This window comes from Apium graveolens, chromosome 9 (assembly GCF_009905375.1).
Source record: "Apium graveolens cultivar Ventura chromosome 9, ASM990537v1, whole genome shotgun sequence".
NCBI lineage: Eukaryota > Viridiplantae > Streptophyta > Magnoliopsida > Apiales > Apiaceae > Apium > Apium graveolens.
In genome coordinates this window covers 262428630-262500396 of record NC_133655.1, presented here as the reverse complement: position 1 = coordinate 262500396, position 71767 = coordinate 262428630, and the positions used below count along the sequence as shown (strand labels likewise).

General features: G+C 34.0%; 8 protein-coding genes and 1 non-coding gene across 11 annotated transcripts; 7 read left to right on the top strand and 2 right to left on the bottom strand.

The window, feature by feature from the left end:
- Positions 1 to 13831: 13831 nt before the first annotated feature.
- On the top strand, positions 13832 to 13937 carry LOC141687930 (small nucleolar RNA R71). The gene has a single exon (XR_012561407.1). It is a non-coding gene; the product is annotated as a small nucleolar RNA R71 (small nucleolar RNA).
- Positions 13938 to 34930: 20993 nt separating this feature from the next.
- LOC141686239 (calcium-binding allergen Ole e 8-like) lies at positions 34931 to 35353 on the top strand. Its single transcript, XM_074491286.1, has one exon. It carries the CDS (start codon positions 34931 to 34933, stop codon positions 35351 to 35353), a length of 423 nt encoding a protein of 140 aa, XP_074347387.1.
- A 1236-nt stretch (positions 35354 to 36589) lies between these two features.
- On the bottom strand, positions 36590 to 37210 carry LOC141684601 (monothiol glutaredoxin-S2-like). The gene has a single exon (XM_074489654.1). The coding sequence runs from the start codon at positions 37070 to 37072 to the stop codon at positions 36764 to 36766; it is 309 nt and encodes a 102-aa protein (XP_074345755.1). The 5' UTR covers positions 37073 to 37210; the 3' UTR covers positions 36590 to 36763.
- Positions 37211 to 39539: 2329 nt separating this feature from the next.
- LOC141686238 (monothiol glutaredoxin-S2-like) lies at positions 39540 to 39848 on the bottom strand. Its single transcript, XM_074491285.1, has one exon. The coding sequence runs from the start codon at positions 39846 to 39848 to the stop codon at positions 39540 to 39542; it is 309 nt and encodes a 102-aa protein (XP_074347386.1).
- A 730-nt stretch (positions 39849 to 40578) lies between these two features.
- Positions 40579 to 43445, top strand: LOC141686237 (glutaredoxin-C11-like). The gene is made up of 2 exons (XM_074491283.1): positions 40579 to 40732; positions 42985 to 43445. The coding sequence occupies exons 1-2, from the start codon at positions 40579 to 40581 to the stop codon at positions 43332 to 43334; spliced, it is 504 nt and encodes a 167-aa protein (XP_074347384.1). The 3' UTR covers positions 43335 to 43445.
- Positions 43446 to 43823: 378 nt separating this feature from the next.
- Positions 43824 to 45901, top strand: LOC141687477 (monothiol glutaredoxin-S9-like). The gene is made up of 2 exons (XM_074492769.1): positions 43824 to 44064; positions 45238 to 45901. Exon 2 carries the CDS (start codon positions 45375 to 45377, stop codon positions 45684 to 45686), a length of 312 nt encoding a protein of 103 aa, XP_074348870.1. The 5' UTR covers positions 43824 to 44064; positions 45238 to 45374; the 3' UTR covers positions 45687 to 45901.
- Positions 45902 to 53559: 7658 nt separating this feature from the next.
- Positions 53560 to 56801, top strand: LOC141683221 (uncharacterized). Of its 2 annotated transcripts, none has more exons than XM_074487926.1 (6): positions 53560 to 53962; positions 54410 to 54948; positions 55030 to 55237; positions 55554 to 55618; positions 55719 to 55929; positions 56183 to 56801. In XM_074487926.1, the coding sequence occupies exons 1-6, from the start codon at positions 53744 to 53746 to the stop codon at positions 56543 to 56545; spliced, it is 1605 nt and encodes a 534-aa protein (XP_074344027.1). In that variant the 5' UTR covers positions 53560 to 53743; the 3' UTR covers positions 56546 to 56801. The 2 variants fall into 2 exon arrangements, with proteins under 2 accessions (XP_074344027.1, XP_074344028.1); XM_074487927.1 differs by having other exon boundaries at positions 53563 to 53962; positions 55045 to 55237.
- Positions 56802 to 57577: 776 nt separating this feature from the next.
- On the top strand, positions 57578 to 60356 carry LOC141683219 (uncharacterized). Its single transcript, XM_074487923.1, has 6 exons — positions 57578 to 57969; positions 58180 to 58733; positions 58836 to 59028; positions 59372 to 59436; positions 59537 to 59747; positions 59848 to 60356. The coding sequence occupies exons 1-6, from the start codon at positions 57742 to 57744 to the stop codon at positions 60208 to 60210; spliced, it is 1614 nt and encodes a 537-aa protein (XP_074344024.1). The 5' UTR covers positions 57578 to 57741; the 3' UTR covers positions 60211 to 60356.
- A 380-nt stretch (positions 60357 to 60736) lies between these two features.
- Positions 60737 to 63726, top strand: LOC141683220 (uncharacterized). 2 transcript variants are annotated; one of them, XM_074487925.1, is made up of 7 exons: positions 60738 to 61231; positions 61421 to 61712; positions 61806 to 61971; positions 62071 to 62263; positions 62547 to 62611; positions 62718 to 62928; positions 63165 to 63726. In XM_074487925.1, exons 1-7 carry the CDS (start codon positions 61007 to 61009, stop codon positions 63525 to 63527), a joined length of 1515 nt encoding a protein of 504 aa, XP_074344026.1. In that variant the 5' UTR covers positions 60738 to 61006; the 3' UTR covers positions 63528 to 63726. The 2 variants fall into 2 exon arrangements, with proteins under 2 accessions (XP_074344025.1, XP_074344026.1); XM_074487924.1 differs by having other exon boundaries at positions 60737 to 61231; positions 61421 to 61971.
- Positions 63727 to 71767: the final 8041 nt, after the last annotated feature.

Sequence of the window (71767 nt, the reverse complement as noted above, 5' to 3'; positions counted from 1 at the left end):
TAGTATATCTTTTAAGCATCTGCACACCCGCACGTTTCTTGCTTGTAAGTTGATTTGTGGGATTTGATTGATCTTTGTGTGAATTACTGCATTTGATGAGATGTTGCTCATCGGTTAGTTTAATTATTCTGAGGGGATCGTTGCATTCATGTAGTTGCATTCATGCATTTTTATTTCTTGTTCTTTGAGTTTGTTTATGCTTGAGGACAAGCATCAGTTCAAGTTTGGGGCTGTGTTAAGTGGCATTTATGTCCACTTAGAACATTTTATAAAGGCTTGAATATATATTTTATACTCGAGTTATTTGTGTATTTGATGTGTTTTTGTAGTGGTTTAGAATATCAGGCAAAAAGAAGGGATCAATGAGATTTAGCATTGCTATGGTGCTAAATTAGTGTTAGGAATGTGTCTAGGATGAAAGCTCCTGGAAAGCCATCTCAAAACAGTCAAGAAAATAAAAATCAGAACTTTTCCAGATTGTCAGCGCGCCCGCGCTATAGTAGCGCGCGCCCGCGCCGGGGCGCCAGTAAGACAGCGCGCCCGCGCTGTAGCAGTGCGCGCCCGCGCTGTAGCAGTGCGCGCCCGCGCTGTAGCAGCGCGCGCCCGCGCCAGGGCGAGAATTCAGAATCCTGTTTCAAGTACAAGAATGATTTTTTGGAGTTCTCTTCTGATTGTGCTGCTATATAAGGACAACTTAAAGACGTTTTTCATAACGGAGCTTAAGGAGAAGATATTGAGAAGACCTAGGAGCACAAATACAACCAAGGCGAAGAGGATCTAGTTTATTCTTGTGATTCTTTGTTTTAAGTTGTAATCTTGGATGCTAGTTTTCTTGTTTGTTGAACCTATACTCTTGTTTAACTTACTTTGTTTAATATTTAGTTTTATAAAGACTTAGTTTATTATACCATGCTTTCATCGGAACCCACGGTGATGATGAGTTCGGTTATAGGCTAATCGTTATCGTGGGGTTCTAACGGATTTACTTATGCATTTTAATAGTTAAATTGTTTCGATACCTTAGTGTGTGGTGATTATATGATATCCTAGTATTCGTTTTGCTTATTCATCTTACGAGCGTCGCGAACTTATAACATAGCGTGTTAATCTCTATTGAAGCGAAAATGAATATAGGGGTTTAGAACTTGCCATGCTAGCATAGGTTCATGTATTTGATATGCATAATTCGTAGGTAATTTTAACCATCTTACTTGCCCTATGTAATCACGATAGATAACTTGTGCATTAAACTGTTATGTTGTCAAATTCTATAGACATATATGGTCTCAATATAATTGGTGTCTATTCAGCTTCTATCTCTTTTGTGGATGTCTGGTAGTATGGTATTCGCACAACGAAAGTTGGCGTTTATTAGTTTCGTGTTATCTGATTAGTGGCATCACCATTGCATGCTAAAATTTAGAACAAAAGGCTGTTGAATGAAGTAGTAATGAAGTTAGAATCCCATGTTTGTCTTATATAGTAAATCAACCTTTTAATCTCTTAGTTAATTGCATGTTAGTTAATATTGTAGTTTAAACAATCTCAACTTGTTATCATCTTAGCATTGAATAATAACCATACCATTGTTGCATAAGTACATTAATTAAAATTAACCTAAACCAGTCTTTGTGGGAACGAAATAGAATTAATTCTATATTACTTGCGATCGCGTATACTTACGTGAATATTAGCGCGTGTTTTCATCCTAACAAGTATAGATAGATAAATAGCATATATAGATTACCTTTTTGAACTAAAACGCACTATCAATACAATTCAAATTAATGCTATACTATTAAACATAAATTAAATTAAAAAAGATACAAAATTAAATAAAGTTCGTGCATCGCATGAGTTTTAACCAAGTATTATTGTAACCGAAATATTAAAAATTTGTTGGACATTACTCATATTTTAATATTTATATTTAAACCTTTTATTTTGTAAATAAAATTTTAGTGTACAAAACTTATTTTAAAATTTACTTCTTCTTATATTATTGGTGTTCATGCTAGAAGTCGAGGGTATATCATGTACCGTATGTAAGAGCAACTCCAACAGGTTAGTTATTTCAGATCCTAAACTAAAATTTAAGAAATTTTGTATGAAATAGAGCTCCAACAGCATGCTAGTGATTTCTTAGAAAGTTAGCATCCTTCATTCATGCCTTATTTACAAGTGACCACTAGTGATTGCTTATCTTGCTTTTAATAATAAAAAATTCATTTCTTTCTCCTTCTCCATTTCAAATGCATAACTAGAGTTTAAATATAATAATAAAATATTACTAGGATATATTTATAAGGAATGTTGTTGGAGTTGAACTACAATAAAATATCATAAAACACTAGCATTCATTTTTATAATAATATTTTTGAGAAACATGCTAGGACTCTATTTGAGTTGCTCTAAGAATCGTACATGAGTCTTGAGCTTTCCGTGTTGTAACTTGTATGTGAATGCCTTTGTTTTATCTATTTTTTTATTTTATGTATTTTTTTAAATACTATAGTAGTTAGTGTTTGGATCGGAAGTCTATAGTAATTAGTGTTTTTGTCAGAGTCCTGCATAACCATGTGTTTTTTTTATTAAAAAAAGTTTTAGATTTTTTTAGGAAAGTGATAACCGACCAATCAAGTGAAACTATATTTTACTTATAATAGTATAATATTGATATATGGATATTATTTTAATTTTTATGTATGTATTTTATAAATTTTATTAAAATTTTGATGTAAATAAATATATATTGAATAATAATTATATGGATATTATTTTAATTTGAATGTGTATAATTTTAAGATTATATCAAATTGTAAAATTATATATGATTGAAACTTGAACTATTAACTTCATTTTAACATTATAAATAACATAAATACTTGTTATGGTGTGATTTGAACATTAAAAATATAAATTTTAGTTGTTCTGGGAATTCAAACTTGGAAGGTAGTACATTAATTTAATATTAAATAATATTTTTTGTGGTAATATTCGAATGCTGGAATTTATTTGAATATCTATAAATAATAGTTTAGCTATTATTTCCTACTAGCTTAAATCCCGTGTGATGCACGGTTTCCCGGTAATATTCAAAACATTTTTTATCCCGTCATATTATAATTTTGAAATATTTATAATAATATATAATAATTATAAATTTATAATTAAAATTTCTAGGATAACCCGTGGACTATATCTGTTATTTTAATAATTTAGTAGTTTAGCGGGTATATAACGCTATTAATTTATTTTTTAATAATAAGATAAATTATGGTCGTAGTTTAGTAGGATAAGTAGACTATGTTTAGTAATTTAACAATTTAGTAGTTTAACGAATATCTAACACTATTTATTTATTATTTTAATAATCGAAATTAGGGAATAACCGTTGAACCAAATTATACCCCATTCTGATTATTATAGTATAGTATAAATTTATCTACTTACCACTTATAAGTCATTTATTCATTTTAAGTAATAAGTTATTTATTTTAAGATTTTCCAAACGGTCACAAGAATACAAAGTAACCTAAAGTAACATCATAGTTGCAAGAATTATAGGTATAACGTATTTTCAATGATTGCTTTAAAACCCCCCTTCACTTTATATTACCTCATGTTTGAAGTTAAAGTCCCTAAAATCTATCTCCGGGTTGATGGCCGAACTTCATTTTCATTTTTGAAGTAATATACTGTACAACTCTATATTTGAAGGCGTGCTATACATATAAAGAAAAATATCATGAGTGTAATATATGGGATATCGCATGTCAATTTTTTATCAATAAATGATTTTTATGTGATTATCATGTGATAATATTATGTTATTTTTGTATAAAGTATTTTATAAGAAGCCCGGTTTGGATAATTATCCAATATGGGTAACAAATCGGATCATTTTTACAGTTACTTAGCGGCTAAGTAACTAATTTATCGATCCAAAATGAACCAATATTTCATAAATATATATAACCCTTTTATTATTTTATTTTATTCGTATAATCATAATCGATCAGTAAAATATCGAATTTACAGAGGAAAAACCTTAAAAACGTTACTTTCTTAAGAATCAAACGCACGCACGAACGAGGAAAGAACTCTTAACTATTGTCTACGGTTTTGAGAAGTTTCGATCTTATTTTCTTGGGACGAAGGTGACAGTTTTCACTGATCACACTGCTATTCGCTATCTTGTCTCGAAAAATGACTCAAAGACTAGATTGATTCGATGGGTTCTTTTGCTTCAGGAGTTTGAGTTGGAGATCAAGGATAAAAAAGGTACTGAGAATCAAGTCGCGGATCATCTCTCTCGGTTAGAAGATTCGAGTACGACTTCACATGATAAGACATTGATTAATGAGTCTTTTCCCGATGAGCAGTTGTTTGGGGTGCAAAAGGAAGAACTGTGGTTCGCAGACATTGTAAACTACCTTGTGAGCAACATTATACCTCCAGATTTGTCTTCTTCTCAAAGGAAGAAGTTTCTTCATGAAGTGAAGTGGTACATGTGGGATGAGCCATTTTTGTTTCGGCAAGGAGCTGACCAAATCATCAGGAGATGTATTCCGTACAGTGAAATGGGGGGATGATATCTATTTTACATATACCGCAAGTGCACGATGTCAGTTGTTAGCAGAAACTAGCAAGTACGGGTCGAATCCACAAGGAGACAAGTCTCAAGAATTTTAATCTAATTATTGTAAATTGTTCCTACATTGACAACGATTGTTGGGAATTTTCTATAACTAAATAATGCAAATAACTATGTTTTGAGAATCAATTAACTAAAAGTCTCGGGCAATCGGGTTTACCATACTTACACCAAACTAGTTCCTAAGCTAACGCGACTAAAGTGGTCACACAACTAGAGTTTGTCAATCTCTCTCAAGTATTAACACTCATGTAATAGGATTACATAATAATAACTTTTAGTAATTCAATTGGTCAAGTGATTAGAACATATGTCGATCTCTCTCGAGTATCAACGCACTCAGAAATTCAATGAAACTCTCGCATTCACATTCATTCGGCTAATCGTATGTGTGCCTCTAATTAGTACACCATCTCTCGATCTAGTACCATTATTGCATATAATTAGTCTATGGTATTGTCCAATTACACAAACTAAGCATTAAAACATAACAATTATAATCAATTAAACCAGTCAAAATACTGTGAAAATCAAACCATTATAGTGGTGTAAATATTGTTTTCCCTGCGCCCTATATTACGACTACTCACTCATGCTAGGAATAAAAACAAGGAAAATAATTGAGAAAAACATATAAAATATATACTAAAATAAACAAAGAAGATAAAGAAGTACCTCAAACTTATATTATTGAAGAACAAGTATCCAAGGTAAAGAAAGCTATGAAAAAGATGAACCAAAACCCTAACTCCCAATAAAGGCACGTATGTATCTATGTTCTCCAAGCTAATAATAATAAAAACTAACTAATAATAAAATCTGATGTTCTATCTAATAATCAAATTATTTTCTTATTCTAATCAAATTACAAGAGACAATTCTAAACCGCATAGGATTTTTTTGTAAAAATTTACAGGTTTCTATTTTTCCCTATTTATGGGCTGCTCCCACTGGATTCTCCTTACTGAACCATCTCTGAATTAAAGAAAATTCCGTGGGATTTGCGTGGACTGTAAGATCATCAAAATCAGACTTCTGGATCTCTAGATACGGCCCAAACAGTATTTGCAGCCCGTGTAGACATATAATACGAATTTTCTTCTATTTTCACTCTAAAATAGGACTTTGTGCTCCAAATCCTTCCAAGTCTAGAATTTCCTTGTAACCTACAATAAAATATCAAAACCTATTAAACAAATATTCAAATCAATGCAAAATAGAATTAATATGAGAATAAAATAATATAATATATATATATATATAAATATACTCTATCAAACATCCCCACACTAACCATCTGCACGTCCTCGGGCAAATAAGTGAAATAAAAACTAAGTCCTAACTAGCTAACATCGTTTTCGTAGATGACATGATTGCATTGAGCATATGCAACAATTCGTTAAACCCCTAGGCAGCCCTAGTAAGACGAGTGTTGTCTCGTGAGGGCTTATAGTGAATCTACCCACAAAATTCATTTATTTTCTACCAAGTCTCAAGTATGTAACATCTCACAACACTCTACACATGCAAACCCCAATTACATAATAATGACAGTCTTTTCAATTCTCACATCATTTGTACACAACTTTTCAAGTACGCACACATTGTCTAAATAGACAAAAATATCATGAAATAAACATCAAGATCGCCTTTAGTAAGTAACATGCCATAGGTAGAAAAAGTCACACAATTCTCAAATCACACAAGTGTATAGGCTAAGTGTATTCGCTCAAGTTCAATCAATAATGACATGTGCTACCATAAGCTTGGTTGTCTACCAAATCTCCACTACTTTGAATACATGCATGCACAAATCAAAAGGTCTTTGTTAAAGGTTGTAGCATGGCTAAGGTCAAGGGTAGGAAATCAAGAAAAAGGCTAACAAGCGGCTAACTTGATAAACTAATAGAGCATAATGTTCATTTTTAATTCAACACTCAACATGAATTTTTGATCATGTAAAAGTTGAGCGAACTCTCACAAGTATTAAGCCCAAGCACATATTATAATGTACTTTCTCACTTCATACTGCACAACCCAATGAACACAAACTCTTTTTTATCTTCTCCTTTTTTTAAATTCAAGTATTTCTCCAGTAACCAAGGATAGTGAAAAGTCACCAAGAAAAATAAGAGGTATTAAGTTGATCCCTCTTAATTTCTAGTACAATGCACTTAATACTAGCACATGCACATGGATCGTCTCTTTCATATGATATTACACTTACCACCCGTTGGTCTCAAATGAGTACTTAACTCTTTTTTTTCTTTTTGAATTTTGATACCCACCAAATTATTCACACTTCAATAAAGAAATCCCCACACTATGTATTACCAACCCTCAAATGAATCAAAATGCTCTACTAGTAAATCAAGACAAGAAAGAATAAGTAGGTTCAAGTATTTAGAGTGGTGATATATCAAAAGAACGGATTAAAAGCTCAAAGGGGTTCACTAGGGATAATTCATGGGTACTGTTTAGGATAAAATATGGTTAAGTCCTAGTGCCTTTATCATTTTCATGCATACACATACCACGTAGTCTCAACAAGGTTTAAAACAAGTTCTAGAGCAACATACTTCATGACGAACAACACACAACAATAAAAATTCAATTGATATAAAATGTACCAATCACAAATAAGCTCAAGTTCTCACAAGGTGAAAGCATGCTTCAGTACTTACTAAAATTGATAAAGATGCATCTCAAGTTTTTAAAATTTCGCAAGCACATACAAGGAATTATCATGCCACAAATGATTTTCTAAGGATATGACATATCAACAAATCATGCAAAAGAAGCTCACAAGATGTGTACTTATCCTTGTTAACACACTACGAGACATGGCAATATACAAGATTTTTTAATTTTCTATTTTTTTTAATTTTCTAAATTTTCTAAATTTTTTATTTTATAATATATAATTTTTTTTTGGATTTTCATCATTGAGAAACCATCCCCACACTTAAGTGGTTCATTGTCCCCAATGAACAAACTAACTAACAAAATACAAAAAGAACAAAATAAAATTTTACACTAAAAAGAAAGAAAACTCCCCTGAGATCAAGGTGTATGAAGCGAACGCAGCAGATCTAAACAAAAATTCTCGTGATTGTTGTGATTGAGCTGGAAAGAAGTAAAAAATAGTCTGCAACAGCGGGGCATTAGAAAACCGGATAACCACACCCCCGCGTGACACCCCATGTTAATATATACACACTAACATACATAATATAAATAATATAATATAGATATTACAATTTTTTTTTCTTTTTTTTGTACGACAAAAAAAATACAACGTATGTGTTAGAAATTACATATCTCACACAAATATTAATATAGTTTATATTTAAAATATAGATAGAGTATTAAATATATTACATAAATAAATAAGTTTTAATTTTTTTTTAAAAAAATAATATTATTTTAAATAGCTAAAAAATATTTATAATAATAAATTAAGTTACAAAGTAGTAGTAGTAGTAGTAGTAATAATAATAATAATAATAATAATAATAATAATAATAATAATAATATTTACATAATTAAGAATAATAATATAATAAAAAGAGAATATAAATAATATGTACAAATAATAATCATAATATAATACTAATTTTAGTAACAACATTAATAATAATAATAATAGAATAATATAATATTATTAATAACAATATTTATACAAGTTTTAAAAAAATACACATATAAAAAATATTAATATAAGAATAATAATAACAAAATAATATATATATTTAATAAATATAATAAATATATTATTAATAAAATAATAATAGTAATAAGAATATTTATAAAAAAATAAACAAAATACAGGGGAGGGGGTTGACACTTGCGCGGGGTGGGAGTACAGGTTGACTTCCGGGAATGAGGTGACCGCGGGTAGCAAAATAGACACTGCGGGATTCCTTGTTTTTTTTATCTCCTTGTCATTTTCCCAGAAAAGTGTTGCACCGTAGGCGTAGCTCTCCAAAGTCTACCTGCGGCCATCATTTTTTTCTTTTTCGAATGCAATCCAACTCCTATTACAGAGGGATTGCACACTGTGGGTAGCAAAATATGCACCGTAGTCCCACTTTTTTTAGTCCTGAAACACTTCACACATAAATTATCAAGGCAGCTTGAGGGAGTAAAAATAAATACAAAAATGAACTAACCCCTAAACAAATGTACAAAAATAATTAAATAAAATATAGAAATAGTAGTACTAATAATAATACAATGATAATAATAATAATAATATATTACTAATAATAATAGTAATAATTATAATACAAACAAAAAATTACATTACCAATACGTTGGTTTGCCTCCCAAAAAGCGCTCATTTAAAGTCATTAGCTTGACTTCTAACCTCGATGTAGATGTCCGTGGAGGGGTTGGGGATATAGATAGTCTCTATTCCTCCAATAAATGCACCATCAATATATAATTTCAAGCATTGACCATTAACCTTGAACTTTGTTCTATCTTGTCCCATAATTTTAATAGCACCATGAAACTTAATATCAGTTATAGTGAATGGTCCGGACCATCTGGATTTGAGCTTCCCAGGAAAAAGTCGAAGCCTTGAATTAAATAACAACACCTTGTCACCAACTTGAAAATCACGTCGTTGGATCATCTTGCCATGCATCTTCTTTTTTTTTCCTTGTATAGCCGAGAATTGTCATAAGCATCGAAACGAACCTCGTCTAATTCATTCAACTGAAGAAGCCTTGCCTCTCCAGCAACTTTTAAATCTATATTGAGCTCCTTGATAGCCCAAAAGGCACGATGTTCAAGCTCAACTGGCAAGTGGCATGCCTTGCCATAAATCAACCTATATGGAGTAGTGCCAATAGGGGTCTTATAAGTCGTCCAATAAGCCCACAAAGCATAATCTAACTTTAAATACCAATCTTTTCGAAACTTGGCAACCACCTTCTCTAGGATGCTTTTGATTTGACGATTTGAAACCTCTACTTGACCACTTGTCTGAGGATGATATGCTAGGCCAATCTTGTGAGTAACACCATACTTCTTGAGAAGAGTTTCAAATTATCGATGTCGAAAATGAGAAGCACCATCACTTATCACTGTTCTTGGAACTCCAAAATGTGGGAAGATAATATTTTTAAAGAGCTTTATCACAACCTTAGAATCATTGGTTGTCGATCCAATAGCTTCAACCCACTTCGATACATAGTCAACAGCAACCAAGATCTACTTCATCCCACTAGAAGTTGGGAAAGGTCCCATGAAATCAATACCCCATACATCAAAAATTTCAACTTCTAGAATACCGGTTTGTGGCATCTCATGGCGTTTAAAAATATTACCCATTATTTGGCATGCATCACAAGCCATACAAAAAGCACGAGCATCCTTAAATAAAGAAGGCCAAAAAAAACCAGATTGGAGTACCTTAGCAACGGTCTTAGATGGACCATGGTGTCATCCACATGCTAGAGAATGACAATGTCGAAGAATGTCATTTACTTCAAACTCGGGAATACATTTACGAAAGATACCATCAGCGCACTTTCGATACAAGAAAGGGTCATCCCAAAAATACTGTTTAGCATCATGATAGAACCGTTTTCGCTGTTGATAGGTCAATTCTGGAGGGTGAGATCCACTAACACAGAAATTTGCAAAGTCTGCATACCAAGGAGTTTGAGTAGCAACCGTGAATAAGTGATCATCTGGAAAAGAATCGTCAATAGGAGTGTCTGATACGATATCCGATTTGAAACACAACTGTGAAAAATAATCTTCAACCACGTTCTCAGCACCTTTCTTGTCCTTGATCTCCAAGTTAAATTCTTGAGGTAAAATAATCCATCGAATAAGCCTCGGTTTTGCTTCTTTCTTGGCCAAAAGATATTTAAGCGCAGAATGGTCTGTGTGAACAATGACTTTTGAACCAATGAGATATGTTCGAAACTTGTCAAAAGCATATCTAACAGCTAGAAGCTCCTTCTCTATAGTAGCATAGTTCACCTGAGCTTCTTCCAATGTTTTACTTGCATAGTAGATAGCGTGCAATACTTTGCCCTTCCTCTGACCGAGAACTGCTCCAACAACATAATCACTTGCATCACACATAATTTTGAATGGAAGATTCCAATCTGGGGGTTGTATGATAGGTGCAGTGACCAAAGCATTCTTTATCCTGTAGAAAGATTCTAGACAAGCGTCAGTAAACTCAAAAGTGGCATCCTTAAGCAACAATTGAGTGAGGGGTTTTGTAATTTTTGAAAAATCTTTTATAAAATGTCGGTAAAACCCCGCATGACCTAAAAAACTCCTCACTTCCTTGACATTAACAGGAGGAGGAAGTTTCTCAATCACCTCAATTTTTGCTTTGTCAACTTGGATGCCACGTTCAGAAATAAGATGACCAAGTACCACTCCTTCATTGACCATGAAGTGGCACTTTTCCCAATTCAAAACCAAGTTAACCTCTTCACATATTTTATGCACTTTAGAAAGATTATGCAGACATATATCAAAATCAGAACCATAAACACTGAAATCATCCATAAATACTTCCATAATAAACTCAATGAAATCAGAAAATATGGCTATCATGCAACGCTGAAAAGTAGCAGGAGCATTACACAATCCAAAAGGCACTCTTCGATATGCAAAGGTACCATATGGACAAGTAAATGTAGTCTTTTCCTGCTCATCAGGGTGTATCGGGATCTGAAAGAACCCTGAGTACCCATCCAAATAACAAAAGAATTTATGCTTTGCAAGTCTTTTTAACATTTGATCAATGAATGGAAGAGGGTAGCGATCTTTTTTAGTGGCGGTGTTTAATCTACGATAATCAATACACATCCGCCAATCAGTGACAACTCTAGTGGGAATTAATTCATCTTTATCATTTTTAACCACTGTGGTTCCTCCTTTTTTAGGAACTATTTAAACTGGGCTTACCCATTTTGAGTCAAAAATTGGGTAAATGATGCCCGCATCAAGTAATTTTAAGACTTCCTTTTTAACAACCCCTTGCATGTCAGGGTTCAAACGGTGTTGTCCCTGTATGCAAGGCTTATGATCCTCATCTAGATGAATTCTATGCATGCAAAAGTCTGGGCTAATCCCTTTAAGATCGTCAATGCTATACCCAATTGTTTTTCTATGCATACGCAACACAGTAAGAAGCTTAGAAATTTGATCATCATCAAGATTAGAGCTAACAATTACAGGACATGACTTATTATCATCAAGAAACACATACCTGAGATTAGATGACAAAGGCTTTAACTCTAATTTCTTTACCTGAGGTTTATCACAAGAAGTAATAGGGTTTGTTACCTCACAAATTTGGCTTGGATCAGCCTTCCTATCTAACTCAAGAATCAACGAGTCAACTTCAGCATGTCCTTCCCCTTCCGAAGCTTCAAGCATAAGAACTGCTTCCAACACACCATTCAACAAAATTTGAGGTAGCTCATCATGAACAATTTCATCAATGACATCAATCCTGTAACAAGTATTCTCAAGCAAAGGGGACACTCAAAGTTAGAGTCTCACTTATAACATCAATAACAGCACCTGCAGTACAGAGGAATGGCCTGCCCAAGATTATGGGGATTTGGCTATCCTCTTCCATATCCAACACTACAAAGTCTACAGGAATATAAAATTTTTCAACCCTGACAGGCACATCCTCTAAAATACCCAAAAGATATTTTATATAATGGTCTGCCATTTGTAATGTCATTTGAGTTCATTTTAACTCTCCCATGTTTAATTTTTGAAAAATTGAGAGAGGCACAACCGAGACGCTAGCACCTAGGTCACATAAAGCTTTGTCAATGAAAAATGCACCTAAATGATAAGGGATTGAAAAAATTCCAGGATCTTTAAGTTTAGGTGTAGACTTATTTTGTAAAACGACACTATACTCTTCGGTAAAAGCTATTGTCTCCACCTCACCAAAAGATCGTTTATTTGTCAAAATATCCTTTAAAAACTTTGCATATGATGGAACTTGAGAAATTAAATCAGTGAAAGGAATAGTTACCTCAAGATTTTTGACAAGTGTCATGAACTTGCCAAATTGTTGATCTACCTTAGTTCTATTCATCCTGCTAGGAAACGGCAACTTAGGAACAAATGGTGAAGGAATATTTACAATCTTCTCGTTATCCGCTTCCTTGCTTACTTTAGTTCCGCCCTTATTTGTTTGATCAACATCATCCACTTTGTCATCTTTGTTGGTTTCCTTCTCTTTCTCATCAGTCACATCAGCAGTAGGCATTGAAGGACCATCATAGATAAAACCACTCCTAAGAGTAATGTCATTCACATTCTCTTTTGGATGAGCTGGTTGTGATGGTAAAGAGCCAGGCTGCCTTGTTGCGGAAGAACTAGCCATTTGTGCAATCTGAGTTTCCAACATCTTGTTATGAGTTCTTAACTCTTTGATCTCTCTCATGTTGTCTTCTTGGTTCCTTTGCACTTGTAGCAATATCTTCATCATATCACTTGATTGATCAAGTTGTGCAGCTTGAGGAGCATAGGTTTGAGAGGGCTTCTGAAATCCAGGTGGATTTTGAGGTCCTTGAGAAAGCCTATATTGCTGTTGATTAGGATATTGATATGATTACTGATATTGTTGTTGCTGATTAGGAACAGATGGATTCTGAGCATTGTTGTTCCTGTATGAAAAATTCGGATGATCTCTCCAGCCAGGATTATAAGTGTTGGAGTAAGGATTTTACTGCTGCCTTTGCTGAAAAATATTTGCTTGCTCCATCTGAAAATTTTATGAATTTTGAACATTATACGAGCATTCATTACCGAAGTGGTCTTGAACACCACACACTTCACATATAGGATTAGTCATAGGAGCCATGGATGACAGTGTATTAATACTCATAGGAAGAGCAGATGATTGTGAATTTTTCAGTGAATGAACTTCTTGAGTTAATGAAGCCAGTTGAGATGAAAAGAGAGAATATGCCTCCATTTCAAGTTTACCTCCCTTCTTAGGTGATCTAGGGTTATTGAAGTGATTTGCAGCCAAATTTGAAAGAAAAGCATACGCATCATCAACTCCCTTATATAGAAAAACACCATATGTAGCATTATCAACAGTACCCTTTGTTTCAGGGTCAATACCATTGTAGAAGCGTTTAATCAGAAACCACTTCTCGAGACCATGATGAGGGCATGCACGTTGAAGATCTTTGAATCTCTCCCAAGCATCTTTAAGAGACTCTCCATATTCTTGTTTGAAACCCATCATCTTGTCAATCAAGTCATCAGTTCTGTTAGGAGGGAAATACTCAGTTAAGAAAGCTTGTAAGTCATATGTCATAGGCCTATTTGTATATTCGAGGATTCAACTCAACTCAAATAAGAATGTAATAAGTAAATAGTGGATCGACCGTCAGAGAGATCTCGCAAAGTAATATCTGTCAAAGGATTCAGAAACAAGGTTCATCTACAGACTTGAGGAGTTAATTCACTGGAAGAAGTTCAAGAAGTTGATCATGCCTCAGTGATATAAATCAAGATCGTGGATTTAATCAAGTGACAGAGATCTCGTCAGGGTATCAATTAATTACAAGGATTTAATCTGAAGAAAATCAAAGCGTCAAAGTCAAGACATGAAGAAACGTCACGGAAGTTAGTCACTCATGAACCAGACAGTACATCGAGTGTCAACATTGAAGTGGTGGAATTGATTCATAATTCTCAGTGATTTTCAGAAGATATTCAGAAGAATGGATGCTGCTCAAGGTTAGTATTAATTCTCTATTAATTAATTAAGTCATATAATTTAATTAAGTAAATAAATTATATCTGCAAAGATTAATTTATTGATTAATTAAATTAATTGATTAATCAATTCAGAATTAATTTTAGGAATTTTCAGAAGTTTAATTGGTTTAAAAACAGTCTTAAATCAGCAAGACAATTGAAAATGAACTAGCATGATAATCTGGATTGTCATACCGATTGTCATGCCAAGTCATTTCAATTGTCATACCGAAAGTTACACTAGGAAGGAGATTGTCTTGCTAGTTCAACTGATTGTCATACCGATAGTCATTGTAGTTCAATCAGATTGTCTTGCTAGTACAATTGAAAGTCCTACTGAAAGTCTTGCTGAGCCAAAGAGATTGTCCTACTGATTGTCATTGCAGTTCAAGTAATTTTGTTGGATTGCATACAAAAAGAAAAAGAAGCAGAAGACATTCACTCACTGAAAAATACAAGAACACAGCAGCCGCCTAAGAAATATTTCATTGTTCTCTGCTGAAATTCAAAGATCAATTTCTAGATTGCAAAGTTAAATCCAATCAACTAGAAATCTTTATCTTGTTCTTGTGTAACAATCTAGCAGATCAAAATCCCTAGAACTTAATCTCAAATCGCGTTTAGCATTTGATTCTAATTATTACAAAAATAGAAAAAGTTCATGTCGAATTTATTCTAGATTTGTGATAATTGATTTGAGATTAATACCTTGTAATCGATACAGTTGTTGTAACACCTTTCAAGTTTAATAAAAGTTTTATTTAACTTGAATTTTGTTTCACATTTTTTATTCCGCATTTATTCGATTATTTGGTACTGTTTGTATTCAACCCCCCCTTCTACAAACACATTGGGACCTAACAATTGGTATCAGAGCCTTCTGATTAAAGAACAAATCAAGATCCTAGACTTTTGTGATTTTTCAACTCCTTGAATTTTTATTTATTCAAAAATTCATAATGACTTCACATAAAGTTGGAACCGTTAAAATTCCACAATTTGATAAAGAGAATTATATCATGTGGAAGAAGAAGATGCTATTATTTTTACAAGTTGCAAATCCCAAATATTTAAACTTGTTAAAGAAGGGTATAAAAACTCCTATGGTTATTGAACCGGAGGTAATAATAGATGGTGTGGTGACTACTAAAGCTAGAACCTATCCAAAAGAGCCCGAAGATTTTACTCCTGCTGAGAAGGAAGAAGCCTCCTTGGATGCCAGCCTTCAATTAATATTAATTGATTCCCTTGATCCCTTGATGAACAGACATGTGATGAACTGTAAAAATTCTAAACACATGTGGGAAACTATTGAGGTAATTAATGAAGGCACATAGGAAGTTAGGGAGAACAAGTTGGAAATCCTAACCTCTGAATATGAACATTTCAAATCAAATCCAGGAGAAGGAATTACTGAAGTGTTTGAGAGGTACAATGCGTTGATCAACAACCTGAACATCAATGGAAAGTATTATTCAATCAGGGAGGTCAACAAAAAGTTCCTTTTAACACTGCCAGCTCATCTTGAACATAGAATCACTGCCATTAGAGAAGCTAGAGATCTGAGTGAGATTTCTTTGGATAGGCTCTATGGAGTGTTAAAAACTTATGAGTTGGAGCAAATTCAACAGAAGGAAGTCTACGGGAAGGATAGAATGGTCAGCACATCTAATGCACTTGTAGCTAAAGGTCAACAACAACAACAATCTCAACAGTTAGAAAGAATGGTACAGTTTTCCAAGGGTGAGGAAAATGAGTTAGTAGCAGAATATGATCCTCCTACTACAAATCAATCAAGTGATGATTTTTATTCCTTGGAAGAGCTGGAGCAATTGGAAGATGAATCAATGGCCCAAATTGTCAAGAGATTCTCCCATGTCAGATTCAGGAGGAATCCCAAGCTTAAGTACAAGTCCAACTACAACAAATTACAGAAAGGTGGATCTTCATCCTCTAACACCAGCAGTGGTGGATACCAAACAGGGATGGTTGATCGGAGCACCATTAGATGCTATAACTGCAATGAGTTGGGACACTTTGCCACAGAATGTAGGAAACTAAAGCAAGTAAGAAAGAACTCTGAAAGGGCTTATCTGGCAAAGGGAAGAAGCTGGGATGATACTGACAGTGAAGATGAAGAAGAAGGAAATCTTGCTCTTATGGCTATTGATGGAAAAGCTTCATCATCAAGAATAGAGGTAAAACTTTCTGATGCTGAAATGGTTTATCATCTAAGAGGTAACTTAGATTGTGCACCTCGTGATAATGAACTGTTAAGTTTACAGATCACAGACCTTGAGAAAGAGGTCAATGAATTAAGACTTGTGCACATTAATCAAGACAAATTAAAAGAACAGGTATCTTTTCTAGAGAATAGAGTTGACTGTTATAGAAAACTCGAAACTATTCTCAAAGACAAGATCACCGGTCTTGAGACGAAGGTTAGAGCCTACTTCAATTCTTGTTCGAAGGCTAAAGAGTTCTACAGTAAGCAAGCTGTTAATCAAACATCTGGAATAGGTTATGATTACAATGCTGCTATTGGAGAATTAGGCATAAACTCCCCTCCTCATGTCTGTGCTAAAGGGAGGGAAGTACCACATGTGCTTAAGGGTGTTGATGAACCCCTCTATAAAGCATCAATTGCTGAACCATTTAATGCGACCTCTTCTGTTATTCAAGAAGAAATACGTGCTGAGGATCATGCTAATGAGAAGATTGTTTCCAAGTCAAGTGAGTCGAAAGTTCTAGTCAAAGTTGTGAAAGCAACTGAGACTAACTCAGACACACATGAGTGGGATAACAATAATGCCATGTCTACCATGCATAAATTGCCTGCTGTTAATCACTCTCATAAAGCATGTGGTGTTGCTAATTGTATGTCTTGTGCTTTTAATATGATGTATGCTTATTTTAATGGTAAGCATGTGTCTAATGATAAGACTACTCCTCGTCAGCATGTGAATAACAAGAAGCATGATAGGTCTAAGACTGCTAGTCCTTCTAAGGCTAGAAAGGAGACATTTGTGCCTAAGCTTAAACAGAAATTTGTTAAGGCTGTTTACAAGGTCAAATGTTCAGTCATTGAGGATGTTGAGATCGTTAAAATTAAAAATGTTGTTTTGCCTGACAAAGGACAATTCTACAAGTATGCCGGGCCCAACCAAGTTTGGGTTCCGAAGAAGGTCTAATCCATTTGAAGTGCAGGGCAGTATACAGGTGTAACCGGTAGTGTGGATTCTTGACAGTGGATCATCAAGATATATGACCGGAGATAGAGCCCTGCTATCAAATGTGGATTGAGAAAGCTGGCCCCCATGGTTACCTTTGGAGATAACAGCAAAGGTTTATCTGAGGGATATGGCTGTTTGCAAGCTGGGAATGTTATCATTGTAATTTTGTATATTGTGCTAGGTTATTATCAGGAAGCAGTATCTAACATATAGCACCAGTGACGAGACTTGAGAATATTACGACATATCAGACACCTGCTGCACATTACACTTGGAATTGTACTCTAGTAAGATGTGTACAAGTGTACTCCTGTTTGGTGAGTCAAAAGAGGAAGTCAGTGCACCACAGTTCATGGACTTTGCAGCTGGAGATCTATTGGACTATGCAATCTCTTCTTCACAATCTCACTTTAGGTTGGTATGAACTAGTATACTGCTCAAGCAATCGTCAATGACATGGTATGGCACTCTAACAGAAGTTGTAATTTTATATGAACTAGTAGAGTCGTCATATTTATAACTATCTTATCACTAGGCACAATCATATTGTTTTATATGTGCAGTGGTATATTGATTATGCAACATAACAATTAGTATCTAAAGTACTTGACAAGTATCGGTCAATGATATGTTGTTAACATTATGTTGCAGATATTTGTAAGCTTTTGACATGAATGAGAATTACTTAGACTTTACCCTAAGTGATCAATGTTTTATCAAAAACTCATTCATTTTGAAAAACAAAAATTAAACTTCTTTCTACATTAGTGATTTCTTATTTCATGTAAAATCTTTTGAAATCACTATTGTAAATCATTTTCTCTCTATTACCATATATTCTGTGTTACAGGTTCAGTCTCCAATGACTTTCTTTCATTAACAGTCATGAGGTTGAAAACCCACAACGTCTATCCCAGACTGTAAAGACAAACACAAAAACAGAACCAACCAACACTCTCTTACCACTAAATGTAGTATGAATGAGCGTGAGGGAGATAGTGCCTTAGTGCACCACATAAGGAAGGTTCTGTAGTCAACCCAGTAGCTCTGTCTCCTACATAGATGAGTAGTATTTAAACCGAGACAACTGCTAGCCCCCATACATCTTCTCAAAAAGATGTAATGGCTGAAAAGGCACAAAAACAGTTACTAGATTCATTCTCTCAACAGGGTGAGTCTATTGAATTTTGCCTGTCGGCCAAGGTATCCGATGTAGTGTCACCACTTCAAACATAATCAATTCTTGATGCACAAGGAGAGGTTACACACACAAAGGATGAGTTGACGGAAACAAGAGTTTCGACCATTTTAAGGTCAGATTCGATTGTTCAAGGTTCGTTAGTGGACCAATTGCCTTTACAGGTGTTAGGAGAGGATACTGATCCAAAAGCCATATGTCAGTGGTCAGTGTCTACCTCCCCAGGCTTAAATCCCCTGGATGCATCTGCGGATAGTGGATCTGACATAGGTGCAGATCGGCAACTTGTTGACAATGATTCAGATATTACCTGATGAGTCACAAGGAAGTGTCTTCACAGACATTAGAAGGGAACTTTGATCTTTATGCTAAAATCGTTGGATCATTGTTTACCTTCCCAGAATTCAAATCTGGAACCCTAAAAGGGAAACTAGCAACTTGTAGATTATGACTCAGATTCATCTGACGAGTTTAACAAGGATGGGGATTTGTGAACTCCCATTGCACCACCTGTGACCTCCTTAAGGATGGCTAAGGTGATTTTCCTTGCAGGTACAGCTGGATTATGGAGCTATGAGAGAAGAGTGATACACTTGTGAGAAAGAGTGTAAACACGAGTGGAGAGAAGAGTGAAACACATGTGAGGTACACTAAACAGAATCACACACTCACGGTGAGGAAGAAAGAGAAACTACTTGTTATTTCTTTTCCAACCAAGTGAAATATGAGAACTCCTTCAGACGACGGCATACATTCCTTCTTTAAGGGGGAGATAAAAGCTTAAGTAATAGTTTGGAGGATTCCTCAACTAAGGGGGAGAAATAGCAGGGAGGAAGAAAAAGATCCTAAAAATGTACACTATACCACACCATTGTTGTTTCTAACTACGGATCCTATTGTACGGGAGAGGTGGTAAACACAAGGTGATTTCCTAGTAAGGGAAGAAGCTGTTAGGGGAGTACCATTGGTTTTTATCTACGGATCCTATTGTACGGGAGAGGTGGTAAAACGAAGGTGATCTTCTTTAATCAGTTGATTCTCATAGGGGGAGAAGCAAGAGATATGGGCTTCTCAACAGGAAATGTGGTTGTACAAATGAAGATGGAACTACTTGAAGATATGTTCAGTCTAGAGGAACATCTACTTGGAATCTGGAAAATGTTAAATCTCGTCCAGAACTTTTCTGCTATTTACTTTGCATGTATGTTTATATCTTTTTCTTATTTGTTAGTTGAGTTATCCTCTAGGTATTTGTGTGTTATTGTCTAACAAACAAATAGGGGGAGATTGTAAGTCATATGTCATAGGCCTATTTGTATATTCGAGGATTCAACTCAACTCAAATAAGAATGTAATAAGTAAATAGTGGATCGACCGTCAGAGAGATCTCGCAAAGTAATATCTGTCAAAGGATTCAGAAACAAGGTTCATCTACAGACTTGAGGAGTTAATTCACTGGAAGAAGTTCAAGAAGTTGATCATGCCTCAGTGATATAAATCAAGATCGTGGATTTAATCAAGTGACAGAGATCTCGTCAGGGTATCAATTAATTACAAGGATTTAATCTGAAGAAAATCAAAGCGTCAAAGTCAAGACATGAAGAAATGTCACGAAAGTTAGTCACTCATGAACCAGACAGTACATCGAGTGTCAACGTTGAAGTGGTGGAATTGATTCATAATTCTCAGTGATTTTCAGAAGATATTCAGAAGAATGGATGCTGCTCAAGGTTAATATTAATTCTCTATTAATTAATTAAGTCATATAATTTAATTAAGTAAATAAATTATATCTGCAAAGATTAATTTATTGATTAATTAAATTAATTGATTAATTAATTCAGAATTAATTTTAGGAATTTTCAGAAGTTTAATTGGTTTAAAAACAGTCTTAAATCAGCAAGACAATTGAAAATGAACTAGCATGACAATCTGGATTGTCATACCGATTGTCATGCCAAGTCATTTCAATTGTCATACCGAAAGTTACACTAGGAAGGAGATTGTCTTGCTAGTTCAACTGATTGTCATACTGATAGTCATTGTAGTTCAATCAGATTGTCTTGCTAGTACAATTGAAAGTCCTACTGAAAGTCTTGCTGAGCCAAAGAGATTGTCCTACTGATTGTCATTGCAGTTCAAGTAATTTTGTTGGATTGCATACAAAAAGAAAAAGAAGCAGAAGACATTCACTCACTGAAAAATACAAGAACACAGCAGCCGCCTAAGAAATATTTCATTGTTCTCTGCTGAAATTCAAAGATCAATTTCTAGATTGCAAAGTTAAATCCAATCAACTAGAAATCTTTATCTTGTTCTTGTGTAACAATCTAGCGGATCAAAATCCCTAGAACTTAATCTCAAATCGCGTTTAGCATTTGATTCTAATTATTACAAAAATAGAAAAAGTTCATGTCGAATTTATTCTAGATTTGTGATAATTGATTTGAGATTAATACCTTGTAATCGATACAGTTGTTGTAACACCTTTCAAGTTTAATAAAAGTTTTATTTAACTTGAATTTTGTTTCACATTTTTTATTCCGCATTTATTCGATTATTTGGTACTGTTTGTATTCAATCCCCCCCTTCTACAAACACATTGGGACCTAACAAAGCTTGAGAAATTTCGTTCCACTCAGTCACATTGATATCATTCAACAATTTTTGAGCTTTAGCACGAAGAGAAAACCCAAACAACATGACTTTCAGTTGGTCTGCAGTGACACCCCGATGTTTGATGGTAGAGCAGAGTTGTTGAAACGTTTGCAGATGAAGTGTAGGGTCTTCAGAGGGAAGACCAGCAAACTGATTATGTTTGATCATAGTGAGCAACGCCGGTTTGATCTCAAAATTTGCTGCTTCAATAGTTGGCATAGTAAGGCCAGTAGGCACACCACTCGGAGAGGGCTGTGAATAGTTCTTCAAAGATTTAATAGGAAGTTCTGCCATTATGATCTTTGAATCGCCGAGATTTTGTTGCCTTTCTTTTCTTACTCGATCTATGTATTGCTGACAATTAATCCCAAAATTCGGACTAAGAGGAGTTAATTTTACTTCTTCTGTGGACCTGCACATCAACAACTTAAACAAGAAAAACAGTGGATTATGCCTCAATTGGAAGTAAACTCCCAATGAGACAATGGAAATAATCTAAAAAAATTAAATTAAAATCTATAGAAACTAGGCGTCTCCCCGGCATCGGCGCCAAAAACTTGATATCTTATTTTATATATACCGGCAGAAACTAGCAAGTACGGGTCGAATCCACAAGGAGACAAATCTTAAGAATTTTAATCTAATTATTGTAAATTGTTCCTACAATGACAATGATTGTTGGGAATTTTCTATAACTAAATAATGCAAATAACTATGTTTTGAGAATTAATTAACTAAAAGTCTAGGGAAATCGGGTTTACCATGCTTACACCAAACTAGTTCCTAAGCTAAAGCGACTAAAGTGGTCACACAACTAGAGTTTGTCAATCTCTCTCAAGTATTAACACTCCTGTAACAGGATTGCACAATAATAACTTCTAGTAATTTAATTGGTCAAGTGATTAGAACATATGTCGATCTCTCTCGAGTATCAACGCTCTCAGAAATCCAATGATACTCTCGCATTCACATTCATTCGGCTAATCGTATGTGTGCCTCTAATTAGTACACCATCTCTCGATCTAGTACCATTATTGCATATAATTATTCTCTGGTATTGGCCAATTACACAAACTAAGCATTAAAATATAACAATTAAAAGCAATTAAACCGATCAAAATAGTGTGAAAATCAAACTATTATAGTGGTGTAAACATGGTTTTCCCCGCGCCCTAGATTACGACTATTCACTCATGCTAGGAATAAAAATAAGGAAAACAATTGAGAAAACCATATAAAAAATATACTAAAATAAAAAAAGAAGATAAAGAAGTACCTCAAACTTATATTATTGAAGAACAAGTATCCAAGGTAAAGAAAGCTATAAAAAAAATGAACCAAAACCCTAGCTCCCAATAAAGGCACGTATGTATCTATGTCCTCCAAGCTAATAATAATAAAAACTAACTAACCAATAATAAAATCTGATGTTCTATCTAATAATCAAATTATTTTCTTATTCTAATCAAATTACAAGAGACACTTCTAAACCGAATAGGATTTTTTTGTAAAAATTCGCAGGTCTTTGTTTTTCCCTGTTTCTGGGCTGCTCCCGCTGGATTCTCCTTACTGGACCATCTCTGAATTAAAGAAAAATTCGTGGGCTTCGCGTGGACTGTAAGAACTGTTAGAAAATGGAAAGTTTGAGGCATATTTTATATATGTTCTTGATATGATTTCCGGAAGCTAACACTTGGAGGTTGTTCCTTGACATGAGGACTTAAACTTTCATATTTGGATCTAAGATATTTTCTTAGTGGAATCCATGAATATATTGTGACAAAGTTGCTTGCTTGAAATGGGTTATGGGGATTTTGTACCACATTGATATTGTAAAAGAAAGATATTGAGTTTATATAGCATCTTGTGTTAGTGTTTTTTACAACTACTAGCATAAGTGGAATGCTTGTGTGGCCTAGTGCTAGTGGGAACTCTTATATTTTTCTTTTCTATTACAAGTTTAATTATTTATATTGATTATTTAATTATTAATATAAAATATATTGAGTAAGGATTATTTCAATCATACTCTGAATATATTTTGTAATATAAATATTAATTAATCAGAATATAATATAAATAATAAGGAAAACCCATTTTGTTTACTTTTTCTTTTTTGTTACTTGGTATACCACATCGAGTGAAATAGAAGAAGAGTAACTTGAGATGCCTATATATTGAGAGGTACACTTGAGATAAATAAGACACAAGTCTTTGTGCCTACCTCGCAAACATATATGAGTTGCATAGGTTTTATGGGCAAACCGAGGTGCGATTCGCCGTTGATCATTGTTGGTTCTGTGGCCAGATTGATATGTTGTTGTTTTATCCTGGAAGCGATATTACTGCATTCCATCACAGCTTAAGTGGGGGGCACTAATCTCTTCAAGAACAGTCAAGTCCTCTTGAAGGGTTTGGCGACTCAGCTGTTGTGTTCTTCTTCTTATCAGAATTTGGAAAGCGATAAGAGATAAGTTTTCTTTACTTTCTTTGTCAATTACAGTCTTTATAGTTTGTTATTGCCTTCGTATTTTGTTTCGTTAGTTGGTTATTTGGTTATGTCCCTTGTTCTTGTTATTATATATATAACTGCCCATTGTTGCTGTGTAGTTAGAATTATACCCAACAAGAACATCAAAATCGGACTTCTGGATCTCTAGATACGGCCCTATTTGTTGCCTGTGTAGACATATAATACGAATTTTCTTCTATTTTCACTCTAAAATAGGACTTTTTGCTCCAAATCCTTCCAAGTCTAGAATTTCCTTGTAACCTACAATAAAATATCAAAACATATTAAATAAATATCCAAATCAATGCAAAATAGAATTAATATGAGAATAAAATCATATAATATATATATATATAAATATACTCTATCAGCTAAAATCATATAAATATATAAATATTAAATAAATATCCAAATCAATGCAAAATAGAATTAATATAAGTGTTATTATATTCGAGAAGATTATTCATTGTAACCCTAGCAGCTCTCGTGATATTTGTTCATCACTGAGAGGTAACAGTTCCATACTGTAACAGAGTTTATTGTTTCAATAAAGTTTGTTTTCTGTTACTTGAGTTATTAAAGTTCGATTTGATTGTACTATACACTGTATTCACCCCCTCTACAGTGTGTGTGTGACCTAACAAGTGGTATCAGAGCCTATCTGTTAACGCACAAACAGTTTAAGATCCAAACACAATCATGTCTGAAACAGAAACTCCAACTAAGCCCACCAAAACTGAAGAACCTCCTAAGACACAAATTCAAAGCCGATATGAGACCATCAGAGTTCTCATATTGAGACCATCTGAATATCCCATATGGAAGGTGAGGATGACCATGTTTCTGGAAGCAACAGATCCAGAATATCTTGATAGAATCAAGGAAAGGCCGCACAAACCAACCAAGCTCGCGGTTGCAGTTGCAGGTGAAGCAGCAAAGACTGTACCAAAGGAGAAGAGTGATTACACTGCAGAAGATATCACATCAATTGCTAAGGATGCTAAGGTACGACACTTACTATATAGTGCCATTGATATTGTAATATCAAACAGGGTAATAAACTGCAAGACTGCAAAGAAGATATGGGATGCCCTGGAAATAAGGTGTCAGGGAACTGATACGATTAAGAAGAACAGGAAGACAATACTCACTCAAGAGTATGAACAATTTGACTCAAAGGCTAATGAGTCATTGACTGATTTATATGATAGATTTGTCAAACTCTTGAATGATCTTTCACTGGTTGATAAGGAGTATGATCTTGAAGATTCAAATCTTAAATTCATGTTAGCTCTTCCTGAATGCTGGGATTTGAAGGCAACAACAATAAGAGACAACTACAATCTTGATGAAACAACTCTTGATGAAATTTATGGAATGCTCAAGACTCATGAACTTGAGATGGAACAAAGAAGCAATAGGAAAGGTGGTAAGTCAAGGACAGTTGCTCTTAAGGCTGAAGAAGAATCCCCCAAGGCAGCTACCTCATGGAAAGACAAGGATAAAACTCTTTTCACAAAGTCTGATACTGAGTCATCAAGTTCTGAAAGTGATGATGACTCAGAATCTGAAAGTTTGCCTGAGACGGATGCTGATGAGGAGATGATGAAGCTGTGTGCTCTTATGGTGAAAGGGATCACAAAGATTGCATACAGGAAGTTCAGGAAGGGAAAGAAGTTTTCCAGGAAAGGCACAAGTTCTGATAAGAAGAATTTCAGAAGATCTGAGAGCAGAGGAGGAAAGTCTGACAGAGGAGATTATACAAATGTCAAATGCTACAACTGTGGTGAGAAAGGCCACATATCTCCTGATTGCAAGAAAGTGAAAAGTGACAAAGGCAAGACTCTTATCATAAAGAAGAAAAGCTGGACAGACACCTCAGATTCTGAAAGTGAGGAGAATTATGCCTTGATGGCAAATGCTGATAATGCAAGTGCTGAAAGCAGTTCTGAAGCTGCTGAATCAAAGGTACCTCAAACTACTTATGCCTTTCATACTGATGATATAAATGAGTTGAGAAGATATCTTAAAACCATGTTTGTTAGTTATAGAGATCAAACTTTAACATGTGAAAGATTAATTTCTGAAAATCTTGCTTTTAAGAAAAGAAATGATTTCTTAGAAAAGGAGTTAGTTATGTTCCGTCAAACTCAGAAAGATAGAGATGATGCTTTTTATGTTAGGGATGAAGTGCTAAAAATGAATGAATCTCTAAAAACTGAGTTAGAAAAGGAAAGAGAGGTTATCAAGACTTGGACTAACTCTGGCAGAACAACTCAGAATTTATTAAGTAGTGAAAACTGGAAAGAGGGCTTAGGTTATGGAGAGGATAAGAATGATAAAGGAACTGAAGGTATTAAGCCTGTAGTTGTTAAACAAAAGCCAAAGTTAAAACCTGTCAAGTTTGTAGCAGTAAATTCTGCTAATGAGAAATCAGAAGTTAAAAAGGAATTAACTTCTGACAAACTAAAACAGGAAAAGACAGCTGAAGTAAACATAGGCTTAATGACTAAGAAACAGCTTAAGCATAAGCTGAAAGATAGGAATGTAAAGGAAGGTGTGAATAAAAGCAATGATTATAAGCCTGTTCCCGAAGCTCCTAGGAAAACGTGTCATAACTGTGGAAGTTCTAACCATCTGGCTTCTTTTTGCAGGAAGAATAAGAACATAAACTCCTTACCTTCAAAGTCAGGAGTTAAGAGTCAGTCTGTTAGATATAAGCCACAAAATCCTTGTTTTCATTGTGGTAGTTTATGGCATTCCATTTACACTTGTAAGGAATATCATAGTTTGTACTATGATTATTATCAAATAAAACCTTCTTTAAAGAAAGTTTCCATTGTTCCTTCTAGTGTAAGTTCTGATTCAAAGTCTGATAGTATAAATTCTGATAAGAAAAATGATAACATAAACTTTGATGTTAAATCCGCTGCAAATGTTAACAAACTTAATAAGGCCAAAGGATCCAAGCAAGTATGGGTCCTTAAAACTAATCATTAGTGGTCTTTGTGATTGCAGGGCAACAGGAAAAACATCCTAGTTCTGGACAGTGGATGTTCAGGATATATGACTGGAAATAAAGCCCTGCTATCAGACTTTGTGGAGAAAGCTGGCCCAAGTGTTTCTTATGGAGATGGCAGCAGGAATGGCACGTCACTGCCATTCCTAATGAGATATGGGACTCAGTTCCCCAGGAGGTACTCACCCACCTCTTGTTCTTCTACATGGACTACCATCGCCATCTGGAGCGATTGGAGGAGGAAAGGCTGGAAGCTCTCCGCCAGCAAGAGTGAATCATCAGACTCGCTATTCTGTTCGTCGAGAGTAGGAAGAAGAAATAACTTATTTTCTTCTTCCTGTTTTTCTTCATCGTCAGTCTTGCCCTGCTTCTTGAGCTAGGACAAAGGCTGTTGATGTTAGGTTTAGCAGCTTAGGATAATCTTGTAAAGTTCTGATGTAATTTAAATTTCATGAATGTATTCTCTTAATATATTAATGAAATTTCTATTTTTTTTGCAAGTTCTTGTCTCTGAGATGTTTTGTAATGCATTGATAAATCCTGATAAATATTCATATTCTGATGACCATTTCTATTTTGATTTAAATTAAGTCCTGATCTTGCAATATCAGTACTTATTTACTTGATTTCATTTTGGTCATTCTCATACTTGAATTTCTTCTCAGAATATTGGTGTTGCAGTGAAACATAATTGAATATGTGGGAACAGTTTCAATTTTGAATTAAAACTGATTTACCTCGATTAATGGGATTACCGGGTAAGTAGAACGGTTTTTCCTTGAAAAACTGTAAGTGGGTAAGTAATGATTAATGTTTTCCCGTGCCCATTAACTATTCATTATTATTGCATGTCTGACAGGTGTCCAACGGTTATATTTTTTTTAAGTATAAGTAAGAGAGAGAGAAGATTATACAATCTTTTATTTACTTTTACACTTTATCTCTCTTTCTTTGCTTCTACTCTCTTTCATCTCCTGACGTTGGTTTTTCATACAGACATTTTATCAAACACCTAACAGGCACTCTTAAATCTCAATTATTCTCATGGCACCTAAGATTTGATCATTGATGGAGCCAAATTTGTTCCAAATAACTATGCTGCAATTCTTGATAATGCTGAAGCTCCGTCTGAGTTGTATTTTGTGCAAGATCTTCTTGCATACAGTGAAATTGGGTATGCATTGACCTAGCCTTCAGTCTTTTCGAGCCAACAAGTTCTGACGTTTTGGCGGACTGGGAACTTTGATAATGGTGGTGCAAATGGTACTCCCAGTATTATTTTCGAAGTGGATGATTCTACACATGTGGTAACTCCTGGCACAATTCGCAAAGCCCTACATTTACCAGAAGGTTGTATTTTTTCAACCCCGGAGGAATCAGCTCTACAGGAGTTAATGGCCAGTTTGGGGTATGAGCAGAGTTTGGCTAAGCTTGGGCAGTTGAAACGGGCTCATATCAGAAAGGAATGGAGCTTCTTCTTCGACTGCACCACTAAAGCTTTTGGGAATAAGTGTTCCAACTTTGATGCCATCACTATAATGAGTCAGCACATCGGGTATGCTATCATTAACCAAACTAATTTTGATTTTGCAAATGCTGTGATAGGTTTCATTGGGGATAGGATGACAGAGGATAGGAATGTAGTTTACTTTGCTAGATTCTGTCAGCTTATATATAATTTCTGTTGTGCTGATGAACCCCAACCTGCCAGTACCTTAACTCCACCTCTCAAAATTGCAAAACGAGCCTTTAGTGACTTGGTAAATGTTGATACTAAGAAAAAGGTGGTTAGACCTTTACAGATTCCTCAGTCTGTAAAATAGATCTTGGTAAATGCTGATCCTGAAACCTATAGATCTGTTTATTCTGATGTCCAACCTACCACCACATCCCAAACACCACGACAACCATCAGAACATACCACTCATCCATCTATACCTCAACCATCCCTCAGAACATATCTCAAATCATATCTCTCCACTTCACAGACAACTCAACCCTCATCCTCAGCACCTACTGTGAAGCCTTCATCTTCCAAGCCTAAGAGGACAAAGACTGTTCCTCAAACATCTCAGAAGAGGAGGATTATTTTGAGAGATGAGTCTGATAGTGAGGGACAGGTTTCTACATCAAAACTTGTTGTCAAAGAAGCTGAGAAAGTTCCTTCTCAGAAGGATTCTGGAATTGGGGGATCTAAGCTACTCAAAAGGCTTAGAAGAATGACTTCTGCTGAACCTCCCAAGGAATCCCCATCTTCAAAGAGATACAAGAAACAGAGAGCAAAAAGGCCAGTTTCAGATGATGAGGAAGCAGCACCTAAGGAAGGAGATCAGGAATCTCTGATCTCACAAGAAAAGGAATCTGCTCAAGCCCCTGCTTCTCCATTAACTCCAACTAATGAAGCAGCTACTGAAATGGCTAACACCATCTGTGTCTCCTGTTCACAAGACTGTATCTCCTGTTGATCCAGGCACAAGTGCTGAAATTGATATCCAGAACTTGGTTGAGCCTGAAGTGCTTTACTTAGAAGCTCCAACAGCAACTAATCCATCAACAACACTTGTTACTGATGCTGCTCAAACTCCAGAACTATCTACTACACCTTCTCTGCATCTAGATGCTGATGATCAGAATATAGGTGAGCATCAGGATATGGCTGTTGATTAGAACTTGGAACCAGATCAGCAATTAGAGGATGATGCTGAAGTCTCAATTGCTTCTCATACTGTTGTTTTATCAGAAGATGCTGATTCTGAAAGTTCTGATGCTGCAAATGCTGGAGATACTGGTGATGCTGCTCTAAATGCAGATACTGATGAAGCAGGTCCTTCAGGACATGTCCCTCAACAAACTATTCTTAAATCTGAACTAGTTAAAAAGTTTGTCATCAGAGAAGCACCAGTGCCTTGGAATGAAACTCCTGCAGGACAGGAGTGGACTAAGGAATGGAACTCAGTTACTTGTGTTCCATCTGCAAAGAATCTTGTTGAGCACTTGACAAAAGCTGATGAGATGTTAATTACTGATGATTTCAAAACACAGCTTAGAGTCACTGCATTGAGTACTAAACATCTACAAGGTCTCCATTCAACTACTCATGCAGAGTTACATAAGATTCAGGAAGAATTAATGAAGCAAGAACAAGTTCAGAAGATTGACAAGAAAAAATTCTTCCAACCTACCTTTGACAGAGTTGCTTATATTGAGAATACTCAAGAGAAACAACAAGCTCAGATTGATGATATTCTGAAAAATCAAGCTTCTCAGCAATCTCAACTTAATGAAATCCAAGCCTCAGTGGAATTGCTTGTCTCTCTTCTCTTACCTGCTGATGCCAAAAAGGGGGAGAAAGTAATTAAGTCCAAATGCAAAACTGATAAGACACTAAAGGGGAAGGATGATGAAAAAGATGACCATGGAAACTCTGGAATGGGTAGAGGTCATAGTCAAGGTAGAGGTTTCTCATCAAGAAAAGCTGAAATCACAAGTCACAGGACAAGTTCTAATACTGGAAAAAGAATTACTTCTGCTACTGGTAAAAGAATAAGTTTTGATGAACTTTTAGATCTTGATGAAGAAATGTCAAGACAGTTATTTCTTCAGAAAAATCCAGGAATGGACTTGGAGAGTTTAATGGAAGAAGAAGCCAAACTTAAATCAGGAAAAGTCAAATCTAAATCTGAAGCTTCTGGTAAAAAGACACTTCCAAAACTCAAAGGCATTGTGATAAAAGAAAGGATAAATCTTGAAGCAACCATGGCTAAATCACAACTGCAGATAGATCCAAGGTCCAAGGGCAAAGAAAAAGTTGGTGAACCTATCAAGGTTTATGTGCCTCCTGTGAATGAAGAAATTACTGATGAAGATGATGATCTTGCTCTGACTTCAAGAAAAGTTTTTAAGACAACCTATGACATGGCTCAAGTTGTTCAGAGTCAAGAGATAGTAAGTTCTGATATTTCAAAGAAGCAAGTAACCTCTGACATAGCTCAAGTTAACTTGATATCAGAAGATAAATCAAAGACACTCCTACCAGGATTCACTAAAGCAAAACAGACTCAACCTTTGAAGACTGCTGCAAGAGGTTTTGAAGCAAGAGTGGTTACTGGAAAGGAAGCAAGAGATAAAACTGGATTGGGAAGTGCTGATGAAAGAAGAATACAGAACACTACCAATGATCCAACTTCCTTAAGTGAACCAGGTATTGGAGAAACTCCTGAGAGATTGAATCAACTGGAATCTGTACAAATGGTTTACCATACCTACTTGAAAGAACACATCTTGTTGTACTTCATGACAGATGGTAGGGTTTATCATATAAGGGAAAATGCCATTCCATTGAAGTATTTTGAAGAACTGGAGCATGTATTATTCTTACTTCACGTGAATGACAGAATAACAGAAAGTGCTGCAAACTATTTGAAGAATCAGATTCAGAGACATAAAAGGCTTTATTCTGTTAAGTCTGACAGCACATATTTTCCAAAGTACAGAGATCACAAGGGTGATATAGTTGAAATGAAGCCCAACACTGCTAAGATTATAACTACCTTTCTGGGTTACAGGGCTGTGGAATTCAATCTTGAGTCTGATAAGGCATATTTGATCAGACTGGATCAGGATATAAGAAAAGCTAGAATTAATGATCTCAAGGCTGCAATCTTTCAAATTGGTGAAGATACTGCAGAATTTAAAGATGCTAAAAGGAGGATGATTGATGAACTCAGATATGCTGAGAGATGTTTGTTGAAGAACTATCTCAGAACAACTCCTGACATCAGAGAGATCAGAAGATAAAGCCAAGTCAAGATCTACAACTGCTCAAATTCTGATATGAATACAAACTGAAGTTTTTATCAGAAGTTAAAGTTGGTAAAGCTTTAATGACTGTAAGTTGTAGTTATCTAGTCTAATTCTCATGCATTTGTACTTAATGTTTTTGACATCATCAAATATCTGTTAAACTTGTATATTATGCTAATTTACAAGTTGGGGGAGATTGTTAGATATATTTGATAATGTCATGGCTAATATGATTTATGTTTAGTTTTCAGATCTTACTTAAACAGGATAAATCAGTACTTACTGGAAGTCAGGACTTAAGGATATCAGTACTTATATTATCAGGAGATAATCATCAGAAGATGGATATCAGAACTTAAGTACTGAAGGACGTTCAGATAAGGACAACAGCTGATTAAAGGAAAGAAGATCGAGACAAACATAAGAAGAGATATGCATGAAGAAGGAATTCTATGAAGAATGGAATACTTGGAAGAAAAGATATCTGATTGATATATTTTAGGAAGCAGAATTATATTCCATATCAATTAGCGATTATCTTGTAACTGTGTAATATATAAACACAGACATAGGGTTTACACTATAAGTGTTATTATATTCGAGAAGATTATTCATTGTAACCCTAGCAGCTCTCGTGATATTTGTTCATCACTGAGAGGTAACAGTTCCATACTGTAATAGAGTTTATTGTTTCAATAAAGTTTATTTTCTGTTACTTGAGTTATTAAAGTTCGATTTGATTGTACTATATACTGTATTCACCCCCTCTATAGTGTGTGTGACCTAACAGTCATAATCAGTGACGAGAGATCGCATTTCTGCAATTGCAAGTTCACTGCTATGATGCAGAGGTATAATGTGAATTATCACATTGCTACAGCCTACCATCCTCAGACTAATGGTCAAGCTGAGATATCTCATAGAGAGATCAAGCGTATTTTAGAGAAAGTTCTATATCCATCAAAGAATGATTGGTCTTTGAAGCTTGATAAAGCTGTTTGGGCATATCGAACAGCTTACAAGTCTCCGCTAGGCATGTCGCCATTTCAATTGGTTTATGGTAAAGGATGTCATTTGCCTGTGGAGCTGGAGCACAAGGCATATTGGGCGTTGAAGAAATTGAACCTTGATATGGATGCAACTGATAAGAAAAGGATGCTTCAATTGAATGAACTCGATGAGTTTTGACTTCAAGCGTATGAGAATAACAAAATGTATAAGGAGAAAGTCAAGAGGTGGCATGATAGGGTCTAGTGCTCAAATCATTTGTGTCGGGGCAACAAGTTCTTTTGTTCAACTCTCGTCTCCGTCTTTTTCCTGGAAAATTGAAGTCGAGATGGTCACGGCCGTTTGTTGTCAAAACTGTGTTTCCACATGGAGCGGTGGAGATTTTTGAGAATGATTTAGGCCAAGCATTTAAGGTGAATGGACAACAATTGAAGCATTATTATGGAGATACGGAAAACCATGAGGTGGTTAGTGCCGTTTTATTGTCCACTTAATCTCGGAAATTTTACGTCAAGCTAACGACATAAACCAAGCGCTTCTTGGGAGGCAACCCAAGTTTGTTGTACATTAGTAGATAGAGGAAGAAGAAAACAAGAAAAAAACTCCAAAAAATCAAAAAAAAATAAAAAAAAATCAGTATCTACGCGGGCCCGCGCTGGTATGCGGGGCGGCCGCGCTGGAATTCCAGCAGCACGGCGCACTCACGCTGCTAGGCGGGGTGGTCGCGCTGGCTCCCTGCACTTGAAAAAAAAATAGAAAAATGAAAATTCAAACACAAAATAAACCCCAGCCGAATTTCCCTCTCCCACCTTCCATATTTCCCTCTCCAGATCAATTCCATTACCCATATTACTCACATTACTCCCATTATTCCCATAATTAAATCCCACTTCTTTTCCAAAACTAATTCCTAATTCCCGATATATACACACACTTATACACAATCTTCTCCATCACTTCTCAATTCTCAAACCTAAATCTCTCTTATACACTTCTCTTTTCTCAAAACTTATTCACATTCAATGGCTCCCAAGAGACAAAGAACTCAAGTTAGCAACAGCACCACCGATTCTTCGAGTGTTGGCGGTGTGAGGCCTAGGTTTTCTACTCCGGAAGATGAAGCGGAGTATGCGAGGCTGTTGACGAAGCCGATTGCGAAGGAGAGGGGTTTTCTGCCATCGAGTAAGGATGGTAAGTTGCTTGAGATGATTCTGGAGATGGGTTGGGTCGCTTTTTGCGAGGCACCCGCTGCTGTGCCCATGAGTGTTGTTCGTGAGTTTTACGCGAATGCGAAGGCGGATAAAAATGGTTTTACTGTGGTGAGGGGGTTGACGGTGGATTACAGTGCTGAGGCTATTCAGAGGGTGAATAACCAGCCCGGGAGGAGGCCAGAGCAGAAGGATTGGAATTCTAAAACGGGGGATGATTTTAACTTGGACTTGATTGTTGCTACGCAATGTGTGCCATAGACTCAAGAGGGGCACGAATGAGTATGGCACTTTCCCTGACTCGTGCATATAAAATGGATAAATAAATTATTATTATTAATTTATCTAAAATTCTAGCTCGGATATTACAATTTATAAGATAAAAAGGAAAAAATAATAATAAAACAGAGGGGCAGACTCCACTAAGATTACTGTCACAAGGATGCAAAGGAATCGTGTGGCGAGTTTGTGCCCTCCCTTCAATGGATTGGGTATTTACGTAAAATTATATTAATATTTATATAAGGGTAATTAAGTAATTTCAGTAATTACAGACGGATCGACTATCAAATTTTAAGTGTTTCATTTATCATAATATAATATAGATTTTGATGCAAGTTTTGGGTTATTTAGCTGGTTTTTTAAGAAAAAGAAAATAACACTCCTCCATAGTTAGTCAAAAGATTTTAGGCATCTCCTGAGATAAACATGCCCAATATTATGGCATATGAGGCTCTAAATAGAATGCTTTAATCTCTTGCCCCTCGTTTTTTATTTAACACAACCAAGCACCTCTTCTCTCTCTCTCTCTCAACATATATCACGTTCTTTTCTCTCCAACATACATCATAATGGACCAACTAACTCGCGTCTTCAACCGTTTCGACAGTAATGGCGACGGCAAGATATCTGCCGATGAACTCATGGCAGCCATGCAGTCGCTTGGATCGGACACATCTCCCGATGAAATCCGAAAAACCATGGAAGAACTAGACACGGATCATGACGGTTTTATCAATGCAGAAGAATTCGTAAAATTTTGCAACACAGATTTTAACAATGACGGTGGAATGAAAGAGCTGGAAGAAGCTTTCGAGATGTATGATATAAATAAGAATGGGTTGATATCATCGTCAGAGTTGCACCAGATTTTGACCAAGCTAGGGGAGGATCGTACGGAAGAAGATTGTAAGAAGATGATCAGGAGTGTTGATTCTGACGGGGATGAATTTATTAATTTCGAGGAGTTCAAGATCATGATGAATCAAAATTGATTAAACCACATCAACGATAATCGATATGTATGCTGACTATATATCAGATTGCCGAGGTTGAGTTATTTTTAGGGAGAATAATTTTTGTCACGATATATAATAAAAATTATGGTAAGGTTGAATTTATTGTGTGTTTCATGTATTTTCTTCTCTCTTTACGTTTATCTCCATGAAATTTTTTATACCTAATAGTGAGTTGGGGTAAATCTGTTATATATATCTGTAGCAACAATAATGTAATTGTTGTCTATTTTGAAATCTTGTAGAGAAGTATAAATATTCGAACTTGAAAAAAAGAAACAATATTACATGTCTGTATCCCAGAACCAGGATGGAGGTGAATTGTTTTAACCCTGCTCCCCGAAGAGTAACAAAGCCCATTAACCCTTTCTCCAAATCGTAATTTGTGATTAATAGTAAACTTATGTTTGTGAATTCAGGCTACTTAGGGAGCATTAGAGCTGTTAATTGTCCCATAATTGATAGTTTATGGGGGCGAGCTTGGATCATCTAGTCCTTGACAATACAGAAGCTCGATCAACTCATCAAATTAGTGAGCATGCATGAAGATGGCATCTCTGATCTTTTTTATTTATAGTTAAGGCCATCTACTTGTGCTTTGTAGTTCATGTTATTCCGGTGTCAGTCTTTAGTCTAGTTTGCATATGTGTTGCTGTGTGTCTTCGTGTTTATTAGTTTTCTACCTACTTTGTTGCTTGTCTGAGTTGTATCCCCTCCCACGGAGGTTATGTTTTAATGTCATGAGCTTCCAAAAAAATAACAAATAGTAGTCTCATTTCATAAGCAAAGTTTTACATTTTACATATAAAAAGCTAGGTACAAAATACTTTGCAGTTGGATACGTGCATGTAAGACCGTAGCTCTTGATAAACAGTGACCTAATACTATTAACCAGAGATTAATACTTTATGTGATGACAACTTTGGGCATCAGTTGGCACCCCATGCCAACTCACTTGGAACCCCAATGACATCCCACAACCTCAATGGCATCCCAACAAGGGTGTCAAGCCACGTCATGACACATGCCGTTGGACCCCTCTTAGCACTCTCTATTGGAGTTGCTCTAAGAGGCCTGAGAATACTTTGACTTGCTACCAGTTGCTTGTCTTAACAGATATCAAGCGTACTCGTTCGAGTCTTAGCATAGCTAAGAAAATGATGTACTTACAAATTGGCATGGCTTTTCGGCCACTAACAGATTGTAGTCTGATCATTTCATAAGCAAAGTTATACATTAACATATAAAAAGCTCGTACGTAATAGTTTGACTGTCCTCGCAGTTGGATGAGTGCATGTTAATTTTACAAAAAGGCCGTAGCTCTTGATAAACAGTGAGCTAACACTATTAACCAGAGATTAATCATCTTACTAATATTATTTAGTTACTTTATAGCCATATAGCTTTAGCCTGCAAGAGCAATGGAACTAGTTTTCCCTTGACATGGAGACTCAGGACCTCATTAGGACCTCCAATTAGCTCCTTCCCTATGAAAACAGCTGGTATGACTGGCTTCCGTCCTAACGCTTTGAGTTCTCTTTCCATCTGCTGCCCATTTGCCTGTTCATCGAGCTCGTAAACCACTGGATTTGCACCAAAACTGGATATCAGTGTCTTGATGCTGTGGGACATGCAACATGAGCTTTTGCTGAATATAACCACCGGATATTCAGCCCCTAGCATTGTAACCATGGCCATTTTTCTGTTGTATGTAAGATTTTTCAGAAAAATACGTTGGTTCCGCGAGAATGTAGTAAGTAGTACGAGAGAAGAGGTTAGAAGATTATGAAGAGACTTGAGCTAAGAGTTTGTTGTGTAGAAACTTGAGGTCTTAAGGGTCTCAAGGGGACTATATATATAGTGCAGCTAGCTAGCTAGATGAGCTTGAATTGCAATCCTATTTAGACTTGACAAAAAAGAAAAGTTGTGAAACGAAATGAGTGGATTCCGAGATAACCAAATCATCGATTGATAATGAAAATCTACAAGGAATAAAGCAAGTTGCAAGGCCAGTGGAATATTGACACGCAAAAACTGTAAGTTGATAGGAGATGCATATTCTTCAAGGACTTTATATCCAACATACATTACTTTCATATACACAAATTCTTCAAAATTGGTTTTGAAATGATCAGGTGATTTCTCCAGAAGATATGCCAGGCTTGTAGTAGCATGCAATCTACACACTTCTACTAGTTGCCAGATCTGAAGATTCTAATTATCATTTTGAGAATTGAAAGGTTAATTATAAGGTGTCGTACCCCGTACCACATATGCCTAGAGCAGAGTCCTTTATCAAAATTATTCTCCTGCTTGGACAACAGCTTCCAGAATACTTCTCTGATATATATATCTCCAAGATTTCCAAATCAATTGTATGGGCTATTGATCATGCACTTCCACTTTTCTGATTTCTTTTTGACATTTCATGACTAGTATGTTTCAATGTACGAAAGGCATATGTCTTTCCTTTTTTTGATGATAATATAAGTACGATAATATGGTACATATCAGGTATCAGATTAGGCCACGTCCGTTCCGTTCGTACCTTCCAACATTCTCTTAAAACTACAGGCTATTATGTTTGTTTGTAGAGATTAAATTTCGGGTATTTTCTAAAATTCGCATTCAGAATTTGAATTTGCAATGCTATTAACTCCACCATCTCGGTCCCCATTATCAATGACAGAATCAGGTCGGGACTGACTCGCCTTTTAGATAAGTGAAAACAGCAATGGTAACCTAGATGTTCTGTGTGGAGTGTAGGTACTAGTGGATTCATTGAAGGCATAACTGGCTGTAGATAGAGCAAAAGGCCAGTTATCTTTGTTGAGACAAATTCCTTTGTTATCCTATCAATCGTAACTTTATTTGGCAAGCTGTCTCTGATATTGTTAGATTCTGCAAGATTGAATTAGTGTATGCACACACACTACATGTTACATAGACAGACATTGGGTTTTAACCACTACAATGTACTAAGGAAAATAAATTGAACCTTGTACACAACTCTTTTCATATTCCGTGCTCAAATTATAAGAAGTTTAGTCATAAAATTCTGAATAATAGTAGTTTTTTTATTGATTTTCTTTAATTTTAACAAGATAAAACCTTCAAACCACATGACACAGAGAAGACTTCCCGCCTCTTTTCAAACTAATAGTTGATTGAACACCGTTACGTTTGATTAAGTACTGTCAATACATAATTATTACAAATACACATGCTAATTTTCGCTCCAGTTTTGTGATTAGTATTGATTGCTGATGATTCCAAGTTGGATCAGCAATGCCGAATGCTTGGCACAATGCACACAACAACTGCCGAGTGCTTGGCGCAATGCACACAACAACAAATCCGAGGTTGACATTTCTCAACCCACTGTTATCAATCAAGGGTCCGGGTTCAGGTCTGCAGTTAATTACTTGTTGGCCAATATTTCCGCGTTTATCATGCGTGAAACAGCATCAAAATTATTATTTATAAATGCATGAAGGGACGCTCGTACACTTTCCGCGCTTATAGTAAATAAAGTCATGTCTTGATATTTTCTGCACAGAATATGTGCAGGAAATCGACTGTAATTAACGTTTGCTCTGGATCTGCTGCCATCAATTAAATAATTAATTCTTGTGATTTAGGTATATTGAGGAGAAGTTTCTTTGATCATTCCTTTTGTCCTAAAAGTTTTTTCTGCTAACTTTAATTTTCTACAGAATTAATCTAGTGGTGATGAATATCGTATAATGTAAAGATTATTTGCTACTTGTGATATAAGGTTAGAGTTTCACATTGTGTTAATTTTGAACACCAATACAGCACATTTACTAGAATGCTGTCCTCCATGTTAGCATCTTCATTCTGGTAAAGAGCTTATTCCTACATTTTTCATCAGGCGGTGATACCTCTGGTTTACCACCGGAATTTGAGAGTTTGCCTTATAAAATTCACTTAAAGGACCTTGTACGGATTTATAAATTCATTTATTAATATATGATTATAACAGAACATATAGAAAAGGAGAAGTTACAGATGGAGTTAAAACATATGTAGGTTCTGTATAGACTCTATTACAGTATATAACAGTCTAAAATGCTGTTATATACACCAGCGACTCCAAAAACTCTGCTCTTGGTCTGAGCATAATTAACTGTGGGTATCTTCTCTACAGCCATATTGCATTAGCATTTAAGAGCAATGGAACTAGCTTGCCCTTAAGGTGGAGGCTAAAAATTTCATTTGAACCGCCTATGAGTTTCTGCCCTATAAAAACAGCTGGTACGCTTGGCTTGCGTCCTAATGCCTTCAGTTCCATTTCCATTTGCTGGCCATTTGATTCTTCATCAATCTCGTAAATTCTGAGGTTTGCTCCAAAACTGCTTAGAAGTGTCTTGATGGAATGAGACATGGAACAAGAGCTTTTGCTGAAGATCACAACCGGATATTCAGAGCCTAATCTCGTGACCAATGCCATTGCTGATTGTTAATGATATTGCTAACTGAAAGCTGGGAAGTTGTAGTTTTTAGTAATAAGCTTAAATTGTTGCTAAGACTTGATGTTATATGAACTTGATCTAGCCACTATATATAGACGCTTGAATGATGCCCCGTTTGGAAGTTAATGTTATTTGTGGTGGAGTGAAGAGGAGATATTTGTGTGAGAGATACTCCAACTTTTTGATTAATATATTGTTATGATTAGATGCTTTAATTCCTGATTAGTTTTGGAGCATTATATGGAAATGGAGAAAGATATTGTGTTTATCAAGCTGATTACAATTCAACAAGATTCCTGCTCTGTGCAGATCAAGTAGGCCAACCAAAACCGTTGGCCAGGGAAGAAAAGGTAAAGAGATGCTTATCAAGATGACAGAACGCCGAGGATAAATATGTATGATAAGTCTGCTTTAAATTCATACATGAAGAGGTGTAGAAGATACCTTAAGGACCCATCAAATTATGCACTGTGCAAATGCATTTTCTAGAAAAATTGAATTCCATGATAAGGCACACTCTGTCCAAATATAGTGTTAAAAATACTTCAGATTTTTTTTTCTAACGGTATTAATGTTTTCCTAAGCTTAAACTTCACTCATTTTGACTTCATAAGCATCAAGACTTGCAAAGTTACTAACGTTTAACAGTTGTTGAAGGAATTTCTTATACGTTCATTAAGCAGATAAAACCAATGGATGCAATGAGAAATGCAGTCAATTGGAAAGATAGACAAGAGGTCTTGTATAGTACATGAAGCTTCAGTTGATAGCACTATACCAATTATTCTCTGTGGCAGAAACTTGGTAGCTATTAGCACATTGTACATTGTTGGAGGAGTCTGGAGCCTAACCTATATTATGGGTTGGTAACTTGGTAATGTAATCGCTTTACACCACACTTAACAGCCAATTCACAAAATTAAGTGTCAATTAACACTAATTATATGTTGGTAACATAGTTATGCTAAACCTCAATTTTAGTTTGCACTTCGTAAACTTTTGAGGTCTTTGAGTAAATAGACAGGTGCGGATTCATACTAAACTTGCTTTTCGTGCTACTGCAGACTGTAATATTATTTCCCACATGCTGACATTTCTTTGAAACTTAATGCCGTAGTTCTGCTTGTGCATCAATTTGTTGAATAACAAGAAATCCAAGTTTCCTTCAGACCACTAAACATTGAAATATGATTTGTGCTTAGTGTTGCATTAGCAGCATATAGGTATGTAAGTGTCTACTGTAAACCAAACTCATGTAAGTTTACAGGTTAGATCTTTATGAAGGTAGAAACAAGAAACTATTTTCTAGAGAGAAGTTTCACAGAATTTTCCAGCCAAACTGATAGGATGATTTGTTTAGAAGACTTGAAATAGAGGACAAACTATTCGTCCGAGGCAATGGACTAAGACATTAGATTCAATTCATAGTTTATCAAATTCAGTCACAGAAATCAGAAATATGCAACATATGGCTGCACATCCGGAATCTCAGCATTGGGCCTGGATAATCAACCACACATGTTTTGCTTCAACGGTTTACTAGAGCTTAAAACATACATTATCTATATAAAATTAAACATATCATCAATTTTCAGAAACAGAAACCTTCTGTTTTTTACAAAACATCTCTTGTAACATGTATCTGGACATGTTGTCCTATATCCAATCAGCTTTACTCTGTCTTAATACTAGAAGATTTTTCCAAAAAAAAAAAAAATCACCAGATATCTAATCTAAGAAAACACACCTGTTTTATCTTTTAATCTTTCAACTTCTTGCAGACAATTAATTAGTGTAGTCTACATCAAGATGCATCATTGTAATGGAACGTGTGATACGGTGATCACTGGTGGATTTCCTAGTACAGAAAATGATACTCTTACAAGACCTTTGGATTAATGTAAGGGTTATGAAAAGTTGCAGATGATGCCTCTACAACATGGAGAGGGATGTCTTATGCTCTTGATCCCTTGTGCTTGGCTACATTAGCTGACATCTAACAGATGAGCAATTAGTTGGCAGTTCCTAAGCTCACTTAATTGATTCTTGTAGTAACTCTCATCCTGAAGGAATAAAAGTTGATGCTTTTATGCATTAGATTCCACTTTGACATAGTGAGAATCATATAATGATAATGTATTTTGATTTCTATGTTTTTTCACTTTTGGTTTTGCTAATCTTTGTGATCTTCAGTAAAATCTATCTATTATCATTTATCAAGTAGGAGAAGATAGATTGATTTCTACATTTTTTCTTGAATTCTTAGGCTAAGCCACGGGCTTGACAGGGGACCAATAGCAGAAAGTGGAATTGGATTGGATAAACACTTGCCTTTTGCCACATCATTTGTAGATTAAGTGTCATGCAGCGTTCATATGCTAAGCTGAACTTCACCATATCTTTTTATTTCCAGGATTTATCAATTATGTTCAGGCTCTTGAGATCATCTTGAATACAATGTCCATCTTTATCACACAATGTACAATTTCCACTAACTGGGAGAGTACTACAACCACATTTAACTGAATTATTAGCATTTGACAACACTGAATGAACTAACTTGATCAAGAATAAGTGCTTGTTAAATAACCATACCGTTTTTTCTCATAAAGCTTCCCTCTTAACTATATATAATTATAGGAAATGAAGAATCTGTCCCCCGCCTTTTCACCTCTTATCACTAATACCCTGTAACCTAATCTCGTATATTTAATCATTGAATTTTCCATGACTTGAAGTACTTGAAGATATTTTCTACTAGTTCATAATCATAGTTTTAGTATGGACATTTGCAGAGATATGAGTTAGAACTATATGAGCGCATTAATGATACCACATGTCAACTTGTTTGTAGCACAAAGAGTCATTATCAAAAAATCTCCAGGGGAATTTTTCTTATCCAAACATGGATTGTTATATATAGTTATATTTTTCTTTATTGGATTTAATATTTGAGTAGAACCTTAGCTATAAATAAGGGCTGATGAAAGCTCAAAGTCCACCATCATACACAAGCTTGCCTTTAAGAGTTCACAGCCACAGCTTTCTGCATTTCTAGCTTTGTCTACAACTTCTCAATCGGATGAAGTAAAATTTATATATCTGTTTCGTAAGATTTCAGTTATTCTACAGAATTTCTCAGAAATCTTGCTCACAAGGATAGAGTAATAGACCTTGCATCAAAGAAGGCTACAGTGATCTTTACAAATAGCTCATGTTGCATGTGCGTCAATGTAAAGGCACTTTTTTATGAACTTGGTGCAAGTCCTGCTATTCATGAGCTTGATCAAGACAGTAACAGAAGGGAAATGGAATTAGAACTTCAACAGCTAGGCTGTAGTCCTACTGCCTTAGCTATTTTCGTAGGTGGAAAATATGTAGGCTCCGCTAAAGATGTCAGATCATTCCATGTAGATGGATCTCTAAAAGAAAAGCTCATTGCAGCCAGAGCTATGTGGTTGTAGTCACCTTGAAAGTTAAAATGTAGGTACTTATTAATATATCCGTCATAATGCTAGAACTATCTCAATGCAACATTGAAACAACACTTTACCAATGGCTTCTCTTTTTTCCAACTCTGGGGACAGGTTTAAATCAATTAATGAATATGGTCTTCCAAATTCTCTAATATTTCGGGTACTTTTGTTAATCTTATGTTTTTCTTATTGAATTAGTAGTGTTAGTAGAGCTCAAAGAATAGTATAATACATTTTAGGTAACAGATTAGAGTTATGATATGCATTTTCGAAGCAATACATCACAAAGCAGAGATTATTTTTGTAGGAAATAGAGAACTGATACACTTTGTAAAAGTGAACTAGCACTAAAGAAAATTTCACAATGCATTATTTTGAAGCATTGGTTAAACCTTTTTGATAGAGAACTTATTCTCATTTGATAAAACAATATCATGAACCATATTACTTATCTTCATAAATTTGTGCAACCAGCCAATGGTCGATGCACCATTTGCAAGAAGCATGTCCAATTCAGGGAAAGTATTATGTTTCCTCTTGCAGATGGAGGGATTATTGTTTATCACTTTGCAGTTGCTCAAATTGAAGTGCTGAGCCATTTACAGGCTGAAGCTCTTCTGGTCCCTCTTGGATTCCTTCTTATTTTAAAGCTCGTGAGCAATCAAATCTGTGATGGTGCAAAACAATCTCCATATGCTTATAAAGTGACAGCAGCATGGTATATTATTATACCCTCATACATTTTACACAAAAACATACATAACATGTAAACCATATATTTTTTTACCTTTGTATGTGCACATAATATGTTGGTAATTTTAAAAATTCTTAGTTTGATATTTAGCAAACAAATAATAATTTCTTAATTTGATGTATAATTAGCTCTTATTAATTCTAGTACAAGATACACTTCCTCTTTCCGTATCCTCATGTCAGTATGTCACCCTTCTCTTGTGCAGCGATAGTTGGGAAATTTGTGTTAAGAAAGACCGTCAACAAGGAAGTTTCGTGTTATCATTCTTGTACGTTATAGATCAAACCTTTGGATTGTTTATTGTCCTAATAAGGTAGTCACGACGGTCAACTTTCTAACTTATAATGAAGGTGGATTTTTCCAAGTATGCTGGTTTCCTGCAGATATCAATATGCCTACTATCTATATATGGAGCCTATGTTTACATAGTTCCACTTTATACTGTCTGTGTAGTACTATGATAATATCAGTGTTGGTAAGAAGGCATCTCTGATCTCCTCTTATAGTTAAAAACTAATTGCTTTTTTAGCTTAAGTTGCGAGAATTTGAACTTCTCAGTTTCAGAGGGATGATTTCAGTTTCAATGACATGAAGTGTGTCAACAATATATCCAGACAGAGTTGGTTTATCACCCGTGTGAACCAAGCGTGCAAGTTCGTGAAAATGAACCCAAGAATCTTGCACAGCCACCGAAAGCTGTTCATTCGCAATCTTACTGTTGTAGAATATTAAAAGAAGATGATTAGGAGAATCTGTTTGAAATTGACTGGTTTTGTTTTTCTTTCCCTGTTTATTAGTACTTTAATGAAGAGTTCTCAAGTCCTTAATTCTGCAATATTTGTTAAAAGCATTGTCATTAGGTTTCAAATATGTATGACAAACCAGTTGAATCAATCCTTTTGGTCATAGTTCTGTCCAGTTCATCTGATAAGAAGTATATAATAAACCAAAAATTGAATGGTTGCAATTTATTCGCGTAGACGGACAAACAGGTTTGCAGAATATATTACCATCTTCAACTTGTTCATCAATCTGTGGAAAAGAATAGTAGTATCTCTCTATCTTGAAAAAGTAACCTTTATCAGTCTATGGCATCTAAGCTAAAGCACATAGGCTTTTGAATGTTCTTCCATACAGGAACTAGTCCCCTGTTGGGGGCTTATAAATAGAGGAGCACTTGGAACTTGGAGTTCAAGCAATCTTAAGCTTCAAACACATTTCCCCTCACAACTTTCTTTTATCCTGAGTCGCGACTTGAATAGAGAAAGTTTGAGATGGAGAAAATATCACGAATGGCATCGGAGAATGGAGTTGTGATCTTCAGCAAAAGCACATGCTGTTTGTGCTATGTTGTGGACAAACTGTTCCAAGAACTGTCAGTGAGGCCTGTGGTTCATGAAATCGACAAAGATCCCGAGGGAAGAGAAATGGAGAAGGCTCTGTTGAGGTTGGGATGCAATGCCCCTGCAGTTCCAGCAGTGTTCATAGGTGGCAAGCTTGTGGGATCAACCAATGAAGTCATGTCACTCCACTTAAGTGGCTCACTTGTCACACTGCTGAAGCCTTTTCAGACTGTGTCATCTTAATTAAGTTTGAAATTATAGAACAAAAATAAGCTTGGCTCAGCAGTACTTTGAGCTCCCTAATATTGATATTAGCTTATGTAATTCCTTGTGCTTGGGTATTTCCATTTCTGTTTAGCTTGTCTTGAATATCAAGCAAGTAGTGTATCTACCTAGTGAAAAATTGAAGAAATTGTGTAAGCCTATTTGCTTTCACTAATGTACTTTGCTTTTCTTAAGTTCTCATTTGCCCATGATGATTTATTTGTTGCATTAAGTTGCTTTAGATTATGTAAACACGTAATTTCAAAAGAATTTAATATAACTATATTTATTAGTTAAGAATCTCAAAATATAGTTATGTTGAAATATAGTTATTTGTAATTTTTATTAGTCCACACTTCACATACTAATAAAAAGAATGAGTTCTGGCAAAAAAAAAGAGTTAAATATTAAAATGGTCACTTCATCGAAGGTCGTTTATCAGTTTAATTATCAAATTTAACGGATTATCATTTGAATCACCAAAGTTATAATACATATCCAACAGATACCTCAAAATATGTGTACGAGAATTAAAAATTATTTATGGAGTTCTATATATTTTTCTTGAATCTTATTTCAACCAAATGAAAATATATGAATTCTAGTATTTTAAATAATATAGTAAGATTTTTAAAAAAAATTCTACTATTTATTTTTAATTTTGTAGTTATTTTCTTTATTTAAATAAAAATAATCAATAGATAAATTTTTAAAAATCTCACTATATCATCTAAAATACTATGTATTCATAACTTTTTATTTGGTTGGAATAAGATTTAAGAAAAATGTTTATAACTTTATAAAATAATTTTTAATTCTCGAGCACATATTTTGAGGTATCTATTTGATATTTTATTATTACTGATTCAAATGATACATATGACATTCAATTAAGTGACCACTTTGATATTTAACCTTAAAAAGAATTCAATCACTTGCCTGATGAATTAAATTAAAATAATACTCCCTCCATTCCATTTTAATAGTCCACTTTGAAAATTTTACACATATTAAGAAATAGATAATGTAATATATTTTTTTCTCGGTTTCACACGACAATATAGCTTGGTTTTTATAAATTATATTAATTACATATCGTTCAAGAGGTAAGTAAGTGTATACATATATATACACACAAAAGTCATTAAATAATGTCCATTTTAAATTTATAGACAATGATATTTATGAAGAGGGTCTTGTTACTTAATTTAGTCAATACTGAAATTATAAAATTTACATGAGATATAGAATAAGATAAATATTTTGAAAAATATTTTTTTAATAAAATGGATTATTAAAATGAAATGGAATGAGTACCGAGCCGCAGAGCAACTGATATTTTATGACCTGGGATGGGAGATTTGATTTTTGATTTACAATCCCTCCATAAAGTGAAATATAAATATTCTGTATTAAACTTGTCCTAAAAAAGAAAGGTTTTTGAATTGCTTCAGCCGCCTTTCTTCTTTGTGGTTCTGGGTGACCTATAGACACCACTGATTGAAAGAATTTATTATATTAGTGTATCCATTTTAGATTTAAAAGGATTAATAATAATTTATGAATTTTAAAAGATTTTTGTTAATTTTACTCGTGGAATTTGATGGAGTTGATAAAAAAATCCTGCAGAGTCTTACTAATTTAGTAAAGTTTTTCATAAATGTATTTTAAGTACATTTCAAAAGATTAAAAATAAAATAGCAAATCCATCAAAATCTACCATTTTTTCAAATAAAAAAAAATCCATGGACTTTTGAATATCATCAGATTTTGATGGATTTATAAAAATCCAAATTGAATACCGCCATATAATACTTTTTAAAATCTAAATTGAATACACTCAGATTTTAAAAGATTTTTTTAAAATTTCTATTCAATACCATCAAATTTAAAAAAAAAATTAAAATCTAAATTGAATACCTCTTTATTTCGAGAATCTAAAAAATATCCTTTAAAATCTTAATTGAATACACCTCTCCAAGTAAAAGAAAAGTATAATATATACCTTAGCTTTTGTTATTATTTTGTAATTAATTTGATGTGATGCGAAAAGGCTTTTTCAGTTAGAAATATATTTATTTGCATGAAAATGAAAAAGAGCCATGCTGGAGCCTGGAAGTATGGAAATAGTTTCCAAAAGAGTAATTCTAAATGTCCCAAAAATAATTTCCAAAAAAATGAGGTGTTGATTTATAATTGGTTGATTGCTTATCAATATAATGGATCCCAAATGTATTATGATGAACCCCATCAATTAAAACATGCCAAGTGTATTTTGGGAATTATTTTGGGGGTTATTTTTATATCTCTAGCGCTACTCTTTCCAAAATGATAGACGAATAATAAAAATTCCAGAATGTTATGAAAAGAAAACTTATTTGTGTTATATAGAGTACGTTGGTTAAATTCAAGACTTTGTTTAAATTTGAGTTCAAAACTATTCCCGGGTTTAAAAAAAGGTGGGGGTGAAATAAATTATGGGTTCAAAAGAGTGAATCACTAGACATCTAGATTGAATTGATACAATAATCATTAATCTAAAACCTCTGCCGCAGGAATGATCTTATATTAATATTATAATAATAATAATTGTCAGGAAAATGAAGAAATTGTTTATTTGTATTTTTGGTATATGCATATTTGAAGTACGGACCTAAAATCCGTGTTATGTACGAATTGTTTTTAATATTATATGATTTTTGAATTTAATTTTAAGTGAAAATTTTAGGCTTTGAATTTATTTATTTGAATTTTTTTAATTATATGATATGATAATAATTTTAAATATACACGTGTATAATTTAGTGATATTTTAGTTTTAAAAAAATAAGACTAATTGAAAGAAAAATTTTTATTGATATTTATTAGTGTGTTTATGAAATATAATTATGTTTTAATTAAAAGGTAAATTTTAGATCACATCAATAAAATACGAATTATCTTATACCGACCATATCCAACTAATTATATTCAGATTTAGTATAGTTTAATTTGTTTAATTTTAGCGCATAATAATAATATACATTATTTTGTTTTAGTCTGAGACCCATTATATCAACCGGCAAATTATATTTAATTTATTTATAATAATATTTTAGCTATGGGTGAATAATATTTTGTTTTAAATCGAATAGACAATATATTTTATTTTAACTTGATGACATTATATCGACCAACTTATTACATTTCAATTTTTTTTGTTTTAACACGGTTCAGTAAATATTTTATTAGCTTGATGGTTAATATTTATTATTTTCTTTTAGCATGAGATAGTAAATTTTGGTTTTAGCCTGAGGCCTGTTATATCAACCAAATCTATCTAATTATATTTAGTTTTTTATTTAGTTTTATCTTATCCCGAGGTAAATAGGTAAAAATTATTTTCTTTTAGACATAATGGATAATATATTTAATTTTTTTTAGCATGATCACATTAAATGAGCTAAACAAATTTTTTTTCAAATATTTATTTTTGTTTTAACCTGTTTAATATTTTACATTATACATGTATTGTAACTTTGTAAGTGATCCGAATTTGCATGGAGGTAGCCCCCCTAGAGGCAAGTGAAGTTGGTGAGCCTTATTGGGCAACTATCTCCTGCGGTTCGGAGATGACTTAGTTGTTAGTTAGTACCCCTTGGTTTCGGGGTGGCTTAGCGAAAAGAATGGTAACAAAATTGTAATTTTCCTATTAATGATTGTGACCTTCAATCATTTCAATTTGTTTGAAAGGATAAAAAAAAATCAAATGAATTTTCTTTCAAATCAAATTTTTATTGGTTTTTATTATTTTTTTTAGTCTGAGACTGCAAATCCAACTAATTGTATGTAGTCTATTTTTAATTTTTATTTCAGATTGGATCAATTTTATAATTTTGTTTAGCCCCGTCCGGGTGAATATTGTATATTATTTTGTTTAAATCAAGTTCATTAGACATATTATAATTCTATTTGTATTTATATAATTCTATTGTAAATATTAATCTATTTATGAGAGTATTTTATTTTAAATATTATTATAATTAAGGTGACCAGACCGACTACCAACCAAATTTTTATTATTTCATCTTTAATATAATAGTATAGATGATAGATAGTATAGAAGATAGATAGATAATCAACATATTTTAAAAAGATTTGTCCATAATATTTTTAGAGAAATATTAATTTTATTTTGAGAAAATAAACAAGACAACATGTTTACTAATAAAAAGTATAGATTAAAAAGAATTGTATAAAATCTATACTATATTATAATAGCCGGAATAGAGATAATTTGGTTCAACGGTTTGGTTCAACGATAATTCCCTAATTTTGATTATTACAAAAATAGATAAATAGTGTTATATATCTAATAAATTACTAAATTATTAAACTACTACTAAATATAGTATACTTATCCTACTAAACTACGAATACAACTTATCATATTATTAAAAAATAAAAATAATAGTGTTATATATGTGCTAAACTACTAAATTGTTAAACCACTATAAATAGAAATAGTCTATTTATTCTACTAAATTACGACCACATGTTATTCTATTATTTTTATTATAAATTTATAATCATTATATATTTATATAAATATTTTAAAAATATAATATAATTGGATAAATAAAAATTTAAAATATTAATTCGAATCCGTGCATCGCACGGGATTTATGCTAGTATTTGTAGAAGAAAAAGTTATTTTAGTTTGTGAAAATAAAAAACGCAACGTATTTTACTTATAAAGGTAATTGTTTAGATATTAATTAAGTAAGGGCAATTGAGTAAAATATTAAATTTTTTTAAGAACGGACAATTATGTAATTGAAGGAAGTACCATAAAGTTTCGTATTTTATATAATAATTTAGATAGATAAATAATTCGACTTAAAAAATCAAATATATTTTTTTATTTTGTTTATATACTTGAATTGTAAGATAATGCTTACTTAAATATATTTGTTTTTACATTAATAGTAAAAATTACATAAAACAAATATTTTTTACCGTGGATTTGTACAAAATATATCCGTGACAGTTACTTGTTAGAGTTTCAGATGGTTTTGACTTTTGCATTGATTTAATTAGAACAGAGCGTTTTTGGATTGTCTTAAATGATGAGATGAGATTGTTGTTGTTGTTGAGTAATAAGGATGATGATACTAAATTATTCTTATAAAGGTTAAGAATTTATGGATCGTTAAAGTTAAAGAACTTAACGAAGTCTTTAAGTAAAACAATAATTAAATAAATAAACAATTAAGAAGGTGAAAAAAGTAATTTATTAGTTATTAGTGGTTATAATATTATTATTGTATTTTTATTAAATAAAATTTTCCGTGATATTTAGAGAAATTGTTTTATTTGAGAGGAATAAAAAAAGGTAACATGTTATAGTTGAAAACGATTTTTATTTTTTTTTCTGTTATAATTCAATTACTAAGGCTAATAAAACTTTTAAGTAAAATAAGAATAATTCAGTAAATTAATCTTGTACCAAAAAACAGTACCATACCAAAGTTTTTAATGTTTCGTCTTCTATTTAATAGTAATAGATAACATGATAAAAAATAATATCTGTAGTGATATTAATATGATTAAACTAATTATTACTTCTTCTAAAAGTTAAAAATCAATTTTTTTCAAAAATATATATGGGATGCTCGTTTCTTTAAAAATGAATTTTAAAATCATGAATTTTATCAAATTACTATTGTTATTATTTTTTTTATCTATTTTAGTTGTTGCTCACAAATACAATACCAAAAAGTCCCTAAACTAGGAGAAGGTTAGAGGTTTAAGATTCTATAAAGTGAAAAAGAAAGGACAAAACATAAGGTTGTTAAACAAGAATCTGCAATTGACAAAAGCTGTACAGAAAGCGATTGGCATTTGCAGGTTTTCTACGGTTGTAAACCTGAGGGAGGCGCGTAAATCTTTTACTATATTATATTTGCTTTTCTTGTAAACACTTATATGCATGCATGGCAGGGGAATTGGGATGGGATCTTTAGGAGGAAAATGATGCCATCTCTTCTCTTAATGCTGCTGTACAATCGCCATCAAAGTATCAAAATGGTTGTTGTCAAAAAATAACTGCTCTCCGAAAGGATTCTAGCATGGTGCGAATACTGAAACGGAAGAGATTATCTCCTTACCAAATCTTCCATAAAATATATCTTTGTATAGTATGTATCATCTGACAAAAATAATAATAAAAGAGACTTGATTATGGAAAAGAACGGAAGATAGGCATAAAACTAGCTTCTCGTGTTAGCCAACCTCAAGTACTTGGAGCATCTCCAAAAGTGGTCTTCAAGTCTAAATTTGGACCGATTTCGGTTCAAATTTATCAAAAAGTTTTATTATGGCTCCTGAAACAGAAATGCGATTTATCCTGATTCACTTGGTTTGCAGACTATTGCCTGAATCCGTAGGGTTTACCCCGTGCGCACCCGAAAAGTAGTGGTTGCGGGTTCACTATGAGTGGTCTAAATCTCGGTACAAGTCGATTAATAGTGCCGGCCTAAAGTTGGACTGAGTTCATTGGTCCAAATTTGGACCAAGATTAAAATAATAATTTTTAACTTTTATTATTTAGTTTTAATACATATAATTTTGATTTTGGATATTTATAAATGTAATTAACTAATATTTGAATTCATTATTATTCATTTATAATTTAATACAAATAAAATACTAAAACATAACTAAATTATTTGAATTAAATTACTTGTTATTAATTTTATATTTAAAATAATACATTTAATTAATATAGTAATAATCAAATATTAAGATAAAATATAATATTATACAAAAATGAAATATTATTTTATTATAAAAGCTTAAAATATTAAAAAAAATCATTTTATAATTTGGACCAAAATACTGGAATTGAAAAGAGTCTCGGTCCAAATTTGGATCAAAATTTAATTCAAATTTGGACAAAATTGTTGGAGTTACTCTTAGCCATCGAGGAACAATCATGAATAGGGGTATAATGGTACTGATGTAAGATGGTGGCGTTGGTTAGGACAATGTTAAAAATATCTATATTGATGAGAACATTTGAGATCTTCCATTTTTTCAGTCATACTTGGATTGCCATTATCCAATACCAGCTTCTCTGAACATAATAACTTATGCAATTGTTGGATCAACATTTCTTAACAACTTTTCACACTTTCAAAATATTTACCCCATTTTTCGGAGCTATTCTTTTAATTTACGAACTTAAAATTTGAATTTTCCGGTCACGCAGTCGCTCTTGCTTTACCTTTCTCTGTCATCTGATCAGTGCTCGTCAGAACCTCTCATTAACTACAGATTATTAATATATTTATATAATTACAATACTAATCCGATTTCACGCTGATTTTATAAGTTTTACTTTTATATACTGCAATCTACAGATTAATGTGTGAATGTAAATTAACGTGTGTTGTGCGTGTGCTTTATTTTTATTTATTTTTCTTAAAAGGAGTTGTGCGTGTACTTGACTATGTGTCTTTCATTTTCCTATATTTCAAGATTCCAATTCGAATAGAAACAGTGAGTCATCACCTGAATTGATTTGGTAACAATATTTTACGAAAAAGTTGTGGCTTTTTTATATTGTTTAACATGATTTTGTATTTAATCCTTTCACTAATCAAAGTGCATGTAACATGTTTCTAGATCTAGAATGCGTTTTAAAATGAATTAGTATATTGCAAAGTGACCCGTCAATTCTGATGAATTTCAACTTTTGATGATGCTACCTACCTAGAATTGTACACACTTCTTCCTTATATTCTTTTGGTTTGAAAATTCTCAAATACTAGGCTCCTCAAAAGTCCTATCCATTTGCCTAATTTTCCTTGGCTTTTGAATAAATTTGGCCAACAGAAATTAAATAATATATGTGCATGTATGTTAACTATTAGGCCTTTATGAGTGTCAGTTTAGTATATTGGCAAGTCACAGAGTACTTGTCCAGCCTCTTTAGTCCTTTCCCATGCCTCTTTAAATCTGCTTCTTTCTGCATAAACTTGTTCAACTAGATCATGAACTCACTCAAACAAAATGCTAGCCAAAAAGGCGTCGACGTGGACGAGAATTCTGATGCAAGTGCTTTCAAGTTTAAGCTTTGGTGGGGTGAAGATCAGTCTTTTTACTTGAAAACTATTGTGCAAAAACTCAAGATAGGAGCTTTTGCAAGTGCCACACTGTTTTGCATTTCTATGTTTGTTGGATTTCTCTACGCGACAAGGTGGCTAGATGTTGTAAGTTTCTTGATCTCTGCTCCATATGTTTATTCTTTTGATTTGTATCTGGTTTACGAGGGTCGAATCTGAGTTCATTTCAAGATAGGTACACTATTTTTTAGTAGCAGGGTAGGTAGGTCGTCCACTATTTTTCCCTCTACTCCCTTTATTCTTTCTTATATTTTTTTCCCTGAGTTGCATATTATTTGATGACAAAAGTTAATTCTAGACTAAATATCATCCGGTTTGAACGGTTTTTACAGCATTTATATAAATTGTGATAAACACTAGGAATTCAACAAGTGGCCTGGACTTTTTGTCATGGATTTGAAGTCTTTTAGATGAAAGCTTAGAACCTAATATAGTGTATAGAAGATAATTTTATCCATGTTTAAAGTTGCCAAGTTACTGATATTTTTGGATTTAATATTTTATTACTCTTACCAAGTTTCAATTTGTTTTCAGTCCATTTTTACAGGTGATTCATTTTTTACATCCAAGAATCAGAAATCAGGCTCCACATCAGTTACATATGAACTTCAGTGCTCTAATGACAACACTACGCAGACATGTCCTGTTAATAATCTAAAGATATTCGACACAAATAATTTATCAGCACAGAAATGTCCAGAGTATTTTAGGTGGATTTATGAAGATTTAAGTCCTTGGAAAACGACTGGACTAACAAGAGAAATCGTCGAAAGTGGAATTGACAATGCCAATTTCAGAATTCTTGTGATTGATGGAAAATTATACATGGAGAAATATACAGGTGTTTTTCAAACAAGAGATGTGTTTACTATATGGGGATTACTACAACTTCTTAAGCTTTATCCAGGTAAAGTACCAGACTTGGATTTCTTGTTTCATTGTGGTGACTTACCGATGATCCCAAGGAGTGATTATATGGGAGCAAATGCATCTGTTCCACCACCAGTTTTTCATTATTGTGGCGATGATTCAACCTTGGATTTAGTGTTTCCTGACTGGTCGTTCTGGGGTTGGTACGATAATATTATTTTTGTCACATTTTAGTTTTAGGTCCGAGGATATTTTTACTGCAGTACCAATGTAGCGTGTAACAGCGTTTTATTTGTCAGGCCTGAAATCAATATAAAACCATGGGTGTCTCTGAAACCTGAGCTGAAAAGGGGAAACAAGAAAATAAAATGGAGGAAAAGAAAACCTCATGCATATTGGAAAGGGAATGCATGGGTGAGTGAAAACAGGGGTGACTTGATGAAGTGCAATGTTAGCAGTAGGAATGACTGGAATGCTCGATTATATCAAGTTGTAAGTACTCTTTTCTGTTACTAGTACTTAACAAGGACTCTAATCTATTCTTAACCCTTTAATTGGCCTTCAATTAATTACTTTACTCTTTCCTGCTACTTTACTAACAACTCATAATTTTTGTTGTCCAAGTCTAACAAGAATACTCCAGTTGAGAGTATGATAGGTGATGAGGATGATAATACGTGCATAGCTGTTTTTCATCCATTGAACGTCATAAAATGTTGGTGAAATGTGTCATAAAATGTTGTGACGTGTCAACCATAGCATCAAATCCTGTAATTTTGATAAGTATATTTCAATTTCAATACTGCAGGACTGGGATGATGAATCCAAGAAAGGGTTCAAGCAAACAAGTTTAGCAGACCAATGCACGCATAGGTTGGTAAACAAAATTATCTGTTGGGCTGTAAGTTCTTATTATGATTCAATTTCACCTATTTAATACCTGTGATCAGTTCCTTTTGTGGAATTTGTGTAGGTACAAGATATACATTGAAGGAAGAGCATGGTCTGTTAGTGAAAAGTACATTCTAGCTTGTGATTCCATGACTCTTCTAGTGAAGCCACAGTACTATGACTTCTTTACAAGAAGTTTACAGCCTTTGGTTCATTACTGGCCCATAAATAACAATGACAAGTGCAGATCAGTTAAATTCTCTGTCGACTGGGGAAATTCACATCGAAAGAAGGTGAACTCAAAATCTCGTGTAGCTACTTTTGCTCATGTTCAAATGCTGAAATTTAAATACTCCACACACTCATATCTCCACTTATACTGAAGCTCAAATCCTGAGACTAATTCATGTTAAATATATGATCCTATTGGGACCTTTCTCTAACACCTTAAGGTTTTAGATGAGCTGGTTACTCAACAATTCATAATTTCTTACTACTACAATGTTAGAAAAAGTTTACTAATTTTTCAACGGTGAAATGCTATAGGCTCAAAGAATTGGAAGAGCAGGGAGCAACTATATCCAAGAAGGATTGAAGATGAAAAATATATACGATTACATGTACCACACACTGAACGAATACGCAAAGCTGATGAAGTACAAACCAACAGTTCCACCAAAAGCAATTGAAGTATGCTCAGAGACAATGGCATGCAGTGAACATGAAGAACTGAACAGAAGGTTCAAGATGGAATCAATGGTGAAAAATCCTTCTGATACAAGTCCATGTTTGTTGGCTCCTCCATATAGTCGAGATGATGTTCATGCAATAAAAGAGAAGCAAGAAAGCATAAGAAAACAAGTGGAGGCGTGGGAAGGTGGTGGGGATGTTAGAAAAGTGAAATTTTAGTGCAATAGTTTGTCTTCTAAAATCCATTTTTTGCATTTGTTCCGTCTGCGTAATTTCTTTGTTGATATAGAAAACAGAAATACATAAGGGAACATCTATTTTCTTCTTAAGAACAAGGAACATGAGATATATCTTAGGTAAGTTATCTAATATATTAGGGTTCTGCAGCATTTCGACTTGTTTTGTATAAGTAACATAGTGTTCTGCAACTCAACCGATTCATTTTCAGGATATAATACATAAACATTATATTTTAGGGCTGCAATTGTATATTTTACTGTTGAACTCTCCGTATACTGTACTTTCAATTGTTTCAATACAAAATACAATGTTCAGTTGAAGAATACCGCTATTTCAGTTACATTAACACTACATAATAATGTCAATTCAGCTGCAGAACCCTAAAATCTTAGATAACTTACCTAAGATATATCTTAGGTTCCTTATTCTCTTTTCTTCTTTCCTACTGACTTATCAAGATTAAAAAAATCATTTATCAAGCACGTGAATTTCTTGTAACTGATAATATTTAAACTCCAGCAAGCTACTGGTTATGGTTCTCTTTTGTTCAGTATCTTGAAATTTTTCGACATTTGAAAGAAACTTCAGGCCAGGCATTCTGTTTCATTTAAACCCCTACATTTTTATAAAAAAAAAAAGACGAGTGATGTTTTGATTCGAAAACGCATGTACGAAGGCATGTGGGTCTCGTACAGTACTCTTCCACTTCTAGTTGCAGCTTTTTGATTTCTGGCTATGTTAAGAAGCTATATAGGAATGTATATTTTGTGTGTTTGAGGTTTGAGTGACCGCATATTTCATGTTAATGCAACAAAATTGCGTTTTTGTATTCCATAAGAATAGTCTAACATGGTTTTTGTCCGAGTCCTTGCACCAATCCAGGTGTGTGTGTGACATGGTTCCTGGAGCTACAATGCAACTTGTTAGTGGCCCTTGAGATAAAGACACATATGATGTACATGCATGTATCGACTTTAGGTTTGAAAACTCTCAATCTTTAGCTCCTTCCAAGTCATACATATTTGCCTACTTTTCCTTGGCCTTCAAGTGCCTAACAGACCAATTAGGCCAGAGTGTTAGTTTAGTATTGCTAAAACACAAAGGAGTTTCCTTATCCTCTTTCTCATACACTGTTTCTCTGCCCCCTCAAAATCTGCTACTTGTGGCATCAAACCATGGATGAGATACAGCAAAACGATGACGTAGAAGGCGTGGACGAGGAAAAGGATGAGAGTTCTGGTGCAAGCTGTACTTACAAGTTTATGTTCTGGTGGGATGAAGTTCAGTCTTTTTACTCAAATGTATTGGTGCAGAAACTGAAAATAGGAGCTCTCAAAAGTACTATACTGTTTTGTTTATTTATGTTTGTTGGAGCCTTCTTCGCTACCCGGTGGCTAGATGTTGTAAGTTTCTCAATCTCAACTCTACTTGTCTAATCTATTCATATGATGTAAATGATGCATATGGAACACAAATTATTCATCTTATATTGGAAATTTCCAGAAAAGAAAACGGATGGAAAATTAAGCAAGGTGACTTGAAGCTGGCTTCTTCTATTAAGAAACAAGGATTGGACTAATTTTAATAGACTCTTACCATGTTTCATTTTTCAGTCTATTTTTTCAGGTGATTCATTTCGGAATTCAATTTTTGCATCCAAAAGTCAGAAATCAGGCTCAAGGCCAGTTACATACCACCAACTCCAGTGCTCTAATGACAGCACTACACAAACATGTCCAGTTATTAATCCAAAAATATTTGATATTAATGATTCCCCGGCTCAGCAATGTCCAGAGTATTTCAGGTGGATATATGAAGATCTAAGACCATGGAAAAGGACGGGACTTACGAGAGAAATAGTAGAGAGTGGAATTAATAAGGCCAATTTCAGAATTCTTGTAGTTGATGGGAAATTGTACATGGACAAATATACAGGAGTTTTTCAAACACGAGATGTGTTTACAATATGGGGATTACTACAACTTCTGAAGTTTTATCCAGGTAAAATACCAGACCTGGATTTCTTGTTTCACTGCGGAGACTTACCAGTGATCCCTAGGAGCGATTATATGGGAGCAAATGCATCTGTTCCACCGCCAGTGTTTCATTATTGTGGCGATGATTCAACCTTGGATTTAGTTTTTCCTGACTGGTCATTCTGGGGTTGGTACGATAATATTTTTTTGGCACATTTTAGTACATGGTCTAAGACTCTAAGTTTATTACTGTTGTTGTACTAATTTCTTTGTAATGACATTTTATGTGTCAGGCCTGAGATCAATATAAGGCCATGGATTCCCCTGGAAACTGAGCTGAAAATGGGAACAAATAAAACGAAATGGAGGAAGAGAAAACCTTATGCATATTGGAAAGGGAATTCACGGCTGAGTAAGAACAGACGAGACCTGATGAAATGCAATGTTAATTACTGGAATGACTGGAATGCTCGACTATTTCATGTTGTAAGTACTCTTTTCAATGATTAATCACCATCTAATCTATCTTTTTTCATTTTAAAAATACACAACTACACAAGTAACTACTCATGGTTCACAACCTTATTTTGACAGAGGTATTGTGTAAACAAATTAAAGTTACATTTCTATGTGCAAACAAATTAAAGTGTTTAACACTACGTGTTTCTTGATTTAATATAGCAGGGGAATATTCAAATATGAATCAATTTGAATATTAATATAGCACGTTGTCGATCTCTTAATCGTTTATATGGATTAAAACTTAAATGTCAACCCTGCTGCTGCATAACGTTCATTTGTTTATCACAAGCATTTTTAAGTATTGCAGGACTGGGATCACGAGTCTAAGAAAGGGTTCAAACAAACAAATTTAGCAGACCAATGCACTCACAGGTTGGTGAATGGTTATCAATGTATTTCTTGTCCTGATTTTATGATCATTCACCTGATTCTTTATGTCTGTGTGATTTCCTGTTTGTTCTTGTCTGTTTAGATACAAGATTTATATCGAAGGAAGAGCATGGTCCGTTACTGAGAAGTACATTCTAGCTTGTGATTCCATGACTCTTCTAGTTAAGCCACAGTACTATGCTTTCTTTACAAGAAGTTTAGAGCCTTTGGTACATTACTGGCCTATTAATAAAAAGAACAAGTGCAGCTCAATTAAATTTGCAGTTAACTGGGGAAATTTACATGAGAAGAAGGTAAAGTTTTATAATTTCAGGTAGTCAGGTTTAATAATTTTCAGAACTGGTGAACTACATTAATTCAAATATTCGCGAACTTGGTGTCTTGAAATGCTAGGCTCAAAGAATTGGAAGAGCAGGGAGCAACTTTATCCAAGAAGAATTGAAGATGAAAAGTGTATACGATTACATGTACCATACACTGAACGAGTACGCAAAGCTGATGAAGTATAAACCAACAGTTCCACCAAGAGCCGTTGAAGTGTGCTCAGAGACATCGGCATGCAATGAGCATGAAGAACTGAGTAGAAGGTTCAAGATGGAATCAATGGTGAAGAATCCTTCTGATTCAAGTCCATGTATCTTGGCTCCTCCATATAGCCGAAATGATGTTCATGCAATAAAAGAAAAGCAAGAAAGTATAAGAAAACAGGTGGAGGTGTGGGAAGGTAGTGGGGATGTTAGGAAAGTAAACTTTTAGTGCAATAGATGTGTTGCGAAATCCAATTTTTTGTATTTGTTCCCTCTACGTATTTTCTTTGTCGAAATAGAAAACAGAAATACTTAACGGAACATCTATTTTTCCTAGTTCGTATTGATTTATCGAGATTAAAAAATCCTCTATCATGCAGATGAATCTCTTGTAACTGTAGTATCTTAACTCCAGCAAGCTACTGGTTCTGGTTCTCTTCCATTGATTATCTTGGAATTGTTCGGCATTTGAAAGAAATTTCAGGCCAGGGGATTCTGTTTCATACTGTAATTAACTCACTTGTACATAAGGTTGTTGGCAATTTGAAGTCATCAATATTTGTTTTATTGCTACCAAGAAAAAGATGGATGAAACATTGAGTTGGATATATATAATTATCTCCAAGTACATCATCTGATTTGATAGATAACAACATAAAATGGCGTTTTTTATACTCCAGAAGAATAGTCTAGCATGGTTTTTGTACGAGTCCTTGCATTAATCAAGGTGCGTGTAACATGGTTCCTGGAGATAAAGACACATATCATCAACTTCAACTTTTCATAATTTTTCCACACTTATCTTTAGGTTTGAAAACACTCAATCTCTAGCTCCTTGCAAGTCCTAAGTCTATGCCTAATTTTCTTTGGCCTTTAAGTGCTAACAGACCAACAGAAATAGATAACATACATGCATGTATGCATGTACATAATTAGGCCAGAGTGTTAGTTTAGTATTGGTAAGACACAAAGGTGTTTTCTTATCCTCTTTCTCACACTCTGTTCCTCAAAATCTGCTACAAACCATGAAGGAGATGCAGCAAAACGATGACGTAGAAGGCGTGGACGAGGAAAAGGATGAGAGTTCTGGTGCAAGTACTTACAAGTTTAAGTTCTGGTGGGATGAAGTTCAGTCTTTTAACTCAAATGTATTGGTGCAGAAACTAAAAATAGGAGCTCTCAAAAGTACAATACTGTTTTGTTTATTTATGTTTGTTGGAGCCTTCTTCGCTACCCGGTGGCTAGATGTTGTAAGTTTCTCAATCTCAACTCCACTCATTTGATCTATTCTTTCATTTTTTTTTCATAGTGTAAAACTAAAACAAGATGCAAGTGATAGAAAATGCTATGCAAAACCTCTTAGGTGACTTGAAGTTGGCTTCTTCTAGTAAGAAGACTGGACGAATTTTAATAAACTCTTACCATGTTTCATCTTTCAGTCTATTTTTTCAGGTGATTCATTTCAGAATTCAATATTTGCATCCAAAAATCAGAAATCAGGCTCAAGGCCAGTTACATATCATCTCCAGTGCTCTAATGACAGCACTACACAAACATGTCCAATTATTAATCCAAAAATATTTGATATCAATGATTCCTCGGCTCAGCAATGTCCAGACTATTTCAGATGGATATATGAAGATCTAGAACCATGGAAAAGGACTGGGCTTACTAGAGAAATAGTCGAAAGTGGAATTAATAAGGCCAATCTCAGAATTCTTGTAGTTGATGGTAAATTGTACATGGACAAATATACAGGAGTTTTTCAAACGCGAGATGTGTTTACAATATGGGGATTACTACAACTTATTAAGTTTTATCCAGGTAAAATACCAGACCTGGACTTCTTGTTTCATTGCGGAGACTTACCAGTGATCCCTAGGAGGGATTATATGGGAGCGAATGCATCTGTTCCACCACCGGTGTTTCATTATTGTGGCGATGACTCAACCTTGGATTTAGTTTTTCCTGACTGGTCGTTCTGGGGTTGGTACGATGATACTTTTTGTCACATTTTAGTCCAAGGGCCAAATTTATCATTATTATTGTTGTTGTACTAATGTTTTGTGTATTGGCATTTTTATGTCAGGCCTGAGATCAATATAAAGCCATGGATTCCTCTGAAAAATGAGCTGAAAAAGGGTACCAAGAAAACGAAATGGAGGAAGAGAAAACCTTATGCGTATTGGAAAGGGAATTCATGGGTGAGTAATAACAGAGGAGACCTGATGAAATGCAATGTTACTGATAAGAATGACTGGAATGCTCGACTGTATCAAGTTGTAAGTACTCTTTTCTGTGATTAATTATCATCTACTCTATAGTTTTGACACAGGTATTGTGTATTGCCAGATCATATGGAGATTCTATGTGCAAACAAATCAAAGTGTTTAATATAGCAGGGGAATATTCAACTATGAAAATTTTATAGCAAGAATTCAATTATGAATATTAATATAGCACGTTGTCGATCTCTTATTCGTTTACATGGATTAAAACTTAAATGTCAATCCTGCTGCTGCATAACATTCATTTGTTTATCACAAGCATATTTTAATATTGCAGAACTGGGATCATGAGTCTAAGAAAGGGTTCAAACAAACAAATTTAGCAGACCAATGCAGTCACAGGTTGGTGAATGGTTATCATTATTAATGTATTTCTTGTCCTGAATTTATGTTCATTCACCTGAATCTTTATGTCTGTGTGATTTCCTGTCTGTTCTTGTCTGTTAAGATACAAGATTTATATCGAAGGAAGAGCATGGTCCGTTAGTGAGAAATACATTCTAGCATGTGATTCCATGACTCTTCTAGTTAAGCCACAATACTACGACTTCTTTACAAGAAGTTTACAGCCTTTGGTTCATTACTGGCCTATAAATAGCAACAAGAAGTGCAGCTCAATTAAATTCGCAGTTGACTGGGGAAACTCACATCAAAAGAAGGTAAAATTGAAATAAATCACCTATTCTCTTTTTTATTTTTATGAACCGGTGAATATGCTGTTCATGGGTGGAACCAGGGGCTAACCTAGGATGAAGCCCCGGTTAAGGTGAAAATTTTAGTAAGAAATATTTAATAAAGCCTAAACTCTAAATATAAGTGATAATTCAATTTAGGCCAGGATGTTTTGTGATTCTAGTACCACCAGTGACGGTTTTGGCTCTTTTTGAAATGCTAGGCTCAAAGAATTGGGAGAGCAGGGAGCAACTTCATCCAAGAAGGATTGAAGATGAAAAATGTATACGATTACATGTACCACACACTGAACGAATACGCAAAGCTGATGAAGTACAAACCAACAGTTCCACCAAACGCCGTTGAACTATGCTCAGAGACAATGGCATGCAGTGAACATGAAGAACTGAACAGAAGGTTTAAGATGGAATCAATGGTGAAAAATCCTTCTGTTGCAGGTCCATGTGTGTTGGCTCCTCCATATAGTCGAGATGATGTTCATGCAATAAAAGAAAAGCAAGAAAGTATAAGAAAACAAGTAGAGGTCTGGGAAGGTAGTGGGGATGCTAGGAAAGTGAAATTTTAGTGCAAAAATTGTATAGCTTGTTGTGGTGCTTGTTTGGTCACATTCCTAAGCATTCACATCCGCTCCCTTGTCCCCGTTCTGTAATCTTACTAAAAATAGTAAGTTAGTAAATTTATCCCTATAATCTACTTATCATCCAAAAATTTTCTACATCCCAATCCCCATTTTCATCTCTATATATTATTTTATTATTTCTTTCTCCCACTTTCTTTAAAACTTTAACTACTATTAATATTATTTTATTATTTCTTTCTCCTTCTCTACACATAAATATCACTTAAATATAAAATGGAGATTGAATAGTAAGTCCCCAAATTTGGGGACTCATTTTTCAGTCTGCAAACTTTTTCCTATAATAAGGAACCGGGTGGAGCCTTATTTTTTACTTAAAATTCATCATTTTCTCAAATTATAGAGATGGGAAAGGAATGGGGAAGCCAAGGGTAATGCTCTAATAGTATTTTTCTCTCAATTTTATTCTTATATTCTTAAATCCAATCCTCAATAAATTAACAAACTTAAATCGGTAGATACTCATAAACTACAAGTTTATTGTGTAAACTAGGGACCTTTGCACGCGCGCTACGCGTGCTAGCAAAAAATTTATTTTTATTATTTTTTACGATTAGCACCAAATAAATTATTTTACTATTTCTTTTTATAATTTGAATATTTTATTTTTAGCTGGAAATCATGCTGTTGACTTTAGATAAAAGTATCTCAAATAATATTGCCACGAATAGTTGCGATATGATGTTAGTTAAATTTTTTTGTTGCTAATATATAAGAGAAAAACAAAATTTTCAAATTAGAAAAATAACATGAATTACTTAATGTGGTTTAATTTTATGAAAAAAAATGTATAGATACCAAATTGTGGCCAAATTGAAATACAATTGACACATCTCCTATTCTTTTATCAGGCACCAAAAAGTTTTAGTTTTTATTTTTACTACAACTACAGAGTAACTATCACTTGAATAAAAACGGAGGTATTATTGTTATTCACCGGGTCCATTTTGTTACTTCCTCCTCTATATGCACCCTTACATCATTGATTTTTTTCCACATATGGTATTACATATGATACTTCTGCGTATATCTTTAATTTTGTTGAACATTAGTGATGAGTGATTAAGTAATTGTTCGAATCTGATTTCATTCATCCATGCATGTTCTTTATATCATAAAATCAAATAACTATTAAGTAAACATATAATGATTTAACATTTATAGATGAAATGAATTATATTTAAAACTTGGGGATTGAGTTTGAGTTGATAGAATATTTTATATCAATTGTTACAATCATGCATTTGAGCAATCCATACTGTAGCGACTGGGATTTTCGCGACGTGATTAAGTGAATAAAGTATAATTCAGTATTGTAATTATAAATTATGTGCAAAATGAATTTTGTTGGTTAATTGTCTTTATTGTATATTAGTAACTGAGAACGTAAAATGACCTTTCCAGTTTGATGAGTCAGCTACGCATGCTAGCAATTTTTTTTTATTAATTTTTACGATTCGCACCAAATGAATATTTTTACCATTTGAATAGTTTATTTTTCACTGAAATATAATGGTGTCGAGTTTATGTAAAACTCTGTCAAATAATATTGCCATGAATAGTTTAGACAATACCAAAATTAAATAATTTAATTTAATTTAATATAAAAAAAAAGATATACATACAATACAACACTCGCATTCATTCTTAGATGACATCACATATTCTGCATCTAAAAAAGTATGTACAACGGCAAGTTATTAAAGATTTTCTAAACTTATGTACTGTATTGATATAAAGCATAATTATATAATTTTTTTATTTTAATTAAAATACGTTAATAGAGCATTTATATTTCCATTCAATTTATAAGGAAAAGTAAAATATGAATTTAACATTTAAAATTAGATTTTTAGGATGGACAAAATAGTTGAATAATACACAAACATATTCCAAAAACAAAAAGAAAAAGCAAATCAGCATAGCTCAATTACAACTCATACACTCTCAATTTGAAACAGACAAAACTCACTTAAAATTCACAATTCACACACTCTCTCTTTCAATTTGAAACTAATTCAAGTAATTTATGCTTAGAGCTTGAAGTGTTGCATTCAGTACAATAACTAATCCATACCATTTCATCGGGGGTACTCATTCCGAAAGAAGTAAGTTGTTCAATTATGTTTTACGTATTCTCATTGTTAGAATAAGAATTTGATGTTCGATTGATCGTTGAATGTAAATTGATGCAGAATGGATATAAAAGAAGTTCAGATATTTTTTGTTTGTACAAATATGGGTGATTTTTACAGAAAGGGGGAATTGGAATGTATTAGAATGTAGCTCTGTACTTTGTTAAAGTTCAATTGCTCATTATGTGATAATTGTAATTGTTATATATTAGAGTATCTGTTTTGCTTACTTTGTTCAAATTATGCAGTTTCTGGCATTGCCATTTTATGTAAATTATGTAGTTTCTGGCATTGCCATTTTAAGTTGTTAGGACCCTTGAATATTGTTTGGACGGGAAAATATCCGAGAAACTCTAAGAGCATCGAAAATCTGTCTGATATGATGAATTTCTGCTTAATGAAGCCCTACCATATGGTTCTACTGGAATATGAAGGAGGAGCGTAGTTCAAATTTCAAGTATATAATCCGTATGCGGTGGAAATGAAATATACAGAAGTGGCACGGGATTCTGACTTGACCTGGACTGATACCGAGCTAAAAAGAATGAGTACTACTTTTTGTTGTAATGCTACAACTAATTTCTGCACTGTTCAACACATACTTATTGAAGGCAAACATTTGTTGGGCACATCATTCACAGAGGTAACCAATAGACGTCCATATTTCAAAATTTATTTTAAAACATTGTCATTTTTTTAATGTGTTGTCTCTAATAGTTTTGTTCCTTCTAGGTTATCAATTCAGATATTTGCGACAAATTAGGGTTATGTGAAAAGTCTCCAGTCATTATATTTTGTTTTGAGGATCAAGAATGACCTATACATGTAAAATGGGTTATTGACGCAGTCCTTTTTACTAATAAGTGGAATTGGTTCATTCGAGATACACAAATTAAAATTGGTGATACCATTGCTCTCTACCATACTGATGAAGCACTGAAGTTTAAAATATGTGTTTTTGATGAATCCGTCATTCCAAAAGATGGAACTTATGGAGGTATCTTGTCATTAACAGCTTCTATTTAAAAACCTGAGATTTTGAAATTGTTTCCCATGTTGCATTTTAACAGGTGAGGCAGATGATGTTCAACATTATGCCAAATTTTTCAAGGTTATTACAGATCATACGTTACAGTTCGGGGAACTGGTATGTTTGTACTTTGTTCTTGTTTTATAAGGAGTCAATCACTAAAATGAGTTCTTGCAGTAATTGATAATCTTACTATGAAGGAAGTACCACATGTGTTTTACTGTCTTCATGGTACAAAACTTGCCAATAACTTAAAGATTTTTCTCGGTGGTGGGATGAGTGCAAAATTTAAATTTTGTTTTGCGGAGAAGAAGATTTATGAGATGAATCAGTTTTTTACGAAAGTATGTTGTACGTGAGGGTTATATTATATTTTTTAAATATTGTAGTAATTCAGACTTCCAGATTTCTGTTTATGATACGGCATGCGTGAATCACCTTCGTCATTGTTGTGGAACATACCGCTTTGAAGATTTCATGTTTCCTTCATGTTCTGAAGAAGTAATTGAGATTGATGATAATTTCGATGTAAAATCATAAGCACTTACTATTTTCTCTGTATGATACCAAAAACATAAGAATGGTTTATGCATTTGTGTCATAGTACTTTTCGTCATAAAAGTCTTTTTGTGTTTCATATTTGAACCTGTTTACATTTGGTCATAAATTTTTACATTTGTGAGTATTTTGATGATGAATTGGGAATTGTATGTTGGTTGTCAAAGACTCACTCACAGAGAACTGTTTATGATGAGAGTTATGGAGACTTGCAGTTACCAAAGTTTTAGGTATGTAAGTAAATCTATAGGCAAAGTTGTTCTGAAAGGATACAGGCGTGGTAACATCTATGAAGCCAAGCTTTCAACAAGTACTGACGGTTCTACAGTCTGCCTGATTAGTAGAGCATCAATTGAAGAAAGATGGAACTGGCACAAGAAACTCTCTCATTTAAATTTCAACAATATAAATGAATTATTCAATAAAGATCTTGTGAGAGGACTGCCAAAGTCAGTATTTGCTCCTGATGGCCTTTGTGATTCTTGTCAGAAGGCTAAACAAAGGAAATTCTCATTCAAGAGCAAGACTGAATCATCAATTCTTGAGCCTTATCACCTACTACATGTTGATCTATTTGGTCCAGTAAATGTCATGTCTATTGCAAAGAAGAAATATGCTATGGTCATAGTGGATAAGTTCACCAGATACACATGGGTGTATTTCTTGCACAAAAAAAGTGAAACGGCATCTCTCTTGATTGATCATGTCAAGCAACTGGATAAATTGGTCAAAGATTCAGTGAAGATAATAAGAAGTGATAATGGTACTGAGTTCAAGAATTTGATAATGGACGAGTTCTGCAAAGACAATGGAATCAAGCAGGAATTCTCTGCTCCTGGAACTCCACAGCAAAATGGAGTTGTTGAAAGAAAGAATAGAACTCTCATTGAAGCTACACGTACAACGCTTGATAAAGCAAAGCTTCCAACCTATTTCTGGGCTGAAGCTGTGCAGACTGCTTGTTTTACTCAGAATGCAACACTCATTAACAAGCAAGGAAAGACACCATATGAGATGGTGAAGAAAAAGAAGTCAAATCTGATGTATTTTCATGTATTTGGATGCAAATGTTTTGTTCTTAAGACTCACCCTAAACAGCTATCCAAATTTGATCTAAAAGCTGATGAAGGAATCTTTGTTGGATATCCACTTTCCACAAAAGCCTTCAGAGTCTATAACTTGAGAACAAGAGTGGTCTTGGAATCTATCAATGTCTCTTTTGATGATAAGAAGATTACTGGACTTGAAGATTTCAATGATCATGATCAGCTGAGATTTGAAAATGAAGACTTAAATTCTGATACTGAAAATCCTGACAGTCTAAATCCTGATACTGCAAACTCTGATGGATTAAACTATGATGTTATTGAAACTGTGGTGACTACGCCAAAGGAAGATGCACCTATGCAGGGGGAGCATACTCAAGATACAACCACATCTCAAGAAGCATCAGAACATACAACTGGCTCTTCAAGTTCTGATTCGTCAAGTTCTGATAAGCCAAGTCCTGATAGTTCTGAAAACTTAAATTCTGAAGGATCCTACTCAGAGAGCATAGTTTCAGGGGGAGGATTAGAAAATATTGATGAAGATAGCATGGATCATGGGGGAGCATCCAGTTCTAGAGAAAACCTTCCATCTACAAGGAAGTGGACTAAATCACATACACCTGACTTAATAATTAGAAATCCTGATGCAGGTGTCAGAACTAGAACAACTACTTCAAGTGAATATCTTTACAATTCTTTTCTTTCTCAGACTGAACCAAAGAAAGTGGAAGAAGCTCTTCAAGATGCTGATTGGGTGCAAGCAATGCAGGAAGAGTTAATTGAATTTGAAAGAAACAAAGTCTGGACCCTAGTGCCAAGACCAAAGAACAGATCTGTTGTTGGTACAAAGTGGGTATTCAGAAACAAAACTGATAGTGATGGCATAATTACAAGGAATAAGGCAAGGTTGGTTGCAAAAAGATATTCTCAACAGGAGGGAATTGATTATTATGAAACATTTGCACCCATAAGTATATTTTTGGCTTATGTTGCTCACAAAAAGTTTACTGTCTTTCAAATGGCTGTGAAAAGTGCTTTTCTCAATGAAGAATTGGAGGAGGAAGTATATGTTGAACAACCTCCACGCTTTGTAGATCCCAAATATCCTAATCATGTCTATAGGCTTGATAAAGCACTTTATGGGCTTAAACAAGCTCCAAGAGCATGGTATGAGACTTTAGCTCAGTTTCTTCTGGAAAGTGGATTTAACAGAGGAACAATAGACAAAACACTGTTCTACCTCAACCATGGAAAGGACTTACTTCTGGTTCAGATATATGTTGATGATATCATCTTTGGTTCTACAAATGATAGACTTTGCAAGAAGTTTGCCAAACTGATGCAGTCAAGATATCAAATGAGTATGATGGGGGAACTTAGCTATTTTCTGGGCTTTCAAGTCAAGCAGAATGAAGAAGGCACTTTTATTTGTCAAACCAAGTACACCAGAAATTTACTGAAGAAATTTGGAATGCAAGATTGTTCAAGTGCATCCACTCCCATGGCCACTGCAATAAAACTGGATAAGGATACCGGTAAATCAGTAGATATTACTGATTATAGAGGTATGATTGGCTCGTTACTCTATCTAACTGCTAGTAGACCTGATATCATGTATGCTACCTATCTTTGTGCAAGATTTCAAGCAGATCCAAGAGAACCTCACTTAACAGCCGTGGAAAGAATTTTCAAGTATCTTAAAGGAACAGCTGATCTGGGATTGTGGTATCCCAGAGAATCAGATTTTAAACTAATAGGTTACTCAGATGCAGATTTTGTAGGTTGCAAAATTGACAGGAAAAGCACAAGTGGAAGCTGCCAATTTCTTGGAGGCAGATTGGTTTCTTGGTTTAGCAAGAAACAAAAGTCAATTTCCACATCAACTGCAGAAGCAGAATACATTGCTGCAGGAAGCTGTTGTGCACAGATTCTTTGGATAAAGAATCAGTTACTGGATTATGGGTTAACATATTTTAAAATCCATATTTACTGTGATAATTAAAGTTCTATTGCTATGACAGGTAATCCAGTTCAACACTCAATGATAAAGCACATCAGCATTAAGTACCACTTCATAAGGGAACATGTGGATGAAGGTACAGTGGAATTGCATTTTGTTCCAACAGATCAACAACTAGCAGATATCTTCACAAAACCACTGTGTGAAGCTACTTTTACAAGATTGGTAAATGAACTTGGAATGGTTTCAGGTTCTTTCTCTAAATCTGCTTAGCTCTTGTTCTGATGCATCAGACTTTATGATCAGTATTTACAGAAATTACTCTCTTTGTGTATTCTGTGCTTAATTGAAAATTGCTTAAGTACTGATTGTTGTCTGATGTGAATTTCTAAACTCTGATAGTGATATGATTGTTTATGTGACTATTCAATCCTATGAGGATAACTGTGCTAGATGCTGACCTAGTAGTCTTTAATATACTAGAGATCCCATGTTAGAAGTAATTATTTATGTGGAAATCTATTGACACAAGCAAATTCTGATATTGAGCTTAGTTAAGTTTACTTTGTCTATCTTATTACTAAGTCAAAAACTAGAATAATGCTTCTCATCTGTTAAGTTCTGATGTTAGTAAATCTGTTGAATGTACTAAGTGCTGATAAACCTCACTTATAAAAAAAACAAGGAATAAAAATCAGGTACTCCTTTGAGATCTAGAGTAAAAATGTGGAAGGGACGACCCAATTGCATTGCTGGTATTAAGTAATATGCATCAGAAAAGCAAATAATTATTTTTCTTGGTGACTTTTCACACTCTATGATTACTGGAGAAATACTCTGATAATAGCATAAATTCTGATAAGCAGTCGTGACTCACTTACACTGAGAAGCCACTGTAAAATGGAATTTCAAAAGATGCATAAAATAAGCACAAAACAGTTGAGATGGACTCATGCATGAACTCATTCAAATGTAAACTTCAGAATAATGACAGATTTTTAGTAAAGTTCTTAGTTATGCCTTATTTCTAAGATGTACTGAAGTGAATCAGACTTTACTCTTTGTCTGATATTTTGCTTAATGCACACACTTACACTCCATATGAATGATGAAAATTACTGTGGCGTTCAATGTTATTTTAGATGAACAGTTTATGTGTCAGATTGCATAAATTCTGAGGACAAGTTCTGATGGAAGTTCTGATAAATAAGTTCTGAAGAACCGAAATCAGAATTTGTGTGAAGAATCACAGAGATAGGCATTCGAGTTAAGAAATTATGTTCTGATGACTGTTAAGTTCTGATATAAGTCTAAGTGCTGATATTAAATTCTGATCCTCTATTTGACTTATTTGTGGTTAAAATCTGAAACAGTCTTATTTTAAATCAGAATATGTACGGGTGAGATATTAACAGTCAATACAATTAGGGTTAGTG

What these genes read in the sequence shown, in the direction of transcription:
- LOC141686237 (XM_074491283.1), top strand. Translation starts at nt 40,579, where the DNA reads ATGCAGTCAATTGGAAAGATAGACAAGAGGTCTTGTATAGTACATGAA. An exon ending in GAGCCTAACCTATATTATGG is followed by an intron (nt 40,733 to 42,984) that starts GTTGGTAACTTG and finishes CTGTTTCGTAAG; the next exon opens with ATTTCAGTTATTCTACAGAA.
- LOC141686238 (XM_074491285.1), bottom strand. Translation starts at nt 39,848, where the DNA reads ATGGCATTGGTCACGAGATTAGGCTCTGAATATCCGGTTGTGATCTTC.
- LOC141683219 (XM_074487923.1), top strand. Translation starts at nt 57,742, where the DNA reads ATGGATGAGATACAGCAAAACGATGACGTAGAAGGCGTGGACGAGGAA. An exon ending in CTACCCGGTGGCTAGATGTT is followed by an intron (nt 57,970 to 58,179) that starts GTAAGTTTCTCA and finishes TTCATTTTTCAG; the next exon opens with TCTATTTTTTCAGGTGATTC. An exon ending in ATGCTCGACTATTTCATGTT is followed by an intron (nt 59,029 to 59,371) that starts GTAAGTACTCTT and finishes TAAGTATTGCAG; the next exon opens with GACTGGGATCACGAGTCTAA.
- LOC141686239 (XM_074491286.1), top strand. Translation starts at nt 34,931, where the DNA reads ATGGACCAACTAACTCGCGTCTTCAACCGTTTCGACAGTAATGGCGAC.
- LOC141687477 (XM_074492769.1), top strand. Translation starts at nt 45,375, where the DNA reads ATGGAGAAAATATCACGAATGGCATCGGAGAATGGAGTTGTGATCTTC.
- LOC141683220 (XM_074487924.1), top strand. Translation starts at nt 61,007, where the DNA reads ATGAAGGAGATGCAGCAAAACGATGACGTAGAAGGCGTGGACGAGGAA. An exon ending in CTACCCGGTGGCTAGATGTT is followed by an intron (nt 61,232 to 61,420) that starts GTAAGTTTCTCA and finishes TTCATCTTTCAG; the next exon opens with TCTATTTTTTCAGGTGATTC. An exon ending in GCAGACCAATGCAGTCACAG is followed by an intron (nt 62,612 to 62,717) that starts GTTGGTGAATGG and finishes TTGTCTGTTAAG; the next exon opens with ATACAAGATTTATATCGAAG.
- LOC141684601 (XM_074489654.1), bottom strand. Translation starts at nt 37,072, where the DNA reads ATGGCCATGGTTACAATGCTAGGGGCTGAATATCCGGTGGTTATATTC.
- LOC141683221 (XM_074487926.1), top strand. Translation starts at nt 53,744, where the DNA reads ATGAACTCACTCAAACAAAATGCTAGCCAAAAAGGCGTCGACGTGGAC. An exon ending in CGACAAGGTGGCTAGATGTT is followed by an intron (nt 53,963 to 54,409) that starts GTAAGTTTCTTG and finishes ATTTGTTTTCAG; the next exon opens with TCCATTTTTACAGGTGATTC. An exon ending in GCAGACCAATGCACGCATAG is followed by an intron (nt 55,619 to 55,718) that starts GTTGGTAAACAA and finishes GAATTTGTGTAG; the next exon opens with GTACAAGATATACATTGAAG.